We start from the raw sequence: 69,299 nt of genomic DNA, 5'->3' as shown, positions 1-69,299 counted from the left end.
GATTGCATGGCTTTGTGCTCAATTTTATGCACCTGGTCAGCAATGGGTGTGGCTGAAATACCTGAATCCACTAATTTGAATGGGGTGTCCACATACTTTTGTATACATAGTGTATCTGTACTTCTATGTATGTCACAGTTACTATGTGGCTCGCTCTGCTCTCTCCCCTCTTCATTTTATTCTGTTCCTTTAGCATGCGTACTGGTAGGTTCTACACATGGCTTTGCCTGAGGTGCAAGGATGATGGTGTGTCTGATATGGCAAACCCAGGTGCCTGGCTATATAAATGTGCATTAGCAATGAATGAACACATATCATGGGAGTAGACAAGCTTTCAACAAGCACTCTATTTGTACCTGCGGGTTTTATGTGTGTGGGTTTAGAGTATTTGTAGGTTTGAAAGAGAGAAAGAGACAGAGCATGTGTGATGCATCTGTGCAGCAGCGACTTCTTTTGTGTGTCATGTAAGTGTAATTTATGAGTGTAACGCACCGCTGTGTAAATATGAATTAATAGTGGAGTGTTGACTCAGTACTCTTTGGGGTGTTGTGTGTGTGTGTGTGTGTGTGTGTGTGTGTGTGTGTGTGTGGGGGGGGGGGGGTTAAGTGCCTTGCTGTGTGCTAATCAATAAAATAAAATGTTATTGGTCGCGTACACGTTTATACCAGTGATAAATCTGCGCTGCTAATTCCTACTCATCAAAACCCATCCCTCTCCTCCTCCTCCACCACCTCCTTTGCTTCTGCCTCTCATTGACCTTCTCACTTATATTTATCTTAGCCTGTCAACTTAGTTTTGCCAATAGAGCAACAAACCATGTCCCAAAAAATATTGAGAAATTCCTCTAGACAAAGTGTATGTTCTCCACTTCATTATGTCGAAACTCTCATTTGGTAAATTGGTGAAGGGAAGCTATGTTTATTGGACTTGCCTTACATCCTGGCATGTTTGGCTACTGCAGAGATGCTGTTGCAATGGCAGATGCGTTTGTATTTATTCTGCTGCGGGGAGTTTGTCTTTGGAACCCAGTGGTGGGAATAGTGAACACTGGCCTGGTAAGACAGTGAGTCAACTCCTTGAAGAGGCATCCAAGAGCACACTGCTCTCTTTCAGGAGTGATATCTGGGAGGCAGTACCTATGCAATTTGGCACTGCAGGCTTTTTGAACACAGTGCGTTGACACTATTTGTGTCTATGTTTGCGATGGTCATTGTCAGTAACTGTGACCATATGTTTCAAAGCGAGCTCTGTTTCAGTTCCTGGCGTTACTGTGGCCTATTGTATAGATTTCTGTTTCCATTTGTGACTCAGACTCTTGTTGTGCCTCAGAGGTTTTGTGATCAAGTCACATTTACAGACCGTATGGGCTTTCTAGTTAGATGTCGTACTAAAAGCCCATACACATTCCATTCTGCCCATATATCTATGCAAGCAAACTCACTGACGGAGACCGTATGAGTATTCTCTGTTCAGAGGGGAAAAGATCAGCATTTGAACTGACGTTTCTATTGATGGAACATGTACTTTATCAACAACACTAGTTTCAGTAATGCCTTGATGGTTACTGGTCATGTACCTGGAGACAGAGTGAAAAGTACATCATCCCTACATCCCCCGCTCTCTTTCTCATGTCCTCCTGGGTTTTGCTGAGAGCAGACAAGCATAGAACCTTGGTGTTAATTATTGAGGGACAGAGAGAGAAGAGAGGAGATCATTTCCAAGGGATACAGTATGCCTGATGAAGCGAGAGAGAGGGGATGGGGAGTGAAAGGTAGAGTGGGAGGAAAGAGGGCCAGTCTGTGAGAGAGACAGAGTGGAGTTGTGATAAAACATCAGTAAAAGTCAGCAAGACATGTTGGCACCGACAGCCAAACTATTCAGACAATAGCAATGTAGAAAATATGCAGAATATATATATACATGCCGGGTTTCTAAATAAGGTCTCACAACTGGTTGCAGGCTCCATGCCTTGTTGGCTACTTAGTGCTTGGCCTATTTGCACCTGCTAATGAGCCTGTGTGTATGGGTTTATATATATGTGTGTGTGTGTGTGTGTGTGTGTGTGTGTGTGTGTGTGTGTGTGTGTGTGTGTGTGTGTGTGTGTGTGTGTGTGTGTGTGTGTGTGTGCTCATTGTGCCTATGTGAATCGGAGGTGTAGGATGTGTGTGAAACAGAGAAGCCCATGATCCCGAAGACTACCGCTGCTCTCGCACTGGCTCACTGAGAGCCACACTGCACAACCCCTCAATCAACTCTAACATGTCTGCTCTCTCTTCCTTTCTCTCCCTCCGTCCTCTACACCCCACAGGTCCCTCGCTCGCTGTTTCCCCCTAGATAATCTCTCTCTTCCATTTTATAAACATTTTTTTTAACATGACCAATTGTATTTGTTGCTCTCGTCCAGTTATGTTGTCTTTCTTCTTGCTCTCACTGCAGTGTGGATGTTTCCTCATCCTTGCCATGCTTATACCCCTGTGGTTTTGTTCACATACACTGAAAAAAAAAATGAAGGTTCTTAAAATGGCTCTTTCTCAGCTCTTATTAAGGTTCTTTGGAGAACTCTTGCCCGATAAATAACCTTTGAGTTAAGTATGGGGTCCTTAGACGTTGCATCTACGGTTCTTCAGAATTCTAAAAGGTTCTTGAAATTTGTGGAAGCCTGCAAATGTGTCCCTTTCCTAGCACACAGCAAAATGGCCAGTGTTAACTAGTGTTGATTTCTCAGCGAAACATTTCTAGCATTGATTCAGTAGTTAAATTAACACTGTGGTGTAAAAGAACCCCCGTGTTGGCGTTAATAACCAAAGTTGAACTAAAACCACGCCCATCATTATCATATTTTCCAGCATGCAGGTTGATTTTGTATGTACATTGATTGATTGATTAATCTTACGCTACTCAGATATAAATAACATACATGTTTCTAAACTATTCCTATCTGTACTTAATGCACCCATTACTGAAATGGTTGTTCCAGTTTATATGTTTAAGGTAGTCTCATATCTTATTCTTCCCAATCCGGCAGTCATTCTGAATGCAGGTTGCAGGTGAATACAAATCCAAAATGTTGAATATCCTCACTCTGGCTGGAATCCAATAGTAATTATACATCACTTTGCAAGCCAGCATAATGTGACTTGCAGGCCTGGTGTGGCCTGTTAAACTGTGAGTTTCATGCCACTGCATTAAGGTATAACTAGGCCCTTAAATGAAGGCTTTATTAAATATGTATAGTGTTGTCTTTAGTGATGGGAAGTTCAACTATTTTTACTGACTTGGATCTTTCCAACTCGTTCAGTCAAAATGACAAATTATTTATAAAAGTGTGCATCAAACAATACACTTTTGTGATTGCTAGGCATTCAAATAAGATTAGTTCTTGATACCTTTGAAACAAGGTATATTTGCGGCCGCAGCCGGACTAGATTGTTGAACAATTTTTGTCAGAATGCAATTGCTTGACTGCGGTGAGGGAGATTAGCACAATATCGTTTGCGAACTGCAGCAGCCCAGCAAAACGAATTATTCGCTATGGAGTTCGAGCTTGTTAAACAGGCTATAGGTTTTGGTTCTACAAAGCTTTGTCCATCGATAATGTTAAATAATCAATTAATTGCATTAATTCTTGCACCTTGCGATCAATTAATGTATATGATCATATATTTTTATTCTCTATGCTGCCTGCATGATCCATTTTTATTTCCTTATATATGTTAGTCTGGAGCTGCTGAGCCGGTGACTTGAATTAATGAGTCACTAGAAAACAAAAACATGACTCTCAGGTCAATAAAAAGAGTTGTGAATCGTTCGCGAACTGCACATTATTAATTGTCTTAATTTTTACGACACCATATTCACTTATGATCTCTCTTCTGAAGGCGACAGGACTGGAAATGAATGAACACAACAACCATGTCTCTGTCACTAGCAAACACGGTCATGGGTGGTACTGGTAACTGTAAAATAGACTCGAAAGGCACCCTGGGAAACATGCAAGTAACATGCTGACCAAACCACACACGCAAGTTGTTTGTTCACCCACACCAGGTTGAAACACACAGGTTGAACCAATTATATTAATTTGGGTTCAGGTCAAAAGGCATGAAACATTTATAGCAATGTAGCTGGCTAGCTAATTTGTCCTGGGTTGTTATTTTACCTGAAATGCACAAGATCCTCTATTCCGACATTGAATCCACAGATAAAACGGTACACCGAATTCTCCTCCTTCCTTCAGGCTTCTTTTTCTTCTTTGGACTTTATATGGCAGTTGGCAACCAATTTTACAACATTACTACACTGGCCAAGAATTGGTTCTTAACTGACTTGCCTAGTTAAATAAACTGACCAGAGTGTGGACCTGAGTTCATCTTTCAATCACCCATGTGGGTATATGCTCCTAAAAACCAATGAGGAGATGGGAGAGGCTGGACTTGCAGTGGTGTTGAGCGTCACAAATAAAACCCATTTCTATTTTAGCGCCTGTACACAGATTGAATGTGTACATTTATTTTGCACATGACACGAGTGGTGTGGTCAGCGTGAAAGGCTTAAAACCATACAGCCGTGCTATTCAAATCCGGTCCTGGACGGCCAAAACATTTCTGGTTTGGGATTTTCTTATGGTTCCTTGAAGAACCATCCCATTTATGGTTGGTTCTTCAGAGACCCTAAAATGGTTTCTCTATGACATAGCTCTCAATAACCTTATTTGGCTCTAGCTTGCACCTCCATTTTTAAGAGTGTACTACATCAACCCGTCCTCATCTTATCTCTCCCTCAAGTCTTCGTGGTGTCTGCCCCTTTAGTCAGCCTGATGGAACTATATCCTATTTGATTGGCTGTCATCATTATCCTTTTAGTGTGAGTGACATGAATAATCCTCTCTTTGATTACTGATTGAGGATGCTCAAGCCCTTTGGTTCCTGCCTGATTATATCAAACTATGATTCTACCTGCAGGGCAGCAAAGTTCAATTGCACCCCCTCAAAAGAAATGTGCCTGGCCAATCACAGTAAAAAGAAACACATCATAAATGTTACACTTTAAATATATATATATATATATATATATTTCACCTTTATTTAACCAGGTAGGCCAGGTGAGAACAAGTTCTCATTTAGAACTGCGACCCGGCCAAGATAAAGCAAAGCAGTGCGACAACAAACAACAACACAGAGTTGCACATGGAATAAACAAACGTATGGTCAATAACACAATAGAAAAAAATCTATATACAGTGTGTGCAAATGAGGTAAGATTAGGGAGGTAAGGCAATAAATAGGCCGTAGTGGCGAAGTAATTACAATTTAGCAATTAAACACTGGAGTGAATAGATGTGCAGAAGATGAATGTGCAAGTAGAGATACTGGGGTGCAAAGGAGCAAAACAAAAAAAAATACAATATGGGGATGAGGTAGTTGGATGGGCTATTTACAGATGGGCTATGTACAGGTGCAATGATCTGTGAGCTGCTCTGACAGCTGATGCTTAAAGTTACTTGACATGGGGCTCAGTTTCCTCTCTTTGGATCCCATGAATGTCTGGCTAGACCTACACAATGCAGTAGCCCTCTTTTCCATAAGCAGTGAGGACACAGCTGTTGTTAATGTGTGTAATATTGATATTATGAATCTGTGCCTTTTATTATGACCTCAAAATTATTCAGCTCTCGTTTACACTCAACAACAAGATAAACAAAGTTAGTGAATAAATCTACTATCCAATCCCCACTCACGAGGCCCGAGTCAGTTCCCCCTTCATGTTCTTCCCCCACTGCCCTCTCTTTCCCTCCTATCCTATTTATTCCCTCATCCCTCTCTCTCTCTCCTCCGTCTCTCAGTGGGAGTGTGCAGTAATTACACAGTCAGACTGTGTTTACAGATGAAAAAGCTATTTAATTTATTCCAACAGTTAGCAGTAATTCCCCACTTTAATTTATAGCTCCCCCACCCCAGGGAGAGAGAGGGAGAGGGAGATGGAGAGAGAGGGAGATGGAGAGAGCATACACTGAGTGTTCAAAACATTATGAACACCTGCTCTTTCCATGACATAGACTGACCAGGTGAATCCAGGTAAAGCTATGATCCCTTATTGATGTCACCTGTTAAATCCACTTCAATCAGTGTAGATGAAGGGGAGGAGACGGGTTAAAGAAGGATTTTTAAGCCTAAAAGACAATTGAGACATGGGTTGTGTATGTGTGCCATTCAGAGGGTGAATGGGCAAGACAAAATATTTAAGTACCTTTGAACAGGGTATGGTAGTAGGTGCCAGGCGCACTGGTTTGTGTCAAGAACTGCAACGCTCCTGGGTTTTTCTGGTGCCAGAAGTCAACATGGGCCAGGATCCCTGTGGAACACTTTCGACACCTTGTAGAGTCCATGCCCCGACGAATTGAGGCTGTTCTGAGGACAAAGGGGGGTTGCAACTCAATATTAGGAAGGTGTTCTTAATGTTTTTCACACTCAATGTATATTAAAGTATCAACCCTACACTCTGCACACTACTATACTTTAAGAGATCTAACAATCTGTTTCAGATTTCTAGGCCTTTTCCTTTTGAATGTTTCAGTTCTATTGAAAGATTTCAACCCACAGGAAATTTTAAGAGACTTTCCTCCGTTGAAACCAATTTCCGTTGAAACCAATTGGAATCAGTGGTGTAGGACGCATCCCTACAGCCGGCCACCGAGCTTTAGTGGAAAGGAAAACAACCCACATGATCTACTTTAACATGACCCATAAATCTGTCCATTCATTCATGTCCCTGGAAAATATGTGGTGTTTGTGTGCTGACTGCTGTGCAGTGGTGGGAAAAGTACCCAATTGTCATACTTGAGTGAAAGTAAAGAAACAATAGAAAATGACTCAGTAAAATACTACTTGAGTAAAAGTAAAACAGTGTTTGGTTTTGAATTGACTGTGCTTAAGTATCAAAAGTAAATGCTATGAATCATTTCAAATTCTTTATATTAAGCAAACCAGACAGAACGATTTTTATAAATCTGTTTTTATTTATGGAGGCCAGGAGCACACTCCAACACTCATGATTGACAAACAAAGTATGTGTGTTTAGTGAGTCGCCAGATCAGAGACAGTAGCGATGACCACGCGTTATCTTGATAAGTGTGTGAATTAAAAAAAAAATCCTGACTTGCTAAGCATTCAAAACGTATGGAGTAAAAAGTAGATATCTTCTTTAGGAACGTAGTGGAGTAAAAGTAAAAGTAGTCAAAAATGTGATTAGTAAAGTAGAGATTGCCCCAAAAATCTACTTTTCGCAGTACTTAAAGGTATTTTTACTTAGTTGCTTCACACCACTCCTCTTAGGCTTCAATATCACCGGTTAACAACATCTCCAGTGTGACAAGCTGGACGGCGTGCAATGACATTTCAGACACTGTGTTCGATGACGTCAAACACCACGTTTAGCTACAGACAGATCAATAATGGGCGTGGGATGAGCGCAATGTCTGGTCATTATTCATCTCTCCACTTAAAACCCATGCAACACCTTTCACTCTGAACAACGCTTTGGCCAAACATTTATATTCAAGGCATTATTGTCTGCTTTAAAAAATACCTTCCTCTGCGTATTTTTACAGAAAGCAATAATGGAGTTAAAGATGAGTTATAAATAACATGTCGTGCTCTATCAATGTGATTCCAAAACAATCAATGACTTTGTGGCCATTAGCATTGTGGTTAATGGTAGTCTTGCTGTGGGAGTTAGTACTTCATACACTCAATATTGACAGTCAGAGGACCCCCATCCACCACGGAGGCCAGAGCGAACAGCATGAGAGCGAGGCACTCTGTCTGGGCATTAAGTGGTGTCGTCAGTCCAGCCTTTTAGTGTTTGGACTTCATATCTACAGAGAGCCTCTGTCCCCAGGGGGAAAGCGAGAGTGTTATGTACTCATGTTGTGTGTTTTCCATGGGCTCCCAGAGTGTTTGTGTCTAATAGACTTTTGAGTGGGAGATGCATGGTGTATCGCTAGACTGGGGATAACCATCCTTTACTTTAAGGAAGAAGGAGAAGGTAGATTCTCCATTCAGGAAGGATACTTTTTAGTCGAAGAGTAAGCTTAATCTGGGTCGAGAGAACTGGTCCCCAGATATCCTGCGTCAGACATGGACGTGACATGTAGAGTAGGTGTTCTCTATTCTGGTGTCAACATGGATAGAGCTTGGGTTGAGCATGGGGAGAGGGAGGGTTGTCAGTCTGTTAGCAGGCCTGGTGGCCCCTTGAGGGTGTTGTTCCACTGCTGGGTCGCAGCATGGGGCTGCTCCTAGTGAGGGACAGGGGCGGTGGGAGGGTAGCAGGAGGGGTACTGTATGTGCAGCAGGGAGACATTGTAGTTTAGAGTTGAAAGGCAGTAAAATACAGGAGGGGCCTGGTCTTGTGTTTATTACTTTTTGGGTGTTCATGGTGATAGGAGTCCCTGAACCAACCTGTGTACCACCGGAAGGCTCACCCCAGTGGAGCAGGGAGAGACGGAGAGAGAAACAAACAGCATTCATTATCAAGGGGACCTGGAGTCTGGTCTCTCTACCGTCTGTGTAATTAACATCAGTGAATGCCCCCGTGGCCTAACACAAACATATCCCCAAGGTTCTTTTTTTCCTCTTTCTCTCTCTCTCTCTCTCTCTCTCTCTCTACACACACACACTACCGTTCAAAAGTTTGGGGTCAGTTAGAAATGTCCTTGTTTTTGACTTCATTAAATAGTACCTGCTTCTTTAATCAGGAATCAGTTTTCAACATAATTGCAAAAGAGTTTTCTAACGATCAATTAGCCTTTTCAAATGATAAACTTGGATTAGCTAACACAACGTGCCATTGGAACACAGGAGTGATGGTTGCTGAAAGTGGGCCTCTGTACGCCTATGTAGATATTCCATTAAAAATCAGCCGTTTCCAGCTACAATAGTCATATACAACATTAACAATTTCTATATTGTATTTCTGATCAATTTAATGTTATTTTAATGGACAAAAAAAATGCTTTTCTTTCAAAAACAAGGACACCCCAAACCTTTGAATGGTAGTGTATATAGATAATGCTTTTCCAACAGTCTTAAAGGAGTTCCCACATATGCTGAGCACTTGATGGTTGCTTTTCCTTCACTTTGCGGTCCAACTCATCCCAAACCATCTCAATTGGTTTGAGGTCGGGTGATTGTGGAGGCCAGGTCATCTGATGCAGCACTCCATCACTCTTCTTCTTGGTCAAATAGCCCTTACACAGTCTGGATGTGTGTTGGGTTATTATCCTTTTGAAAAACAAATGAAAGTCGCATTAAGCGCAACCAGATGGGATGGCGTATCGCTGCTGTGGTAGCCATGCTGTTTAAGTGTGCCTGGAATTCTAAATAAATCACAGACGGTGTCACCAGCAAAGCACCATCACACCTCCTCCTCCATGCTTCACGGTGGGTACAACACATGTGGAGATCATCCGTTCACCTACTCTGCGTCTCACAAAGGAACAGCAGTTGGAACCAAAAATGTATTGCTCATGTTTCTTGGCCCAAGCAAGTCTCTTCTTATTATTGGTGTCCTTAAGTAGTGGTTTCTTTGCAGCAATTCAACCACGAAGGCCTGATTCACACATTTATTTGGGCTGCAATCTAATGTGCAGTTAATAATGAACTTATCCTCTGCAGCAGAGGTAATTCTGGGTCTTCCTCATGAGAGCCAGTGTCATCATAGTGCTTGATGGTTTTTGCGACTGCACTTGAAACTTTCAAAGTTCCTTACATTTTCTGAATTGACTGACCTTCATGTCTTAAAGTAATGATGGACTAACGTTTCTCTTTGCCTATTTGAGCTGTTCTTGCCATAATATAGGCTGGGTCTTTTACCAAATAGAGCTGTCTTCTGTATACCACCCATACCTTGTCACAACACAACTGATTGTCTCAAACGCATTAAGAACTTATAACAAGGGAGACCTGTCAATTGAAATGCATTCCAGGTGACTACCTCATGAAGCTGGTTGAGAGAATGTCAAGAGTGTGCAACGCTGTCATCAAGGCAAAGGGGGGCTACTTTCTCAAATATAAAATATATTTGAATTTGTTTAACACTTTTTTGGTTACTACATGAATCCATATGTGTTATTTTATAGTTTTGATGTCTTCACTATTATCCTACAATGTAGAAAATAGAAAAAAGAAAGAAAGAAAAACCCTGGAATGAGTAGGTGTGTCCAAATGTTTGACTGGGACTGTATGTATCATTTTTTTTTCAATGCCTCCCGCTATGACACTTAACTATATACTTATCTCAAATGAAACCCTTTCTAAAGCAGAGAACATCAATGATGTTACACATTTAAATGTTGTTAAGAGAAAGTTCTGAAGTGGTGTGGCGACAAATACAGATTTAGGATCTTAATTTGACACCGTTTGCTACAGCTGGAAAATAATCCTGCAGCAACAGTATATGTGCATTATTATGTGGATTATAATTCATGGACATTTTTGTAGGGGTTGATTCATTTTTCTTAAGTCTGAAATATCCAAAGTGGAAATAACAAATTTCAGAAGCCGTTTTAAACCTCAAATACACTACAAGTATAAAATGTCCTGCATTGCAGGAAAGTTATCCTGCAACAGGGTGATCAAACTAAGGTCCTACACCTATAATGTCATTCATGAAATGCAGATTAGAGCTGTGGTATTGTTATTTTGTTGTCTGTCATGTCACACCGTTGTATTGTTACAATGAGTTATGTGAACTGTGCTCCTCCTGTTAGTCTGTAGCTCCTTCCATCAGCCCAGGCATTTCATCTGTCCACCTCAGTGTTTTTTAACAGTTACTTCTCATTCCCTTCATCTACTTTAACAATGTTCCAGTGGTGAAACAATCAACATACCAACCTGAATAAAACATTTTTAAAAAATCAAATATACAATATGTACCTACAGTATATCACAAAAGTGAGTACACCCTTCACATTTTTGTAAATATTTGAGTATATATTTTCATGTGACAACACGGAAGAAATGACACTTTGCTACAATGTAAAGTAGTGAGTGTACAGCTTGTATAACCGTGTAAATTTGCTGTCCCCTCAAAGTAACTCAACACACAGCCGTTAATGTCTAAACCGCTAGCAACAAAAGTGAGTACACCCCTAAGTGAAAATGTCCAAATTGGGCCCAATTAGCCATTTTCCCTCCCCGGTGTCATGTGACTCGTTAGTGTTACAAGGTCTCAGGTGTGAATGGGGAGCAGGTGTGTTAAATTTGGTGTCATCGCTCTCACACACCCTCATACTGACTGGTCACTGGAAGTTCAACATGGCACCTCATGGCAAAGAACTCTCTGAGGATCTGAAAAAAAGAATTGTTGCTCTACATAAAGATGGCCTGGGCTATAAGAAGATTGCCAAGACCCTGAAACTGAGCTGCAGCACGGTGGCCAAGACCATACAGCGGTTTAACTGGACAGGTTCCACTCAGAACAGGCCTCGCCATGGTCGACCAAAGAAGTTGAGTGCACGTGCTCAGAGTCATATCCAACGGTTGTCTTTTGGAAATAGACGTATGAGTGCTGCCAGCATTGCTGCAGAGGTTGAAGGGGTGGGAGGTCAGCCTGTCAGTGCTCAGACCATACGCTGTACACTGCATCAAATTGGTCTGCATGGCTGTCGTCCCAGAAGGAAGCCTCTTCTAAAGATGATGCACAATAACAGTTTGCTGAAGACAAGCAGACTAAGGACATGGATTACTGGAACCATGTCCTGAGATCTGTTGAGACCAAGATACATTTATTTGGTTCAGATGGTGTCAAGCGTGTGTGGCGGCAACCAGGTGAGGAGTACAAAGATAAGTGTGTCTTGCCTACAGTCAAGCATGGTGGTGGGCGTGTCATGCTCTGGGGCTGCATGAGTGCTGCTGGCACTGGGGAGCTACAGTTCATTGAGGGAACCATGAATGCCAACATGTACTGTGACATACTGAAGCAGAGCATGATTCCCTCCCTTCGGAGACTGGGCCACAGGGCAGTATTCCAACATGATAACAACCCCAAACACACCTCCAAGACGACCACTGCCTTGCTAAAGAAGCTGAGGGTAAAGTTGATGGACTGGCTAAGCATGTCTCCAGACCTAAACCCTATTGAGCATCTGTGGGGCATCCTCAAACGGAAGGTGGAGGAGTGCCAGGTCTCTAACATCCACCAGCTCCGTGATGTCGTCATGGAGGAGTGGAAGAGGACTCCAGTGGCAACCTGTGAAGCTCTGGTGAACTCCATGCCCAAGAGGGTTAACACACAAAATATTGACACTTTGGGCCCAATTTGGACATTTTCACTTAGGGGTGTACTCACTTTTGTTGCCAGCGGTTTAGACATTAATGGCTGTGTGTTGAGTTATTTTGAGGGGACAGCAAATTTACACGGTTATACAAGCTGTACACTCACTACTTTACATTGTGGCAAAGTGTCATTTCTTCAATGTTGAAAAATATATACTTCACATGAAAAGATATACTCAAATATTTACAAAAATGTGAGGGGTGTACTCACTTTTGTGATATATTGTGTATATATATATACACCTAACTTATCTTGTGGCAAAACTTCATATAGGCAGCGTGCTTTGCATTGCAATATGCACTCTCTATCGTTGACTGCATTTTGATATTACATTTTTTACATTGTTATGGATAGCTTTGAGGGAAAACCCCCTCAGAAAAACAGTAAAACCCCTTAAGTCACGAAAGGTCTGGATTTGAATGGATTCAGATGGAAGCAGAAAGAGGGGAGGTATTTAAGCTCCCAGACAGGCAGACAGAAAGGCCACCAAATCCATCCTTTTATAATTTTAATTATTTATCTCTTTTATTCTCTGGTCTCAACTCGAGTGCCTTTTCTCCTCTTCATATCTGCCTCTTTTCGTTGGCTGGTCACCTGAGAGAAAAATATGGGAGGAGAGGAGACAGGGATAAGGGGGAGGCAGGACAGTGAAAGAGAACGGCAGGGGTAAAATGAGCAGATAGCCAAAGGGAATGAGGCCAGGGATGCTTTTGTGGCACTGTATGGTCAGTGTGTCTGCTCTGCTGAGCACCAATGGGGAGTGGCGATACTGGTGAGGCCATCTCGCTGTCCCATACCACCACTGACAACAAAAGTAAAACCACTCGCTGCATTATAAATAAACCGGCCTTCTGCAAGCAAATCTGCGCCCGCACACATGCCCTTGAGATGTTTCAATTTGAATTGGTGCTGAGACATAACTAACAGCACTACTGAGTGATTCTGTTCACTCTGAGTGTGCGGTACACATTTCCATCTCCAATCAAATTGATGAGCAAACAATTCGCTAATGCTATCTCACTTCCTCTCCCTTTCACACCTTCTCCCTGACATGCATACACTCTCTCTCTCTCACGCTCTGTTGATGTATGGCCTAGGTGACAGGTAAAACAAACACAGGGCCAATCGATGCTGTAAACAGGAGTGGAACGAGGTTGTAAATAAGCCGTCGTGGCAGAGGAACAGGACAGACAGAAAGGGGCGGAGGAGGAGAGGAGTTCCTTTTTCATTTCCTGCTTTAATATCTAATTTGTCTGTCAATGCAATCAATAAAATCACACGCCTCCCCCTTTCATCATCATTTTGTTACGCCGCAGACCTTTTAGAGGACCGGAGGGGACTGAGCAATATCACTGAACCACTCTGATCAAATCTGGTGCCAGAAGTCAAATGAACATTTGACTTGACAGGAAACACTCCAATGAGCAATACAGAACTGAGATTAACAGATAACTAGCCACACGTTCAAAGTATTTTAGACCTGTTCAGTATGCAGCCTTGGTGATGTCATCTGTGTTATTGGTGTGATATATGATACTGTATGACTAATAGGTTGATCCCAGCAGGTCCATTGTGTTTGTCCTTAGGACTCTTGTTCCTGCTGTTGTTGTTTGGGGGGGAGATTAAATGGCGTCACACTGGGACTGCTATAGTAAGATAGGGACAGGGGCGTGAGGGGGACAGGGAGTTGTGTTGAGTCAGTCTTGCCTGGCAGTTTGTTTATTTTATTGTCATCCCCCCCCCCCCCCCTTGCGTTGTCCAAAACACAACCCAACCAAGCCGCACTGCTTCTTGACACAATGCCCACTTAACCCGGAAGCCAGCCGCACCAATGTGTCAGAGGAAACAGGTTATCGTCACCGCACCCTGTGTGTTTGTGGGTTATCGTCACCGCACCCTGTGTGTTTGTGGGTTATCGTCACCGCACCCTGTGTGTTTGTGGGTTATCGTCACCGCACCCTGTGTGTTTGTGGGTTATCGTCACCGCACCCTGTGTGTTTGTGGGTTATCGTCACCGCACCCTGTGTGTTTGTGGGTTATCGTCACCGCACCCTGTGTGTTTGTGGGTTATCGTCACCGCACCCTGTGTGTTTGTGGGTTATCGTCACCGCACCCTGTGTGTTTGTGGGTTATCGTCACCGCACCCTGTGTGTTTGTGGGTTATCGTCACCGCACCCTGTGTGTTTGTGGGTTATCGTCACCGCACCCTGTGTGTTTGTGGGTTATCGTCACCGCACCCTGTGTGTTTGTGGGTTATCGTCACCGCACCCTGTGTGTTTGTGGGTTATCGTCACCGCACCCTGTGTGTTTGTGGGTTATCGTCACCGCACCGTGTGTGTTTGTGGGTTATCGTCACCACACGCCTGTGTGTTTGTGGGTTATCGTCACCGCACCCTGTGTGTTTGTGGGTTATCGTCCCCGCACGCCTGTGTGTTTGTGGGTTATCGTCACCGCACGCCTGTGTGTTTGTGGGTTATCGTCCCCGCACGCCTGTGTGTTTGTGGGTTATCGTCCCCGCACGCCTGTGTGTTTGTGGGTTATCGTCACCGCACGCCTGTGTGTTTGTGGGTTATCGTCCCCGCACGCCTGTGTGTTTGTGGGTTATCGTCACCGCACGCCTGTGTGTTTGTGGGTTATCGTCCCCGCACGCCTGTGTGTTTGTGGGTTATCGTCACCGCACGCCTGTGTGTTTGTGGGTTATCGTCCCCGCACGCCTGTGTGTTTGTGGGTTATCGTCACCGCACGCCTGTGTGTTTGTGGGTTATCGTCACCGCACGCCTGTGTGTTTGTGGGTTATCGTCACCACACCCTGTGTGTTTGTGGGCTATCGTCACCACACCCTGTGTGTTTGTGGGTTATCGTCACCGCACGCCTGTGTTTGTGGGTTATCGTCACCGCACGCCTGTGTGTTATCGTCACCACACCCTGTGTGTTATCGTCACCACACCCTGTGTGTTTGTGGGCTATCGTCACCACACCCTGTGTGTTTGTGGGTTATCGTCACCACACCCTGTGTGTTTGTGGGTTATCGTCACCACACCCTGTGTGTTTGTGGGTTATCGTCACCACACCCTGTGTGTTTGTGGGTTATCGTCACCACACCCTGTGTGTTTGTGGGTTATCGTCACCACACCCTGTGTGTTATCGTCACCACACCCTGTGTGTTTGTGGGTTATCGTCACCACACCCTGTGTGTTTGTGGGTTATCGTCACCACACCCTGTGTGTTTGTGGGTTATCGTCACCACACGCCTGTCTGGGTGGTGAGTTATTCTCAACACAGGGCTCATCCCCCACAGACTCCAAAGACGTGTGAAATTACTAATCAAGGATTCCTTCTTGAAGATTCCCAATTAGAGATCTAATTTTCCACACCACTGGGTCGACTTACTCCGTCACGGAGCATAGGGGACGGAAATATCGGAGGTGGAGAAGGTTGGAGGTGTTGCCATAGATACATATGGTTAGATGTGCTGTGTGTATCTGTTGAGAATGCATTCAGATATACAGTTAAAGAACAGGATTGACAGGCGTGACATATATTGTACCACGTAGGGTAAAAAAAGCCGTCCATTGAGAAGACGACACAGCTGCTCTAATGGTTTCAGTCCTTCAGAGTGCAGTCCTAGCTGGCAGAGTGAGGGAGTGTCTGAAATCCATCTGACCTGTTTCCCGTTGGGCACAACTGTTATGATGACTGCCCCAAACTGTTTTATCCTGACACACTAGATTGTGAGAGCAGAGACAACGATGATAATGATGATGAGAGGGGGGGGGGGGGGGGGGGGGGTTGACTGGTTCTGAACGATGAGGTTGCACTCCACTCCAACTGTTTGGTTCTCTTCTGCTCTACATGTCCCCTACTCCCCACTCCGCCCTGCCTCGTAACCCTGGTATGAATCACCTCAATGGTAATCATGACGCTACACTGACACTCTGTGCACAAGGGTGAGAATGTAGTCAGTGCATCCCTCAGTGGTTTGAGCTAGCTCCAGCACACAGGCAACCTATTAAAGGCATCAGGCCTGTGAGGACTCTGTGACTGTATGCACTGTGAATGCAATTCAGCTTCAGATCAATAGAGAGAGAGATGGCGAGAGAGGACGCTAATGAGAGCACCGGTGTCTCCACAATGCAGTCGATTGTGCTGCCTTTGAAATGGTGGCCCGACACGAGTCGTCTCTGCGCTTGTCGGACTGGACCCTTAAAATGCACACATGAGAGAGATGGCCTTGACCTAAATCACAGACGGACACGACAATTCATGACGTTTCATCCTTTTGAATGCTCCACGTCCTAGTAGACAGGCCGACCACTTCACAGCCTCGGTGTCTGATGCCGTCAGGCTTGCATTGAGCTCCCCTCAACGATCGCCCACATAAGGGACAGTAGGCTACTCATAAAGTACTAATGGGTGGGGCAGCTTATTTATTTGAGAACAGAAATATGGTTTGTGTTGGCTAGTTCATCCCACCCCCTACGGTCCTACATCCCCCATCTCTCCGACCGTCCGTCCCATTGTGTTTAACCTTGTCAGAGATGCACTGCAGCATCCCATTAGTGTCTGTCTGCTGTTTCCAGAGAGGGGTGAGCATTATAAGCTCATTTAGAATGACTTTCACTTTTTAATAAACTGCTCACGGCCCTGTAGATCAGATACTGGGGGAGGTGCACTTAACAATGACAGAGAGACAGATATGAGTCGTTATTTCGTGGAAATGATTTAGAAATTATACCAACCAAAGGGCACATGTCTGAAGCCCCCTCTCACTTTGTGCCCTTCCCCTTCACCTCTTCTCCTCTAATTTGACATGTTTGACACCTTTAGCTGCCGTCTCATCCTCTCCTCGGTACTGGCCCTACAGTGCTGGCCCTACAGTGCTGGCCCTACAGTGCTTTTTCATACCCTCCAGCTAAATGTATTCCTCTTCTTCTTTTTTTTTTTTACAGCCATGATTCTGTGTCTGTTCCTCACGCACACACTACACTTCTTCGGCCAACTGGGTCAGTGTGTCAGCCGCAGCCGGCCCCACCTGGTGCATTTGTCGGAATGTATGAATATGCATATGAATTAATCAGTGTTTAAGGGACGTTCCGTTAGTGATAACATCCGTTTGCTTTTCATTCATTTGACCGGTCAGAGAGAGAGAGAGAGATGGCTGGTGGTCGGTCAGGGCAGAGAGGGGCAGGATGAAGATAATTGGTGTTAAGGGTGGGGGTCAGAGAGAATAAGAAAGACAGGGGTCATCCCTCTCTCTCACTTTCTCTCTCAAACCAGAAATGAAGGGTTAGGGAAAAAGGGGGCAGGGGGGGGGGGAAGAGAGAGCAATAGAAGAGGGGGATTGTGCCAGAAGGGAGGGCGAGGTTAATGGAATTGCAGGAGTAAAGTGTGTGTGTGTGTGTGTGGGGGGCGGGGGTAAATGGCATGTGAATTCAAAATGCCTTTTTAGCCACTGAATCGATGCACAGCCGCTCTCTGTCTGAGAGCCTGTCACAGTAGGGGATGGGGGTAGACGGATAGTTATGACTCGTGGTTATAGGGGTGAATGGGTGCGGGGTGAAGAGAAACTGCAGGAAACCTTCTGTTTATATTCAAGGAATTAGAAACTAAAATGTCAACAAATTGCATAAATGTATTTTAGGCCAGAAACCGATGCGCTGCTGTAGTTGCCTCGCTTTGCGTTACACATCTCAGACAAATGAATGCTGAGCTAGGAATTAATTAGTTTTACAAAATGAGTTTTTACCAATAAACAAACAACGGATGAATCATTTACGATACATCTGTGAGAGTTTATGCAAAGACTATGCACGCTTCTAATCTCTTTCATTGGCATGCAATAAATTATATGCAGAGGACGTAGGGGAGCCAACGAAAGAGGAATATGTCCTTATTATAGGAATGATTTGAATTTGTTTAAAAGGAAACACAACAGCTTTTAATTAGCACAAAAAGACCACCAACAGTGTTTCAAGCAATGACCTCCAACAATCACCAGTCACAAACCAAATCAACATTCTAATTACTGTAGAAAGAACACAGAGGATCCAGCATAGGCTTGGCCTGCTATAATTATGATATAAATATTCAATACTGTTCAATAATCCAAGGCCCTCAACAACAAAGCTGCTCAAAGGAAACATCTATCAATGTTTAAAAAGTATCCACTTGAAACAATGAAAGATCCTTTTTCAAGCTATTTAACTGCCAGTGTCGAAGTGGACGCTCACTGCAGTGACAGGAAGATGCGAGCGAATGTGTGACTGTGTAATTGTGTGTGCCCACACTGTGGCTGCATTTACAGACAGCCCAATTCTGATATGTTTTCCACTAATTGGTCTTTTGACCAATAACAGATCTTTTCCCGTCAAGACATTTTTCCGAGCTGATCTGATTGGTCAAAATAGCAATTAGTGAAAAAGAAAACAGGCTGCCCAATTCAATTTATGCAAACTGCAGTCTCTGAGTCCGATGTCTCAGATCTACTCAGATTTTGACTGTCGCAATAATAGTGTATTGCGTAAATGTCATTGAGTGAGAGGCAGAGAGCGGTAAAGGGGTAGAGGGACAGACACAGAGGATCACTCTTACCTCCTCGTGGCAGCTGGCTAATGCAGTATTCAGCAAGCCATCTCCCAAAGCAGAAGGACACTGACACTGCCACCCCGCACTTGCTGTATGGAGACACACACACATTCCTTCCTTGTTTCCCCTCTGCGCCAGCAACACATCAGTCAATGTGACTGGTGCTTGGAGTTACAGATGAGCACTCACCACCAGTGACCTTGCATGCGGGACACCCTCTTCGCCTCTACAGTCACATGATTTCTGGTTTGGCCCTTCCTACCCCATACTACGGGAACTACTTGGGCTCCATATAGTACATGCTGGTGATGGAATGTTGCCTCCTCGAGTTCTATGGTGCGCAGAGGTCATCTTTAGGTTTCGCAGAAGGAGTTGTCGGAAAGCAACAGTTACATTTTGACGGCAGGGGAATAAAAAGTGGTACATCTGCCATGAAATCAACCTCACTGCATTGGCTGACACGGGTAGAGCTGCCCTTCTCTGCTGTTCCTTATTTAAAAGCTTGGTGGACGAATGCAAGACGAAGTCTGCATGTGTGGTCTGTTCGCAGGGCTTTCGGGTCTGCCAAGAGTTGATGTGCATCTGTGTGAAAGGGCTGGGTATATGTGCTCACGTATACATTTCATCCATTCCAGTGTGTGTGTTCTCACCGAAGGCAGGCTCAGTCCTCTTGGGGCACTTCCAAGGCTGCAGATTGTAATTGATGGAATGGTTTTGATTTAGCGTTCCATCTGTGTCATGCTCAATATATCACAATTTCCTATGCAAATGATCCACTCAAGGATAGTTTTGATTAATGGCACAATGAGTCACATTATAGCCATTGGTTTTCAATGGCTCATTGTACCGGTTGGCCTGCTACTGGTAAGCACCCTACTGACCCCTGCTGGCAGCGTAATAATACTACAGGCCATTTCTGTCAACTCTCAATAATACAATTGATAATATATTTCCTGGATCCACAAAATTCATTCCAAGACAGTTGAATTTAAAAACATAAAATGGTCATCATCTGTAAACCGAAAACACTAAATGCTAAATTGATGTGAGACTAGGAACACAGACTACGACCAGATCGAGAAAAGTCATTTATTTTCTGCAGACTGAAGTGTTCTTGACCCAAACCAAGCAATCGTGACATAGGGAATCTCAATGACAGGATATGCTTTGAAGAAAGAATTGAAAATGTTGGGCAAAAAAAGGACAGCTATACAGGAAAAGGGTAGTAGCTCATTAAAAAGAGTCAAATTCATAACATTAAAAAAAAGACAACACAACATCAACAGCCAAACAATAGCATTGTGACAAAAGCACGGTTCCCGACAAAACTAATGTTTAGAAAGGAGTAACTAATAAAATGTGATCAAAACAATTATTTACTACAGTAACTTGCAAAATTATACAATCCCCAGAACCAGTCACACCGCGCGCACACACACACACACACACACACACACGACAACCATTACCACAGCATTATAAAAACATGACATGTAATAAATACTAAAATAAGCCCGGTTTAAATCTGAAATAACTATCACTGATTAAAAGGACTACATTTGTGTGATATCCAGGTACAAATCAAATCAACAGTCAATATATTCCGGTAGAAAAAAAGCGATGAGTAAATGATCAATGTAACTGACATTCAATGATCAAAACACCTAAACGTCTACAAAAACACTAACCTCTAAACCAGGGTGACAATATTTACTCACAGTAAAAAACTATTCATTTTTTCCATTTGGCCCTGCGCAATATAATGAAAAGTTGCCCTGCTCAGAAACGTACATCATAGGCCTTCGGAGCACTGTGTATGGGACTATGGTATCAAATCAGAATGTCTATCACCAAGCGTTCCATCTCCCTGTATTCCCTGTCAGAATCATGATGGTTGTTAATGTAGCACACATACAGAACAATGGCTGCCGTTAATTTGATTCTCAGGTGAACTTCAGCAAACCAGTTAACTACGCAGACAGACACCAACGTCGATAGAAGGCTGATATCTCAAGCCAAAAGGAAATGATTCTAAGGGTCCTTGTAAATTGGCCGTATGTGACTAGAACCATTGGGTTACAAAGACGGCGTCCCATGGACTGGGATCATCCCTCATCCCTACTGCTGTCCGCAGTACCAACGTTCTTTCTTAATCTCAACCATATCATTAAAAACAGAGCGAGACTTCCAACAGACCCCCAACCACTGCCTCTCCGTTTTGCCACGTGATGAGCACTGTGTATCTATCCATAAGTGCTCTGTTGTAGAGGCCATGGCCTCCCTGTGTATGTATGGCTTGTGCTCATTCATGGCTTTTGCATTTCCCCTTTAGGACTCTCTCACTCCGCTTCTCTCTGACTCGTTCTACGACAGCGCTCCTTACCTCAGGTGCTGACAACATGCAAAACGTCAGCATCATGTCCAACTGCGTGCTCATCGTCACCCTGCTAAAAAGTGACTGAAAACTTCATAAGTATGATCTTAAAGCCGACGAAAATGTCTTCCGAGGTAAAGCCTCTGACCGAAATTTAGAAAACAATAGTCTAAAGCTTTGTTCCATTCAAGAAATGACACGTTAGTTCATTTCTTGAGAAAATGTATGAGATGGGACAAGCTACTGGTATAAATACATATATTTATACCATAGTCCTTGCATCATTCCGATAATGCAAAATGCCATTCAGCATATTCTTTCAAAGGAAAAAAGGGACGTGAACCCTTTTGTTTCATCTTAAGTATTGGAACTAGTCTTTTAGTTTGTTCATAAATAAGATCTTGGAATTTGGAGATTCTATATGACTTTGGACTTAAGAGGGGATATAACAAATCGAATCATCTCTGGTCTTTCAGAGCCAGTATTCCAATCTGTCATAGCGGAATTAAATGTGCTTTATTCTCCTAACTCCTTTCCTCCCACTCGTCCCCCTCCTCGGCTGCTAGCTCTTTTCTAGCTTCGGGGGTAGAGTTTGGTGTGGTGGCTGTGTTTTTAGGTTTGTTGTAGCGGCAGAGGCAGCTGAGGAAGATGATGACGAGGAGGAAGAGGAGGAGGAGCTCCGTCGAGTCTCCACACCTGTACTTGTCATCTTGAGCTTGCGTCGCTTTGCAAGGGGGGCGTTGTCGACACTCTTCAGAAAGAAGCCCTCCCTCTTCCCCTTGTTGAATGCCTAATGGAGAGCATGTACATACAATAATATAGCCTACTTATTCTATTACATTGCACATACACCTCCATTATATACACTCAGTGGACAGTCTATTAGGTACACCACACTGTTCACGAAAATGCTTCGCTCCTACAGATAGCGAGTCGCGTGGCCGTGGCTTACTATATAAAAATCTGGCAGACAGGAATCAAGGCATTCAGTTACTGATCGATTGAACGTTGGAAAGGGCAAAAAGACTGACCTAAGCAACTTTGAGCGTGGTATGATCATCAATGCCATGTGCGCCAGTTCTAGTATATCAGAAACGGCCATCCACCTGGGATTTTCACGCACGACAGTGTCTAGGGTTAACCGAGAATTGGGCGACAAACAAAAAACATTGAGTCAGCGGCAGTTCTGTGGGCGAAAACAGCTTGTTGATGAGAGGTGAAAAGAGAATGGCTAGAAGCTAACAGCTGGGCCACAAACAGGCAAATAACGGCCCAGTACAACAGTGGTGTGCCAAACGGCATCTTAGACCGCACAACTCGTCAGTCCTTGTCATGGATGGGCTTTTGCAGTTGACGAGAAAAAAAAGAAGCATCTCCAGTGGGCACGCAATCACAAACTTTACAATTGAGTGAAAAAACACATTGCCTGGTCTGACGAATCCGGGTTCCTGGCGCGTCATGCTGATGGCAGAGTCAGGATTTTGACGTAAGCAGCATGAGTCCATGACTCCATCCTGCCTAGTGTCAACAGTATAGGCTGGTGGCGGTGGTGTAACGGTGTAGGGAATGTTTGGTCCCTTGATATCAATTGAGCAATGTTTCAATTCCCCGAAGAATTCTGAATGTTCTGGAGGCAAAGGGGGCTCCGACCCAGTACTAGATGGTTGTACCTAAAACTGTCCACTAAGTGTATTTCTCTACTGTCGTTACATTGCACATACCATTTATTATATTAATATATTATAGTGTTTTTATAGTCATATTGTGTTGTTAGGCCTGAGACTAAGTCAATATATCCTCCAAAAAACAGCTTTTTACATGGGCTACCAACACATTCAAATAATGATTTACAAACTTGTCATTAAATACCAATGAGCTAATGATGCACGATTTTGCCTGGCATAGAAAAAAATTGGCTCTTTTGCAAGGACACGGTTTAGTGGAGCTAGCCAACTACACAGCTAACACAATGATTCAAACGGAAGTTGGAAAGACAGCAGACTGCATTTCATTTGACCTGTTTTCCTATTGACATTTCTTTGTATATACAGCACCAGTCAGAAGTTTGGACACCTACTCATTTAAAGGGTTTATCTTAAATTGTTACTATTTTCTATATTGTAGAATAATAGTGAAGACATCAAATCTATGAAATAACACATTTGGAATCATGGAGTAACCAAAAAAAAGTGTTACACAAATCTATTTCATATTTCAGATTCTTCAAAGTAGCCACCCTTCGCCTTGATGACAGCTTTGCGCACTCTTGGCATTCTCTCAACCAGCTTCATGAGGAATGCATTTCAATTAACAGTTGTACCTTTTTAAAAGATAATTTGTGAAATGTCTTTCCTTCTTAATGTGTTTGAGCCAATCAGATGAGGTGTGACAAGGTATGGGTGGTATACGGAAGATAGCCCTATTTGGTAAAAGACCAAGTCCATATTATGGCAAGAACAGCTCAAATAGGCAAAGATAAACAACAATCAATCTGGACAATTTCAAGAACTTTGAAAGTTTCTTTAAAGTGCAATCGCAAAAACCATCAAGCGCTATGATGAAACTGGCACTCGTGAGGACCGCCACAAGAAAGGAAAACCCAGAGTTACCTCTGCTGCAGAGGATACGCTCATTAGAGCTAACAGCCTCAGAAATGGCAGCCCAAATAAAAGTAACAGACACATTTCAACATCAACTGTTCAGAGGAGACTGTGTGAATCAGGCTTTCATGTTGCAAAGAAACCACTACTAAATTACACCAATAAGAAGAAGAGGCTTGGGCCAAGAAACATGAGCAATGGACATTAGACTCTCAACATACCCTCTCTGCTATGCAATCTGGTTTCAGAGCTGGTCATGGGTGCATCTCAGCCACGCTCAAGGTCCTAAACGATATCTTAACCGCTATCGATAAGAAACATTACTGTGCAGCCGTATTCATTGATCTGGCAAAGGATTTCGACTCTGTCAATCACCACATCCTCATCGGCAGACTCGACAGCCTTGGTTTCTCAAATGATTGCCTCGCCTGGTTCAACAACTACTTCTCTGATAGAGTTCAGTGTGTCAAATCGGAGGGTCTGTTGTCCGGACCTCTGGCAGTCTCTATGGGGGTGCCACAGGGTTCAAGTCTTGGACCGACTCTCTTCTCTGTATACATCAATGATGTCGCTCTTGCTGCTGGTGAGTCTCTGATCCACCTCTACGCAGACGTCACCATTATGTATACTTCCGGACCTTCTTTGGACACTGTGTTAACAACCCTCCAGGCAAGCTTCAATGCCATACAACTCTCCTTCCGTGGCCTCCAATTGCTCTTAAATACAAGTAAAACTAAATGAATGCTCTTCAACCGATCGCTACCTGCACCTACCCGCCTGTCCAACATCACTACTCTGGGCGGCTCTGACTTAGAATACGTGGACAACTACAAAGTGCCATCCGTTTTGTCACCAAAGCACCATATACTACCCACCATTGCGACCTGTACGCTCTCGTTGGCTGGCCCTCGCATCATACTCGTCGTCAAACCCACTGGCTCCATGTCATCTACAAGACCCTGCTAGGTAAAGTCCCCCCTTATCTCAGCTCACTAGTCACCATAGCATCACCCACCCGTAGCACGCGCTCCAGCAGGTATATCTCTCTGATTACCCCCCAAAAAATTTCTTCCTTTGGCCGCCTCGCCTTCCAGTTCTCTGCTGCCAATGACGGGAACGAACTACAGAAATCTCTGAAACTGGAAACACTTATGTCCCTCACTAGCTTTAAGCACCAGCTGTCAGAGCAGCTCACAGATTACAGCACCTGTACATGGCCCACCTATAATTTAGCCCAAACAACTACGTCTTTCCCTACTGTATTTATTTTATTTATTTAGCTCCTTTGCACCCCATTATTTTTATTTCTACTTTGCACATTCTTCCACTGCAAATCTACCATTCCAGTGTTTTACTTGCTATATTGTATTTACTTGGCCACCATGGCCTTTTTTTGCCTTTACCTCCCTTATCGTATATAGACTTGTATTGACTATGTTTGTTTTATTCCATCTGTGTCGTTGTACAATGGGGCAAAAAAGTATTTATTCAGCCACCAATTGTGCAAGTTCTCCCACTTAAAAAGACGAGAGGCCTGTAATTTTCATCATAGGTACACTTCAACTATGACAGAAAAAATTAGAAGAGAAATCCAGAAAATCACATTGTAGGATTTTAAATGAATTTATTTGCTAATTATGGTGGAAAATAAGTATTTGGTCATTAACAAAAGTTTCTCAATACTTTGTCATTGCCAACAAAGGGTATATAACAGAGGTCAAGTGTTTTCCTTAAGTCTTCACACACTGTTGCTGGTATTTTGGCCCATTCCTCCATGCAGATCTCCTCTAGAGCAGTGATGTTTTGGGGCTGTTGCTGGGCCACACGGACTTTCAACTCCCTCCAAAAATGTTCTAAGGGGTTGAGATCTGGAGACTGGCTAGGCCACTCCAGGACCTAGAAATGCTTCTTACGAAGCCACTCCTTCATTGCCCGGGCGGTGTGTTTGGGATCATGCTGAAAGACCCAGCCACGTTTCATCTTCAATGCCCTTGCTGATGGAAGGAGGTTTTCACTCAAAATCTCACGATACATGGCCCCATTAATTTTTTCCTTTACACGGATCAGTCGTCCTGGTCCCTTTGCAGAAAAACAGCCCCAAAGCATGATGTTTCCACCCCCATGCTTCACAGTAGGTATGGTGTTCTTTGGATGCAACTCAGCATTCTTTGTTCTCCAAACACGACGAGTTGAGTTTTTACCATATTTTGGTTTCATCTGACCATCTGACCAATCTTCTTCTGGATCATCCAAATGCTCTCTAGCAAACTTCAGACGGGCCTGGACATGTACTGGCTTAAGCAGGGGGACACGTCTGGCACTGCAGGATTTGAGTCCCTGGTGGCGTAGTGTGTTACTGATGGTAGGCTTTGTTACTTTGGTCCCAGCTCTCTGCAGGTCATTCACTTGGTCCCCCGTGTGGTTCTGGGATTTTTGCTCACCGTTCTTGTGATCATTTTGACCCCACGGGGTGAGATCTTGCGTGGAGCCCCAGATCGAGGGAGATTATCAGTGGTCTTGTATGTCTTCCATTTCCTAATAATTGCTCCCACAGTTGATTTATTCAAACCAAGCTGCTTACCTATTGCAGATTCAGTCTTCCCAGCCTGGTACAGGTCTACAATTTTGTTTCTGGTGTCCTTTGACAGCTCTTTGGTCTTGGCCATAGTGGAGTTTGGAGTGTGACTGTTTGAGGTTGTGGACAGGTGTCTTTTATACTGATAACAAGTTCAAACGGGTGCCATTAATACAGGTAACGAGTGGAGGACAGAGGAGCCTCTTAAAGAAGAAGTTACAGGTCTGTGAGAGCCAGAAATCTTGCTTGTTTGTAGGTGACCAAATACTTATTTTCCACTATTTGCAAATAAATTCATCAAAGATCCTACAATGCATTTTTTCCCTCATTTTGTCTGTCATAGTTGAAGTGTACCTATGATGAAAACTACAGGCCTCTCATCTTTTAAAGTGGGAGAACTTGCACAATTGGTGGCTGACTAAATACGTTTTTTTGCCCCACTGTATGTGTCAAACTGCTTTGCTTTATCTTGGCTAGGTCGCAATTGTAAATGAGAACTTGTTCTCAACTTGCCTACCTGGTTAAATAAAGGTTAAATTAAAAAAATAAAAAAATTATACAGTGGAAATCTGTCCTTTGGTCTGATGAGTCTAAATTTGAGATTTTTGGTTCCAACCTCCATGTCTTTGTGAGACACAGAATAGGTGAGTGGATGATCTCTGCATGTGTAGTTCCCACCGTGAAGCATGGAGAAAGAGGTGTTATGGTGCTTTTCTGGTGACACTGTCTGTGATTTATTTAGAATTCAAGGCACACTTAACTAGCATGGCTACCACTGTCATCAAGGCAAAGGGTGGCCACTTTGAAGAATCGCAAATATAAAATATATTTTGATTTGTTTTACACTTTTTTGGTTACTACATGATACCATGTGTTATTTCAGAGTTTTAATGTCTTCACTATTATACTGCAATGAAGAAAATAGTGAAAATAAAGAAAAACCCTTGAGTGAGTAGGTGTGTCCAAACTTTTGACTGGTACTGTATCTATAAAAACAATATACCAATTCATGATTTCGACTGGCTGAGAAAAGCTGCCCTTCTGTCTGTCTGGCCCCTACACATTCATTACTGTGTGGGACAGCTAGAGATCGAATTTCAATATTGAAACATTGCTGCAAAAGTCAGAGACAGATGGCAAGGTTTATACACGCCTCTGCTGTTGAAAATCAATTGCTAGTCTAAAAGAAATGGAAGATAATGTCTAGATGATTTTTTACAGTGGAGATCTAGTTGATAAATTGCCTGGCTGGGCTGATGAGACAGTGGATTGATTGCACAGGGAGATGGAACAGTAAATAGGCATTTCAACATCATAGCCTTAGCCGGTGGTAACTTGTGGAACAGCTGGGACACGGTTTTAACCAATCAGCATCCAGGATTAGACCCACCCATTGTATAAATACTCATATACTATATTTTTTTGACTTGATAGTTTTATTGAATACTTTTTTATAAAATGTTGCACTGTTTGAGAGAAGAGCTTGCAAGTAAACACTTCATTGTACAATACGCAGTACTCTGCAAATGCCAAATTGACTGATTTGGTTGGGAGAGTAGGAAAAATAAAATAAAAAAGTTAAAAGGAACACAAACTACTTTTTCCTCAATGGATTTGAGTAAAAAAAAGAAAAAAGATAGAGTTCCATTACCTTGTAGGTGGCGTTGACATAGGAGCGGACGATGGGGCCACTGGACTCGAGCACATCTGGGGTGCAGAGGGGGGTGGAGGATAAGATGGCCCCGCCCTGCAGCCAGCTGTTCTCTCTCAGAGCAGACAGCTTGAGACGCCTCTCTGGATCCACCGTCAGCAGCCCTGAACACAAACAGGGGGGGGGGGGATTGGTTTAGAAGAGTTAGGGAAGGAGAGCAAAAATGAGAGGTGGGGCAGAGAGGGGTAAGGAAGGGTAGGGAAGAGCAGAGAAAGCAAAAGGGAGTGACAGATAAAGGGGTTCCATTATTTATTTTTTTAAATATATATTATATATATTAGTGCCTTCGGAAAGTATTTGGACTCCTTGACTTTTTCCACATTGTTAGATTACAACCTTATTCTAAAATTGATTAAATAGATGTTTTCCCTCATCAATCTACACACAATACACCCTAATGACAAAGCAAAAACAGGTATGCATATTTTTTTCTAATTTATTCAAAATTGAAAACAGAAATATCACATTTACATTAGTATTCAGACCCTTACTCAGTACTTTGTTGAAGCACCTTTGGCAGCAATTACAGCCTTGAGTGTTCTTGTGTATGACGCTACAAGCTTGGCACACCTGTATTTGGAGAGTTTCTCCCATTCTTCTCTGCAGATCCTCTCAAGCTCTGTCAGGTTGAATGGGGAGCGTCGCTGCACAGCTATTTTCAGGTCTCTCCAGACATGTTCGATCGGGTTCAAGTCCGGGCTCTGGCTGGGCCACTCAAGGACATTCAGAGACGTGTCCCGAAGCCACTCCTGCATTGTCTTGGCTGTGTGCTTAGTGTTGTTGCCCTGTTGGAAGGTGAACCTTCGCCCCAGCCTGAGGACCTGAGCTCTCTGCAGCAGGTTTTCATCAAGGATCTCTCTGTACTTTGCTCCGTTCATCTTTGCCTTGATCCTGACTAGTCTCCCAGTCCCTGCCGCTGAAAACACCCCCAGAGCATGATGCTGCCACCACCATGATTCACCGTAGGGATGGTGCCAGGTTTCCTCCAGATGTGACGCTTGGCATTCAGGCCAAAGATTTCAATCTTGGTTTCATCAGACAAGAGAATCTTGTTTCTCATGATCTGAGTCTCTTCCATCTGGCAACTCTACCATAAAGGCCTGATTGGTGGAGTGCTGCAGAGATGGTTGTCCATCTGGAAGGTTCTCCCATCTCTCTGTCAGTGACCATCCGGTTCTTGGTCACCTCACTGACCAAGGCCCTTCTCTCCCATTTTGGATGGGCGACCAGCTCTAGAAAGAGTCTTGGTGGTTCCAAGCTTCTTCAATTTAAGAATGATGGAGGCCACTGTGCTCTTGGGGACCTTCAATGCTGCAGAATTTTTTGGTAACCTTCCCCAGATCTGTGCATCGACACAATTCTGTCTAAGAGCGCTACGGACCACTCCTCATTTTTGCTCTGACATGTACTGTCAACTTTGGGACCTTATATAGACAGGTGTGTGAGTTTGCAAATCATGTCCAATCAATTGAATTTACCACAAGTGGACTCCAATCAAGTTGTAGAAACATCTCAAAGATGATCTATGGAAACAGGATGCACCTGAGCTCAATTTTGAGTCGCATAGCAAAGGGTCTGAATACTTTTGTAAAAATGTCTGAAAACCTAATTTTGCTTTGTCATTGTGTGTAGATTGCTGAGGATTTCATTTTTTAAAAATGCTGTAACGTAACAAAATGAGGAAAACGTCAAGGGGTCTGAACACTTTCCGAAGGCACTGTATGTAGTGAACAGATGGGAAAAAATGATGAATTGCATCAATGTCAATGAGTGAATTAGGAGGGATGCACAACACACCTTTCACAAGCTCTTTAGCCTCGTCTGACACACCCTTCCAAGCCTCTCCAGCCAAAGAGAAGTCACCCTCTTTAATCTTATGCATGATGTCGGCCGCATAAGATGAGGTCATCCCCGCCCGCTGCTGCTGCTCACTCTGAAAGGGCACCTGTCCTGACAGCATGGTGTACTGCCAGAGAAAAACACAAACATCATCAATAACATAACGATAATTTGTTTTTACTAATGACACATTACAGAGTCAGTCAGTAGTGTAAGTACCAGGATGACCCCAAGGCTCCAGAGGTCGCAGGCCTGGTCGTAACCGGTGCTGTGGAAGAGCTCAGGAGCAGCGTACTGCAGTGTGAAGCAGGGAGTCTGCAGGGGGGCGCTGCCTGCAGGGCACAGTCGGGCAAAACCAAAATCTATCACCTTGAGCACCGAGTCCTCCCCCTCGTCTGCAAACAGCACATTCTGCCAGGCGGAGAGAGAGCGAGAGCAGTGAGTGGGCAGTGAAGGAATGACTCCGTCAACAGAAGGTTACATTCATTGGCTGATGTAATGGAGCAACAAATGTCAATTTATTTCACCCTGAACCAACAAAATACAATAGGCCATGCTTAGTGGTTTTTACAGCATTGCTAAACACCTTGATCTCATTACACTCACTGCCTGCAAAATTTGGTCGGTGTAATATTGCAGCCATTTCAATGTGTGACTTCTTCCTGGCCATATATTTCTATAGTTTCTAGAATATATTCAGACTCCCTCTCTGTGAGTCAGTCTGTTGGCCCACCTCTGGTTTGAGGTCTCTGTGCACCACTCCAGCCTCGTGCATGAAGCCGACAGCTGACACCAGGCTCCTGAGAAGCTGACTGGCCTCTGCCTCCCCAAACAATTTCTTCCTCTTGATCCTCTCCAGCAGCTCCCCCCCACGCAGCAGCTCCATCACCAGGTATGTATGGAACTGAGAGAGGGAGGAAGAGATAGGGGTGATTGAGAGGGAGATGGGAGAAGAGAGAGAGAAGATAAGGTTGTGTCTGTGATGAGAAAATTGTTTATTGCTGCATGATTGCTTAAGTTTCCCAATATATTCCCCAAATGTCAAACATCATTGTGATTCGAGTCCTGCCACCTTGTAAGTAAACACAGCCAATGAGAAGAGAAAGAACACCTGACAGTTTTGTCAGTGCTTGAATGTGTGTCTGCTGATGGCATTTCTACCATCATTGTGTACCTGATCAGTGTAGACCTCATGCAGTTTGACGATGTTGGGGTGAGCCTCACACTGCCTGAGGGCAGCAATCTCCCTCTGAGTGTTTACTTCCATTCTAACGAGACAGAGTCACACAGGAGACAGAGAGAGACAGACAGACAGACAGAGAGAGAGAGAGAGAGAGAGAGAGAGAGAGAGAGAGAAAGAGTTCAAAGGCATTCATGCACCAAAGGTCAACAACACAAACCACCTCAGTGCACCAAACAGGTATGGTAAATCATTGGAATAGAATATATTAAAACACAGCAGCGTGAAGTGTGTAATTCATCATGCTGGTATAACAATGACACATTGCATTAGTGCGTGACGGTCTCTCAGCCAGCGCCACGCCCGGCTCACCTGCGGCTGATGATCTTGACGGCGTACTCATGGCCGCTCTGGTGGTGTCGACACTTCCTGCACACAGAGAAGCTACCCTCGCCCAGGGGCGCCCCCTGCAGGCACAGCTCATACAGCTGGAAGAACGTAGAGTCCTGCAGAGGACAAGAGAGAGGGAAGTCAAGTACAAACTACACCGGAAACTGTGGAATGTGTCAAAATGTGCTCCACTGCAGGAAATGTCCAAATCCTACCCTTGCTAAATGTGAAAATGTTGCACATAGATTTTTTTTAATACTAATGAAGCACAGGTTGAGCTCATGTCAAACAGTGTTGTACATAAGACCCTCTCTGGATACATTCCAGTGATAGTTATTGTGTCGTCAATTGCCACTGGAAAATAGGCGTTTGACAAATCACTGACTTAATAGACCCAGAGGAAAACAGATATTTTTTTTTCATTTCGGTTGATGAAAACGAGGTGAAATTATCTCTGTGACTAAAATATGACTAGTAAGTGAACTGGATAAACATTTTTACAAAGCTTGAGAGCTTTTTTTGTAAGTCTTTCTCAACGCAATGTTGCAATTCTGTTATTGGTGGGAAATAAATACCATGCGAAGGTCATTCATGATTCACCTCTCTGCCCGGCAACCGTTATCCAATCTGGCAACAACAAATCATTGCTGCAAATAAGGCCCACGCCATGGCTACTCTACCGGTGGTACAAGCTCCCGGTAGAAAAAGGGCCGATGTTTGGAGCCATCTTCTCAATTCAAACAAGACCGAATGCAACGATTCCTCAGTGTTTGCACCCACAAGTTGACAGGGAATAAAATAGTACCAACCTCAAGGCACATCTGATAACTCAGATAACAACAGATTGATAATCCTAGCTAGATAGTTTGTTGCAACCTATCAGACCACAACTGATGACAGTACTTCAATTACAATATAGCTACAGTATGTCAAGGGGTGGGATTTTTATCTGCTGCAGAGTAATGTGTTCTTCTGCTAACTTGGCTGTTGGGTAGAGAATCATGCGGTAGGGTGTTATGCAGAAAAATGTGTTGGTAGGACCAGGCTATGTATGTTTGTGCACATGGAAGTCAGTGATTTGTGTTTACTATAGTTTACTAAGGCACAAAAAAAATACAAATAAAGTGACTAAAATGAAAGGATTTAGTTGACTAAAATGGCCCACTGTTTATCATTTTAACAATAACGAGACTAAATAATTATTCAAATTACAAAAATGTGACTAAGACAATGATATTTTATACAAAATGACTAAGACTACATTTTTTAAAAATGAAAGAAAGTGCCAACATTAACACCGATACATTTCACCGAACCTCGTCTATCCTGCGGCCATGAGAGGATTAGTTCCATACCGCTAACATAGCACTGCGACGGACAGTGGCTGAGCCCGGCCGGTCTGCTCCCATCTGGCCCTCCATGAAGTCACCCATCACCACGTTCTTGTTGAACAGAATGGAGGGAGCAACAAAGGAGTAGCCCTGAAATGGAAAACAAGAGTCTTGTGTATGTAGGGTGTCTTCCTGTAACAGTGGAAGCACACAATGTGTATTTAACGAACCTGGAACAGGCGGTCAGTGCTTGGTGGGGTGCTGGCTGGAGAATAGACAGGATTCATGCCAGTGAACTCCTCAGCAAAGTTCCCTGTATCCAGCTCACTCCTGATCTCTGGTTTGAATGGGCTGACTACCTTCTTCTCAGCAAGGTCTGACCAACTGAGACCCTATGAATATAGAGCAATGGAAGGAGAATGGTGAGCAGAGTGTGTGTATGTGTGTGAGCACGTTGGAAGAGAGAGAAGGAGATGGGCCTAGAGACAGAGAGTGGCAGGAGAGAAGAGGAGCACCTTGAAGAAGGCATGACTTTTGATGTCCTCGGCCCCTCGTGGTCCCGAGCCTAGTCTCTTGTGGGGGTCTTTAACCAACAGCTTCCTCAGCAGGTCCTGAGCCACGACTCCGATCATAGAGGGGAACGGCGGTTCGCAGCGCAAGATACGCCTGAGAGAAGGGCAGGAGGGGGCGGGCCGAAGAAGAGAAACAGGGAAGAGCAATCGCTTTGCCTTCAGTGCCTTCAGAAAGTATTCATAGCCCTTGACTTACTCCACATTTTGTTGCTACAGCCTGATTCAAAATGGATTCAATATAAAATAAATGTATCTCACCCATCTACACACAATACCCCACAATGACAAAGTCAAAATGAAATGCAGAAATCTCTCATTTTAATCCCTTTGCTATGGTACTCCAAATTGATCTCAGGTACATCTCATTTCCTTTGATCATCTTTAAGATGTCACTACAACTTGATTGGAGTCCACCTGTGGCCAACTCAACTGTTTGGACAGGACTTAGAAAGAAACACACCTGCGAATATAAAGGTCCCACAGTTGACAGTGCATCAGAGCAGAAACTATATCATGAACTCCAAGGAACAATCAGAATTGTGATGAGGCTGATATCTGGGGAAAGGTTAAAAAACATTTCTAGAGCGTTGAACATTTCCAAGAGCACAGTGATCTCCTTGGAAAACATATGGAACTACCCAGACTCTGCCTAGAGCTGACCGTCCGAACAAACTGAGCATCAGGGCAAGGAGGACGTCGGTCAGGGAGGTGACCAAGAACCCAATGACAATTCTGACAGAACTACAGAGTTCCTTGGTTGAGATTGGAGAACCTACCAGAAGGACACCAGTCTGTCTCCACAGCACTTCACAAAACTGGGCGTTAAGGGAGAGTTGCCAGACGGAAGCCACTCCTGAGAAAAAAGCATGACGGCATGCCTGGAGATTGCAAAAAGGCAAGTGAAAGACAGATCATAAGGCATAAGATTCTGCAGTCTAATGAGACAAAAATGTTACTCTTTGGACAGAATGCAAAGCGCCATGTCTGGAGAAAACTAGGCACAGCTCATCACCCGTCTAACACCATCCCTACCGTGAAACAAGACTGGTAAGGAGAGAAGGAACAATGAATGAAGCCAAATACAGGCAAGTCCTTGATTGCGAGCCTGCTTCAAAGTGCAAATGACCTGTAGGAATGCTCAACCATGTCGCTCATTCAGCCAAAATAAACTTTCAATCGGGTCTCCCCATTAAGAAACGAGTCGCAGTCAGAGGCCGAGCCTCCTCTGGTCTCTCCTCTGCCCGTTACAGGGTCTGAGACATCAAAGCCTCCCACCATTAGCTCTGACAAATTGAAAACCCTAGTTTTTTGCGACTCCATTACCAGCAGAATTAGACTTAAAAAGAATCATCCAGCGATCATACACTGTTTACCAGGGGGCAGTGCTACCGACGTTAAGGCTAATCTGAAGATGGTGCTGGCTAAGGCTAAAACTGGCAAGTATAGAGAGTATAGGAATATTGTTATCCACGTCGGGACAAACAATGTTAGGATGAAACAGTCAGAGGTCACCAAGCGCAACATAGCCTCAGCTTGTAAATCAGCTAGAAAGATGTGTCGGCATCGAGTAATTGTCTCTGGCCCCCTCCCAGTTAGGGGGAGTGATGAGCTCTACAGCACAGTCTCACAACTCAATCGCTGGTTGAAAACGGTTTTCTGCCCCTCCCAAAAGATAGAATTTGTAGATAATTGGCCCTCTTTCTGGGACTCACCCGCAAACAGGACCAAGCCTGGCATGCTGAAGTGACGGACTCTATCCTATCTGGAGGGGTGCTCTCATCTTATCTATGAACATAGACAGGGCTCTAACTCCTCTAGCTCCACAATGAGATCGGATGCAGGCCAGACAGCAGGCTGTTAGCCAGCCTGCCAGCTTAGTGGAGTCTGCCACTAGCACAGTCAGTGTAGTCAGCTCAGCTATCCACATTGAGACCGTGTCTGTGCCTTGATCTAGGTTAGGCAAAACTAAACATGGCGGTGTTCGCCTTAACAATCTCACTGGAATAAAGACCTCCTCCATTCCGGTCAGTATTGAAAGAGATTGTGATATCTCACATCTCAAAATAGGGCTACTTAATGTTAGATCCCTCACTTCCAAGGCAGTTATAGTCAATTAACTAATCACTGATCATAATCTTGATGTGATTGGCCTGACTGAAAAATGGCTTAAGGTTACACTAGTGACCATATCCTCCACGCATCCCACAAAGGCTAAGGTGTTAATAACATTTAAGAAACCAAATGTCAATAAAAAAATTAATTAATTAAAACACTGCGTTCTCATCTTTTGAGCTTCTAGTCATGAAATCTACGCAGCCAACTCAATCACCTTTTATAGCTACTGTTTACAGGCGTCCTGGGCCGTATACAGCGTTCCTCACTGAGTTCCCCGAACTCACATCGGACCTTGTAGTCATTGCAGATAATATTCACATGGAAAAGTCCACAGACCCACTCCAAAAAGCTTTCGGAGCCATCATCGACTCAGTGGGTTTTGTCCAACATGTCTCTGGACCTACTCGATGCCACAGTCATACTCTGGACCTAGTTTTGTCCCGTGGAATAAATGTTGTGGATCTTAATGTTTGTCCTCATAATCCTGGACTAAATAGGACCACCATTTTATTACGTTTGCAATCGCAACAAATCATCTACTCAGACCCCAACCAAGGATCATCAAAAGCCGTGGCTATAAATTCTTGGACAACCCAAAGATTCCTAGATGCCCTTCCAGACTCCCTCCACCTACCCAAGGATGTCAGAGTAAAACAAATCAGTTAACCACCTGAGGAACTTATTTTAACCTTGCGTAATACCCTAGATGCAGTCGCAGCCCTAAAAACAAAAAACATTTGTCATGAGAAACTAGCTCCCTGGTATACAGAAAATACCCGAGCCCTGAAGCAAGCTTCCAGAAAATTGGAACGGAAGTGGCCCCACACCAAACTGGAAGTCTTCCAATTAGCTTGGAAAGACAGTACCATGCCGTATCAAAGAGCCCTCACTACTGCTCCATCATCCTATTTTTCCAACTTAATTGAGGAGAATAAGAACAATCCTAACTGTATTTTTGATACTGTCGCAAAGCTAAATAAAAAGCAGCATTCCCCAGGAGAGAATGGCTTTCACTTCAGCAGTGATAAATTCATGAACTTCTTTGATGAAAAGATCATGACCATTAGAAAGCAAATTACAGACTCCTCTTTAAATCTGGGTATTTCTCCAAAGCTCAGTTGTCCTCAGTCGGCACAACACTGCCAGGACCTAGGATCAAGGGAGACACTCAAGTGTTTTAGTACTATATCTCTTGACACGAAAATAGTAATGGCCTCTAAACCTTCAAGCTGCATACTGGACCATATTCCAACTAAACTACTGAAAGAGCTGCTTCCTGTGCTTGGCCCTCTCATGTTGAAGATAATAAAACGGCTCCCTATCCACCGGATGTGTACCAAACTCACTAAAAGTGGCAGTAATAAAGCCTCTCGTGAATAAGCCAAACCTTGACCCAGAAAATATTTAAATACAAAAAAAACAAATTAAAAAATAAACAGCCTATATAAAATCTCCCATTCCTCTCTAAAATTGTTTTAAAAGCTATTGCGCATCAACTCACTGCCTTCCTGAAGACTAACAATGTATACGAAACGCTTCAGTCTGGTGTTAGAACCCATCATAGCACTGAGACTGCACTCGTGAAGGTGGTAAATTACCTTTTAATGGCGTCAGACCAAGACTCTGCATCTGTCCACGTGCTCCTAGACCTTAGTGCTGTTTTGATACCATCGATCACCACATTCTTTTGGAGAGATTGGAAACCCAAATTAGTCTACATGGACAAGTTCTGTCCTGGTTTAGATCTCATCTGTCAGAAAGATATCAGTTTGTCTCTGTGGATGGTTTCTCCTCTGACAAATCAACTGAACATTTCGGTACCATCGATCACCACATTCTTTTGGAGAGATTGGAAACCCAAATGAGTCTACATGGACAAGTTCTGTCCTGGTTTAGATCTCATCTGTCAGAAAGATATCAGTTTGTCTCTGTGGATGGTTTCTCCTCTGACAAATCAACTGTACATTTCGGTGTTCCTCAAGGTTCCCTTTTAGGACGTCCATTGTTTTCACTATATATTTTACCTCTTGGTGATCTCATTTGGAAACATAATGTTAACTTTCACTGCTATGCGGACGACACACAGCTGTACATTTCTATGAAACATGGTGAAGCCCCAAAATTGCCCTTCCTGGAAGCCTGTGTTTCAGACATAAGGAAGTGGATGGCGGCAAATGTTTAACTTTTAAACTTGGACAAAACAAAGGCGCTAGTTCTAGGTCCCAAGAAACAAAGATCTTCTGTTGGATCTGACAATTAATCTTGATGGTTGTACAGTCGTCTCAAAACTGTAAAGGACCTCAGCGTTACTCTGGACCCTGAACTCTCTTTTGACGAACATATCAAGACTGTTTCAAGAACAGCTTTTTTCCATCTACAGTTGAAGTCGGAAGTTTACATACACTTTAGTCAAATACATTTAATTAAACTCAGTTTTTCACAATTCCTGACATTTAATCCTAGTAAAAATTCCCTGTTTTAGGTCAGTTAGGATCACCACTTTATTTTAAGAATGTTAAATGTCAGAATAATAGTAGAGAGAATGATTTATTTAATATTTGATTTCTTTAAATCACATTCCCAGTGGGTCAGAAGTTTACATACACTCAATTAGTATTTAGTAGCATTGCCTTTAAATTGTTTAACTTGGGTCAAACATTTTGGGTAGCCTTCCACACGCTTCCCACAATAAGTTGGGTGAATTTTGGCCCATTCCTCCTGACAAAGCTGGTGTAACTGAGTCAGGTTTTTTAGGCCTCCTTGCTTGCACACGTTTTTTCCAAGTTCTGCCCACAAATGTTCTATTGGATTGAGGTCATGGCTTTGTGATGGCCACTCCAATATCTTGACTTTGTTGTCCTTAAAGCCATTTTGCCACAACTTTGGAAGTATGCTTAGAGTCATTGTCCATTTGGAAGACCCATTTGCGACCAAGCTTTCACTTCCTGACTGATGTCTTGAGATGTTGCTTCAATATATCTACACAATTTTCCTTTCTCATGATGCCATCTATTTTGTGAAGTGGACCAGTCCCTCCTGCAGCAAAGCACCCCCACAACATGATGCTGCCACCCCTGTGCTTCATGGTTGGGATGTTCTTAGGCTTGCAAGTCTCCCCCTTTTCCTCCAAACATAACGACTGTCATTATGGCCAAACAGTTCTATTTTTGGTTCATCAGACCAGAGGACCTTTCTCCAAAAATGATGATCTTTGTCCCCACGTGCAGTTGCAAACCGTAGTCTGGATTTTTTTTGGCGGTTATGGTACAGTGACTTCTTCCTTGCTGAGCAACCTTTCAGGTTATGTTGATATAGGACTTGTTTTACTGTGGGTATAGATACTTTTGTACCGGTTTTCTCCAGCATCTTCACAAGGTCCTTTGCTGTTGTTCTGGGATTGATTTGCACTTTTCGCACCAAAGCACAGTCATCTCTAGGAGACAGAACGCATCTTCTTCCTGATCGGTAAGACGGCTGCATGGTCCCATGGTGTTTATACTTGCGTACTATTGTTTGTACAGATATACGTGGTACCTTCAGGCATTTGGAAATTGCTCCCAAGGATGAACCAGACTTGTGGAGGTCTACAATTATCTTTCTGCTGATTTCTTTTAATTTTCCCATGATGTCAAGCAAAGAGGCACTGAGTTAAGGTAGGCCTTGAAACACATCCACAGGTACACCTCCAATTGACTCAAATTATGTCAATTAGCCTATCAGAAGCTTCTAAAGCCATGACATCATTTTCTGGAATTTGCTAAGCTGATTAAAGGCACAGTCAACTAGTCTATGTAAACTTCTGACCCACTGGAATTGTGATACAGTGAATTATAAGTTAAATAATCTGTCTGTAAACAATTGTTAGGGAAATTACTTGTGTCATGCACAAAGTAGATGCCCTAACCGACTTGCCAAAAGTATAGTTTGTTAACAAGAAAATGGTGGAGTGGTTGAAAAACAAGTTTTAATGACCCCAACCTCAGTGTATGTAAACTTCTGACTTCCGACTGTACGTAACATTGCAAAAATCTGAAACTTTGTAGCCATGCTTGTGTCACTTCTAGATTAGACAACTGCAATGCTCTATTTTCCAGCTACCCAGGTAAAGCACTAAATAAACTTCAGCTAGTGTTAAACATGGCATTAGAATCTTGACTAAAACCCCCCCCCCCAAAATGATCATATTACTCCAGTGCTAGCCAATCTACACTTGCTTCCTGTTAAGGCTAGGGCTGATGTCAAGATTTTACTGCTAACTTACATGGGCTTGCTCATATCTATCTTCCCAATTTGGTCCTGCCGTACATAACTACACGTACGCTATGGTCACAAGACGCAGGCCTCCTAATTGTCCCTAGAATTTCTAAGAAAACAGCTGGATGCAGGGCTTTCTCCTATGGAGCTCAATTTTTATGGAATGGTCTGCCTAACCATGTGAGAGACGCCAATTCAGTCAACATTTAAGTCTTTATTGAAGACTCATCTCTTCAGTAGGTCCTATGATTGAGTGTAGTCCGGCCCGGGGGTGTGAAGGTGAACGGAAAGGCACTGGAGCGATGAACCACCCTTGCTGTCTCTGCATGGCCGGTTCCCCTCTCTCCACTGGGATTCTCTACCTCTAACCCTATTACGGGGGCTGAGCTTACTGGAGGGGTGTGTCACTTGAGTGGGTTGGTCAACTGGCAGCTTTATTAAATTGCACCCGCAAAACACCAGTCTCAACGTCAACAGTGAAGAGGCGACTCCTGGACGCTGGCCTTCTAGGCAGAGTTGCAAAGAAAAAGCTGTATCTCAGACTGGCAAATAAATACAAAAGATTAAGATGGGCAAAAGAACAGAATGGGAGAAAATCCCCAAATCCAGATGTGCAAAGCTGATACAGACAAACCCAGGACGTCCTTAAAGCTGTAATTGCCGCCAATGGTGCTTCTGCAAAATATTGACTCAGGGGTGTGAATACTTACAGTACCAGTCTAAAGTTTGGACACACCTACTCACTCAAGGATGTTTATTTTTACCATGTTCTATATTGCAGAATAATAGTGAAGACAAAAACTATGAACACATATGGAATCATGTAGTAACCAAAAAAAACGTGTTAAATCAAAATATATTTGAGATTCTTCAAAGTAGCCACCCTTTTGCCTTGATGACAGCTTTGAACACTCTTGGCATTCTCTCAACCAGCTTCACCTGGAACGCTTTCCAACAGTCTTGAAGGAGTTCCCACATATGCTGAGCACTCATTGGCTGCTTTTCCTTCACTATACGGTCCAACTCATCACAAACCATCTCAATTGGGTTGAGGTCGGGAGACTGTGGAGGCCAGGTCACCTGATGCAGCACTCCATCACTCTCCTTCTTGGTCAAATAGCCCTTACACAGCCTAGAGGTGTGTTGGGTCATTGTCCTATTGAAAAACAAATTATAGTGGGACTAAGTACAAACCAGATGGGAAGGCGTATCGCAGCAGAATGCTGTGGTGGTCATGCTGGTTAAGTGTGCCTTGAATTTGAAAATCACAGACAGTGTTACCAGCAAAGCACCCTCACACCTCCTCCTTTATGCTTCACGGTGGGAACCACACCTGCAGAGATCATCCGCTCACTTACTCTGCGTCTCACAAAGACACGGCGGTTGGAACTAAAAATCTCTCATTTGGACTCAACAGACCAAAGGACAGATTTCCACCGGTCTAATGTCCATTGCTCGTGTTTCTTGGCCCAAGTCTCTTCTTCTTATTGGTGTACTTTAGTAGTGGTTTCTTTGCAGCAATTCAACCATGAAAGCCTGATTCATGCAGTCTCCTCTGAACAGTTGATGTTGAAATGTGTCTGTTACTTGAACTCTGTGAAGCATTTAATTGGGCTGCAATTTCTGAGGCTGGTAACTCTAATGAACTTATCCTCTGCAGCAGAGGTAACTCTGGGTCTTCCTTTCCTGTGGCAGTCCTCATGAGAGCCAGTTTCATCATAGCGCTTGATGGTTTTTGCGACTGCACTTGAAGAAACTTTCAAAGTCCTTGAAATTGTCCAGATTGAGACATTATGGTTAGTCAAATTAATGATGGATAGTCGTTCCTCTGTGCTTATTTGAGCTGTTCTTGTCTTAATATGAACTTGGTATTTTACCAAATACCGCTATCTTCTGAATACCACCCTTACCTTGTCACAACAACTGATTGGCCCAAACGCATTAAGGAAAGAAATTCCACAAATTAACTTTTAACAAGGCACAACTGTTAATTGAAATGCATTCTAGGTGACTACCGCATGAAGCTGGTTGAGAGAATGCCAAGAGTGTTCAAAGCTGTCATCAAGGCAAAGGGTGACTACTTAGAAGAATCTGAAATATAAAATACATTTGGTTACTACATGATTCCATATGTGTTATTTCATAGTTTTGATGTCTTCACTATCATTCTTCAATGTAGAACAGTAAAAGAAACCTTCAATGAGTAGGTGTGTCAACTTTTGACTGGTACTGTATGTAAATGAGATTTCTCCATTTAATTTTCAATAAAATGTGCAAAAATGTCTAAACATGTTTTCACTTGGTCATTATGGGGCAGTGTGTGTAGATGGGAGAGAAATCCATTTTGAATTCAGGCTGTAAGACAACAAAATGTGGAATAAGGGGTAAGAATACTTGCTGAAGGCACTGTGAAGGCACAGCTCTCATTACAAGACAACCATTATGGCCATAAAGAACATGATTGAAAAGAAACAGCTTACCAGAATGTCTAATTAGGCTGCAGGCTTTATGTTACACATAGAACGCAGCACAACTCATTCATTTGTTATTGTATTCAGACAGCGAGATAAAGACAGGGAGAAAGAAGCCACCGTTACAATAGATGTCATTATTTTGATAAGTAGCCGAGGGCCACGGGCAATGATGAAAGAGTTGGATGGAACCATGGTGTGTGTGTGAGGAGGGGTGGATGACACACAGCACTCACTTGGACACCTCACTCTGGGAGTTCCTCTCCCCCTCCAGTGTGAATGGGGACGCCCCCGTCAGCAATTCAAACATCAGGATACCCAAACTCCACCAATCTACTGACTGGGGTGGGCAGGAGAAAAGGGTCAAAAGGAAGAATGAAAAAAATAAAAAATACAAGAAAGAGAATACATTTGTGTTCTACAGTAATTGATGTCTAATGAACCGCCGTAGCTCATAGCCATGCCCCGAGTGATGGGTTAACTCTTACCTTTCCATGACCAGACTTCCCCCTGATGATCTCTGGAGCCATGTACTCTATGGTGCCACAGAACGAATACGTCCTTTCCTTCTGTAGTGGGGGGGGATAAAAACAAAAGTCTCAGTCTGTAGTGACAAAAATATATGCATGGATGGATGGATGCATACATGCACAGATTGCGTCCACACAAATAGAGGCATCAATGAAAAAGGTATTTTTGTCGTACCTCCTCCTCAAGGAACTCTTTGCTGAGCCCAAAATCTGTCAGCACCAAATGTCCCTCGCTGTCTAATAGGATGTTCTCCAACTTGATGTCCCGGTACACGATGCCGAGCTGTACACATCATACAGAGCAAGAAGTTGTTTACAGGATAACATAACATTAACAGATAAGAGCAAAGTATCCAGACGAAATTGTATCATGTAATAGGACCACAGATACAATTAAGGAATGGAATATCAGCAAGGTTATGTAAAGGACAGAGGCGCTCGATAACATACCTTGTGTAGGTGCTCCAGTGCCAGGATAATCTCCCCGATGTAGATCCTCACCTCTTCCTCAGAGAAGTGATCCCGCTGGTACAAGTGTGTGAACATCTCCCCTCCGCTCACATAGTCTATACACAGACAGATACAGATAACACTTGAATAGAAAAACACACACACATACACAGGCAGAAACACAGTATACACACACAGAGACACACTTTCAGCACTTCCAAGGTCATAGCCAGAGAGTTCCACGTATGGGTTTGTTTGATCCAGCGCTCACCCAGGATGAGATGGAGCTTGGTCTGGGTCTGGAAGGCGTAGTGCAGTGTGACCAGGAACGGGGACTGGCGGATGTGCTCCAGCACCTGTCTCTCTGTACGCGTGTGCTCCGCTGTCTTCGCCTTCTGAACGATGGCTGCTTTCTTCAGCACCTGAGACGTTATCATCAACAGGTAGGTCAACCCGTCCATGAATTCTCCCCACATCAGACAATGTCAACGCTTTGGGTTGCCTTTGGACCAATGTCAAAGACGATACAGAGACTCACCTTCATGGCATACAGCTTCCCTTCATCGTGACCACTGTTCTTCCTGACCAGAAACACTTTCCCGTAGGCTAGACAGAGACAGAGAGAAAAGGTTGGAAACATTTATCACATTTATTGGAGCCCCTACCACCCACCACATTTACAACCTTAACTTTTTTATTCTAAATGTTCCACAAAAAAATAAGACAGTAAAATTAAGTTATCCAGGGTGCTATCCCGAGTGGTGCAGTGGTCTAAGGCACTGCATCTCAGTACAAGAGGCTTCACTACAGTCCCTGGTTCGAATCCAGGCTGTAATCACATCTGGCCATGACTGGGGGTCTCATAGGACGGTGCACAATTGGCCCAGCGTCGTCTGGGTATGGCCGGGGTAGGCCATCATTGTAAATAAGAATTAGATCTTAACGGACTTGCCTAATTAAATAAAGGTTCAATTAAAAAATTATAATCATATACACTGAGTATAAAAAATCATTATGAAGACCTGCTCTTCTCATGACAGACTGACCAGGTGAATCCGGGTTAAAGCTATGATCCCTTATTGATGTCACTTGTTAAATTCACTTCAAATCAGTGTAGATGAAGGGGAGGAGACGGGTTAAAGAAGGATGTTTAAGCTTTGAGACATGGATTGTGTATGTGTGCCATTCAGAGGGTGAATGGACAAGACAACAGATTGAAGTGGCTTTGAACAGGGTATGGCAGTAGGTGCCAGGCAAGAACTGAACTGCTGGGCAAGAACTGCCACACTGCTTGGTTTTTCACACTCAACAGTTTCCCGTGTATATCAAGAATGGTCCACCACTCAAAGGACATCCAGCCAGCTTGACAACTGTGGGGAGCATTGGAGTCAACATGGGAGGAACATATTAGGAAGGCGTTTAGTCCGTTTATAAGCAATATAGTCAGTTTATAAGCAATCGACCCAAGATCGGCGCAGTGAGCCTCACCTCCTGTGCCCAAGACTTTGAGAAGCTCAAAGTTCTCCATGCCCACTCTCTCAGAATGGCCTGTGAGGTTCGCTGGCAGGGGGGGGGGGAGAGTACAGTATCAGTGTTTGCATGCACACAACACACCCTCACGCAGGCAGGCACACACAGAAAACATAGCAGAGCACAGTAAACTGAATATTTTGTGACATTCGTCCATGGCTGTGTTCCCAGGTGTCATGGTTCCCTGAGATACCACCACTCATCAAAATATAGCACATCAATCTGCACCTGAAGACAACTGAACACAGCTTGAACATACACTACTACTTCTGCTATTGTTGTGTCAGTCAAGGTCAGGATGCAATTGTGTCAGGAAACAGATATTGATCCACACAGAATTACAGAAACTCCAAACAATCACTTTTAAGCTTACATAGAGCCCTAGCCCAATAGCTAAATTACAGAAGGCAATATTTACCCAAAGTGTACCACATCTTGAAATCCTTTGGCAGATTCAGATAATCAATTATGAAACAGTGCAGAGCTAGATTGCCTGATTAATCAGACTGTGCTACACAATTGAATTGGTATACAGTCAAACAGGAGCGCAAAATCGTGGACATGTTCCGTACAAAGCTAGAATGTTTAATAAAATGACGTTTGAACTTACTCTACGGTTGGGCTATCAACTGCTCGAAATGTAAGACAAAATATCCCCAGGAAAGTATTATTAAACCGACTTCGCAACCCAGGTCTGTGTGGCGATCAAGACGTGTTTGCTTATGACCGAAGGCACGTGCACAAGACAGAAGTGCATGCATACGAACCAAAGTCTCACGGGTGTTTATGTGGTTTTGTGCACGTGCCAGGTGATAGAAATGTAAACTACACTACTGGTGCTCTAGTCTAAAAAGTTGTATAAACAATACTTTCCTGTGAATACTTTGTCTAAAATGTAGAGCAGCTGAAGGACCGACCTTACAGACAAGCAGTAGAGTAAGTTAATTGCACTAAACATTCTGGCTTGTAAGGGACATTAACACTATTTCGTACTCCTATGTTTCAGACTGGATACCAATTCCATTGTGTAGCACAGTCTGATTAATCAGGCAAAGCGCTAGTTACGTTGATGGTTACTTACCATTGGTAATCTCATGTTTGACAGTGCAGGCTTTTCTCCGGATCCCTGTATCGGAGTCATCGCTACTACTACTACTACTATCCGAGCCGTCCCCAGACATATCAAATATTTATTTGGCTACTCTTCAAATGAAATAAACCGATTTAGCTATATTCGTATGTGTGTTCTATAACCCAAGACGCACCAGATGTGATGTATAGTCAGAGAAAATGAAAAGTTGAGGCTTATACGATTTCATTTGGGGGCTTTTGTATGCCTTGTGATCATGGTTGTGTTGTTGTGTTTTCTAAACAATATCATTGCTGCACTAAATCCCCTAGACATCCTGCTGTTCCGCCTAATCTTCAGGCGCACATTGATTTCCACGACACGACAATGATGATCGTCTGAGTCAGAAATCACGGCTTTACTTGTACTGAAGGGTAAATACTAGCACCATCTACCAAATATAACTATCACTGTAAAAAATAAACCAGTTATCGTCAATCTGTAGCTAGCTAACTAACTGTGCCCATAATGAGGATGTTGTTTCCTATTACGACAGACAAACTGCTGCTGATCTCTCTAGCACTGACCTGGTTACAATGTAGCGCCGATCTGACCAGACAGCGTTAAACTGGCTACATAGTAGCCCATGTCTTGCTTGCTAGCTACCTTTTGCAACAATATATTTTGACAAACTGAAACTAGCTAGTCATTTGTAGCAAAGCCGCAAGAAACAATTACAACTAACTAGCTAACTTCAGTAATACCACAACGCTAACGCTATGTGAAAGCTCGCTAACTTCACAACCTAGCTATCTTGTCAGAGATAGCTAGCCTGCCTACTGACAATCGGTTAATTTTTAATTTCATAGCAAGCTTACTGTTGATAGCATGTCGCGAATAGTTTTTTTTTATCCGGTTTCGTCCGGATAGGATGTGACTCGCGCTTAAGATATGCACCTTATGTGTCCAATTCATTTGACAACGATGACTGAAAAACTAGCTACCGGTAGGTTAGCTATCTAGCTAGTTGATGTTATGGCTGGGATTCCGTAGTACGGAAGCCGCAATGTTACACCTTTCAGAACTTTTGGAGAGGCCTGTTAGACCTCTGAAGTTGGTTTCTGCAGCAGGTGACATTTTTTCTGATATGAATGAGGATAGCAAACTAAGTTATGACAAGGATGATTATTATTATGTTTATATTGATTAATTATCGGCTATTATTTTTATTTAACCTTTATTTAACTAGGAGAGTCAGTTAAGATCAAATTCTTATTTACGATGACGGCCTACCCCGGCCAAACCCGGAGAACGCTGGGCCAATTGTGGCAGCCCTATGGTACTCCTAATCACGGCCTGGATTATAGTTAATTATAATTACTCAGTAATTTTATCTAGTAGGCCTACACCTAATTATTTCCACTTGTTTAATCTTATTCCATACAATGTTGGTTGTATTTCTGGTTTGCATAATAAACCACATATACTGTATGTGAACAGTACATTTATCCCTTCTCCACATACATTTTTGTCATTTAGCACAGGGTTCCCGAACACTGTCCCCCGGGTGCACGTTTTGGATTTTGCCCCAACACTACACAGCTGATTAAAATGAAGCTTTGCTTATTTGAATCAGCTGTGTAGTGCTACAGCAAAAACCAAAACATTCTTAAGTAATTTGCACACTTTTTAAAAGATATATAGATTTTTATTTTTTTGCTCTGCTCCCCCTTGAGAATCGAGCCCACAACTCTGGCATTGCAAGTACCATGCTACACCAACTGAGCCACACGGGACTTCATGGCCTTCCTGTATGATGACTGCTGGGGCAGCAGTTGGAGTATTATCCCTGCGATTAGCAGAGTTGTGAAGGGTGTCAGGACAGAGGACACAGACTCACAGCTTTCAATTGCATTACTGACATCAATCATCATCTCCTTAATCCTATTCCTCCCTGTGACTGACACTTAGAGAGGTGAGGAGGGGTTTAGTGAAAGGCAGAGGAAGAAAGAAATGGTAAAGGGAAGCTGGTCAACAACAATCAAATAACAGACAAAATGACAGAACACCACAAAGCAATTCAAAGTGGTCAACTTTAATAGATTCCCTGTCATAATAGTTCTGTAGTACAGTGCTGTGTATGTCATTTTGCTAAGTGTTAAGTAGCAGAACATTGAGCAGTGTATCGTTCTACAGTCAGCTTTACATTGCAAGTATTCCTCAAAATTCTATTTTTTTATTTGTGTCTTTATCAATTTGACATAGCTCTATCCTTCAGTAATTGGAAATATCTTTACATTGTAAGTGTCAACCATGATATTATTGTGGTATTGACTATTGAACACTGACATTGTGAAGTAATTGAACATATCCAACTAATTCATGTCATGACCATGTTACAGCTGGTTTTGTAGCTTTCTCAATTTAATTATATTTTAATGAACCACAACCAAATTTTCCTTCAAGGTGGATTGTGGACCGGTAGAAATAATAGTACATGTCAATCCCCGGTTCTAAAAAAAACAATTGTGTTCTTTATTTCTCCTTTGGGGAGTACATGGAATTGACTGAACATCAAATAGCTTCATTAATCATGAAAGGATTATGGAGGGCTTGGGGTGACGTTAATGTGTTTAATGTGTGTGTGTGTGTGTGTGTGGCCATGGGTACCTAAAGCTCAGACTGGGACAACTGATACAAAAATATATTTGCCCTCAAGTGACTGAAATAGATTACAACATTCAAATCACTCATTTGGGGTAAAACATATCAGCATTGGAATGGATTGTGATATCAAAGAAATACCAAATGAATTGATCAGTGTCTAGTTAGATTATTTATCACCCAATAAAGTGCCATGTTTGCCCTGAACACCACCCGGTTTGAAACATTTAGATTTCTCCTCATTATTTGGCGGGGGTCTCCCCAGCTTCAGCGTCCTCACTTCCCACCTGGTTCAGCTGAAGGAAAACCAGCACAGGAGTCACGTACTCCATGATCGTCTCCTTCACCCCTTTTTCCAGCAGGTAGCCCTCGGTCTCAATCTCAGTGTTCTCCTGCCCTGCCACCGCCTCCATGGCTGTCTGCAGGTACCGCAGACTTACCAACACTGATGACTGGGAGGGAAGGATAGGAGAAGATAGAAAGGTTATACAGGAGGATGGGCATACTATATTACTCAACAGCGAGCTACAAGTACAATTGTGGCCACTCACAGGAGTCTGTTCCGGGGACCCTCTGATTGCCACACTGTACATTATCTCCCTTTTACGTTTTTAGATTGATATATCTGCACAGTACCTGGACCAGGAAGATGGACAGCACCGCAGCACCAATAGTGTTCATCAGGCCCATGTAGTAATTGACCAGAGCCTCCCTGCAGCCGCGGATGTAGATGTTGAGCTCCTCGGTCTGGTGCTCGTAGTTGTAGTGGGCTGAGTTGTTGGTGAGGCGGTCCTGGATGCAGGGTCTTGGGGAACTGGGGTTGCAGCAGCTGAAAGGGACCCCATCAAACAGGTAACGCCCGTCCACGTTGCTCTTAACACGGCTAAAGAAGAAGAGATGGGGAAGGGGAAGTATGTAGAGAATAAACAGTCTGCATCATGGCTTTGTATCACCTCAACTGCATATTGTCCTATAACCTTAATGATTTATTTAAATTATAATCTGACATGGGATTATTCCTTTACCAAAGTGTCAGACTGCTCCCTGTCCTCTAATAGTCTCTGCCAGTACTCACTCCTTCACTTCCTTAGAGCTAAAGTCTAGGTAGCGGTTGCTGATCCACTGGACCTCGAACCAGTCCTTGAAGTCGGTGTTTCCACAGCACTGGAACTCCATCTGCAGGCGGTCAATGGTCTGCTTCTGGAAGCAGCGGCCGGGTGTGTCTGTGTCCTTGTAGAAGCGGATGCCGTTCTTCAGGCCGATCTTCAGGGACCACTCCAGATTCCCCTTCATAGCGTAGCTCATGATCACAGTCGACAGCATGAGGAGTGTGAAAAAGAGGGAGACTCCCCAGTAGGGTTGTAGGAAGGTCTTCCAGCGGGGGAAGCGTCCGGCATCCAGGGCATCCTGGCACATACGGCCAGCAAAGTAGTTGATACCCAGAGAGGCCAGACCCACTATCATCAGAGTGTTGGGCACAGCATGGATCTCTGTGTTGTCCATTACCTGTAGGCAGAAGAAGCTCGTGCATCAGTGATACTGCAAACTATACAGCATAAACTGATATGTTAGGCTCTCAACCCATTGATCCCGTTATATTGAATCTGTAGAGGTTGGTGATTCATCTCATTCTTTAAAGTGGGAAACATAATTATGTATTTGAGGAAATCAATTAGGTCGTTTTTACTTTGACTTCTATGCCGAATTTGACATAAAAACTATATTTGCTGCAAAAAGGCTGCATTGAGGGAAGCCTTGACTTCCAGGCCTCGCTCTGAGGTGAAAGCCTTGTTGAGGCTACATTGAGGTTCATTTTGTTTCTATTTATGTATTTAACAAGTGCAATAGTTGATAGTATATTATTCCAAGTTCTGAAATCTCAAGAGATAGATGGTAAAGTCTACACCCGTTGTATGTGACAAATAACATTTGATTTCAATCCACGTTCTGTAGGTCAGTTAATCTTATCCCTATTCTCAGTTTATCACCAGTGTGTTCAGACCAGAGACAATTGCCCCCTGTTGATAATGTCCACACCTAACCCCTTATCCAATATGAATACCTCATCACAATCTCACTCATAAGAGCATTATCAAAGGCTCCTGCATTCTGCATGAGATATTATCGTCAACACTCCAATGCATTTTATTGTGTCATGTCTGGAAGCACTCAAAAATAAAATCTTAATTTAAACTCTAATACACTCGAAGAATGAATTTCCCCCGTTTTCACCCTCATGCTTTTCATGCAGTTTATCACCAGAAGTTTACTAGTATCACTCTTTACTAGTATCATTCCATTCTACTGTAGAACTTCACTGAATACAACCCTAAACACCAGAGGAGAAATCTGAGAAAGTGAGGCATCTGGATAAGTAATATGTATTGTACTGCAAGAATCATAGTGGCGTTGTGTACGATGTAAAGCTGTAGAGCATTGTGGTACCTCTGCCCTCCTGCGGAGCTCGGTCTTGAGGAAGCAGCCCAGGGTGAAAGTCAACGCTCCGGCCAGTGTGGCCATCCAGGAGAGCAGCCACAGCCCCTGGGCTAGCTTCATTCTCTTCTCAAAAGGGAACTTCATCTTCATCAGCACCATGGTGTTAGTGGGAGCCCACGGAGGCTCCGAGGGTCACTGTGAGAATTGGATGAGGAATGTGGTGATGAAGGGATCTGAGGGGAAGAAGGAGAGTGCAGCAACAGACTGCTGGAGCGATCTGAGAAAGGCGGCCTTGAGAAAGGATCGGGTCAAAGGTGAAGAACAGTAAGCCTGGAAAAACTTCAAGCGGAACAGGTAGAATTCTGAACTGGAGATGGAGTATTCTGATGAGTGTTTCTCAAAGGAGAGACAGTAAGATAATTCTTGATGAAGAAAGGTGGTTTTGTTATCCAAAAAGTAAATAAGGAATAATACAACCAGATAGTTTGTGAAAAAAATCTTTGGGGAGAAATAAAAGCCACAAAAAACTTAATTGGTATCTTCTGGATTCATTAGTGGAGGTGTGTTAAAGTTCACATGCTTGATCCCCCCAAAAATGTATTAAAGAAAGTCCAGATGCCCCTTCAGTCCTGTTCTAGCACCTGTGTGCCCATGCTTAGGTAGGTGAGACACAATGGATTTGGACAATGTTGGACGTCTAGAGAGTCTTAGCACTAATCCCTCACCTATCCTATTAAACGGCCTTTCCAATTGGAATTCAGGCCTCTGTCTGGTCAGCAAAGGTAGCCTCCCTTGAAGCAGGGGTGGGGACATGGATGAGCTCTGACGAACCAAATTGAAGATGACAGGGCGATTGATATAAGCATGGGCACTGATATGTCGGCCACTCCTGTAACTCTCCCTAACCTTTCTGAAATGTTAGCATGAATCTTATGAGAAAATTTAAGCACTGTGGTGAACATTTATTGGGGATTGATATCAAATTAGATTTTTTTTAAATGTGTTATTGTCACACTGGATAGGGGTGTTGTTTTACAGGGTCAGCCATAGTAGTACGGTGCCCCAGGAGAAAATTAAGCCTTGCTCAAGGGCACGTCGACAGATTTTCCACCTTGTAGATTGATATGGTCAAATCTCAAGACCCCAAATCCATATTTTTCCCCAAATCCATTTCAGACAGATAATGTAAGGCCAGAAAAGGATTACAGTAAGAACTGGAGTGAAAATGATGTACAAGCATACTGGTAATAAACTCATCGAGGATATACTGTAGTAGGCTGCTCTTTAATTTAATTGAGAAAGCAAGAGATCCAGGGAAAGAGAGGGAAACGGAGGATAATCCTTTCTGAAGCTCCTAGAACCGGCTCAGCAGGGTGAGTTTAAACTCGAACACGGAAAACCATTTACAGCCTAAAAACCTACGATCCAGTACATCGAGCACATTGACTTCTCTGTTAACTGGGTGTTTTCTGTGACAGCAACACCCATGTTCAACTGCTATGAAGTGGCTGGCTCTTGACAACTCAGACTGAATCCACCTTGATTCATTAATATGTGACACATAAAGGTGGACTGACATGGCCTTATGGCAGTATATCAGTGTTAATGAAGCCTTAGTAACAGCATTTGACAAGACAAGCCAACCCTTAAATTAACAGGCCACCAAGATGGCCTGAGAAACGGGTAGAAATTCATATATTCGTATACTACTCACATCTCAGTAAAACTGCTGCACGCCAAGGAGAACCCATAAATCAAAGAGTGTCTCCCCTTTGTGATAACCGACTGACTCTCCTCCCCTCAATCTAGCACCGTCGCCTACCATCAGACACAACAGTGTAACGTGTTTGACTGAATTATTTTTACTAGACTTTGTGTGTCATTATTTGTTTTAATTCATGTTAAATTAGTACATTACAGATGACTATATTTATTGAGAACATTCAGACACACGTGCAGTACACAGCACGAGGATAAGAAAATACAGACAGTAGTAGTTGTACACAGCTCTGTAATATCGTGCATGGTTTAATGAAGTTCAACCTGGGGATGTAGAACAGGGTGAAAGCAACAGCTACTTCTAAATAATAAACATGTCATATATACAAACATTATCGTACATAATCTATATAGTGGAACTCTATCACAAACTACTGGTCCTGCAATACACCATTAAGGATAGAGGTATGGATTGGAGGGTGGAGGCAGAAGGGGGCATGACAGTACAATACACCATTAAGGATAGAGGTATGGATTGGAGGGGGGGGGGGGGGCATGACAGTACAATACACCATTAAGGATAGAGGTATGGATTGGAGGGTGGAGGCATGACAGTACAATACACCATTAAGGATAGAGGTATGGATTGGAGGGTGGAGGCATGACAGTACAATACACCATTAAGGATAGAGGTATGGATTGGAGGGTGGAGGCAGAAGGGGGCATGACAGTACAATACACCATTAAGGATAGAGGTATGGATTGGAGGGTGGAGGCATGACAGTACAATACACCATTAAGGGTAGAGGTATGGATTGGAGGGGGAGGCAGAAGGGGACATGACAGTACAATACACCATTAAGGATAGAGGTATGGATTGGAGGGGGAGGCAGAAGGGGGCATGACAGTACAATACACCATTAAGGATAGAGGTATGGATTGGAGGGGGAGGCAGAAGGGGGCATGACAGTACAATACACCATTAAGGATAGAGGTATGGATTGGAGGGTGGAGGCATGACAGTACAATACACCATTAAGGATAGAGGTATGGATTGGAGGGTGGAGGCATGACAGTACAATACACCATTAAGGGTAGAGGTATGGATTGGAGGGGGAGGCAGAAGGGGACATGACAGTACAATACACAATTAAGGATAGAGGTATGGATTGGAGGGGGAGGCAGAAGGGGGCATGACAGTACAATACACCATTAAGGATAGAGGTATGGATTGGAGGGTGGAGGCATGACAGTACAATACACCATTAAGGATAGAGGTATAGATTGGAGGGTGGAGGCAGAAGGGGGCATGACAGTACAATACACCATTAAGGATAGAGGTATAGATTGGAGGGTGGAGGCAGAAGGGGGCATGACAGTACAATACACCATTAAGGGTAGAGGTATGGATTGGAGGGGGAGGCAGAAGGGGGCATGACAGTACAATACACCATTAAGGATATAGGTATGGATTGGAGGGGGAGGCAGAAGGGGGCATGACAGTACAATACACCATTAAGGATAGAGGTATGGATTGGAGGGGGAGGCAGAAGGGGGCATGACAGTACAATACACCATTAAGGATAGAGGTATGGATTGGAGGGTGGAGGCAGAAGGGGGCATGACAGTACAATACACCATTAAGGGTAGAGGTATGGATTGGAGGGGGAGGCAGAAGGGGGCATGACAGTACAATACACCATTAAGGATATAGGTATGGATTGGAGGGGGAGGCAGAAGGGGGCATGACAGTACAATACACCATTAAGGATATAGGTATGGATTGGAGGGTGGAGGCAGAAGGGGGCATGACAGTACAATACACCATTAAGGGTAGAGGTATGGATTGGAGGGGGAGGCAGAAGGGGGCATGACAGTACAATACACCATTAAGGATATAGGTATGGATTGGAGGGGGAGGCAGAAGGGGGCATGACAGTACAATACACCATTAAGGATAGAGGTATGGATTGGAGGGTGGAGGCATGACAGTACAATACACCATTAAGGATAGAGGTATGGATTGGAGGGGGAGGCAGAAGGGGGCCTGACAGTACAGTCATCAGAACACACTGTGCTTTCATCACATCTTGACACGTGACACAGTGACTATGATTTTGGTTGAAAATAGCAAAATATATTCCCGACACACCCTCTGTCACTATATGCCCCTTCCGATCCATCTCAGTACACTGAGTGTACAAAACATTATGAACACCTGCTCTTTCCTTGACTGATCAGGTGAATCCAGGTGAAAGCTATGATCCCTTGTTGATGCAACTTGTTAAATCCACTACAATCAGTGTAGATGAAGGGGAGGAGACAGGTTAAATAAGGATTTTAAGCCTTGAGACAATTGAGACGTGGTTTGTGCGTGTGTGCCATTCAGAGGGTGAGTGGGCGAGACAAAATATTTAAGTGTCTTTGAATGGGGTATGGTTGTAGGTGCCAGGCGCACCGGTTTGACTGTGTCAAGAACTGCAACATTGCTGGGTTTTTCACGCTCAACAGTTTCCTGTGTGTATCAATAATGGTCCACCACCCAAAGGACATCCAGCCAACTTGACACAACTGTGGGAAGCATTGGAGGGCCTTGAGGCTGATACGTGGAGCTTATTTTTGTAACAGTATTTTTTGGGGGGAATTTCACAATTTTCACCCATATTAAGAGATACAATAACAAAGACAAAGCAAAAAACAGCACTCACTTACACATACCTGCATATATATATATATATATATATATACATACACAGATACATACCCATATACAGTGGGGCAAAAAAGTATTTAGTCAGCCACCAATTGTGCAAGTTCTCCCACTTAAAAAGATGAGAGAGGCCTGTAATTTTCATCATAGGTACACTTCAACTATGACAGACAAAATGAGAGAAAAAAAATCCAGAAAATCACATTGTAGGATTTTAAATTAATTTATTTGCAAATTATGGTGGAAAATAAGTATTTGGTCAATAACAAAAGTTATCTCAATACTTTGTTATATACCCTTTCTTGGCAATGACAGAGGTCAAACGTTTTCTGTAAGTCTTCACAAGGTTTTCACACACTGTTGCTGGTATTTTGGCCCATTCCTCCATGTAGATCTCCTCTAGAGCAGTGATGTTTTGGGGCTGTTGCTGGGCAACACGGACTTTCAACTCCCTCCAAAGATTTTCTATGGGGTGGAGATCTGGAGACTGGCTAGGCCACTCCAGGACCTTGAAATGCTTCTTACGAAGCCACTCCTTCGTTGCCCGGGCGGTGTGTTTGGGATCATTGTCATACTGAAAGACCCAGACACATTTTCATCTTCAATGCCCTTGCTGATGGACGGAGGTTTTCACTCAATCTCATGATACATGGCCCCATTCATTCTTTCCTTTACACGGATCAGTCGTCCTGGTCCCTTTTGCAGAAAAACAGCCCCAAAGCATGATGTTTCCACCCCCATGCTTCACAGTAGGTATGGTGTTCTTTGGATGCAACTCAGCATTCTTTGTCCTCCAAACACGACGAGTTGAGTTTTTACCAAAAAGTTATATTTTGGTTTCATCTGACCATATGACATTCTCCCAATCTTCTTCTGGATCATCCAAATGCTCTCTAGCAAACTTCAGACGGGCCTGGACACGTACTGGCTTAAGCAGGGGGACACGTCTGGCACTGCAGGATTTGAGTCCCTGGCGGCGTAGTGTGTTACTGATGGTAGGCATTGTTACTTTGGTCCCAGCTCTCTGCAGGTCATTCACTAGGTCCCCCTGTGTGGTTCTGGGATTTTTGCTCACCGTTCTTGTGATCATTTTGACCCCACGGGGTGAGATCTTGCGTGGAGCCCCAGATCGAGGGAGATTATCAGTGGTCTTGTATGTCTTCCATTTCCTAATAATTGCTCCCACAGTTGATTTATTCAAACCAAGCTGCTTACCTATTGCAGATTCAGTCTTCCCAGCCTGGTGCAGGTCTACAATTTTGTTTCTGGTGTCCTTTGACAGCTCTTTGGTTTTGGCCATAGTGGAGTTTGGAGTGTGACTGTTTGAGGTTGTGGACAGGTGTCTTTTATACTGATAACAAGTTCAAACAGGTGCCATTAATACAGGTAACAAGTGGAGGACAGAGGAGCCTCTTAAAGAAGAAGTTACAGGTCTGTGAGAGCCAGCAATCTTGCTTGTTTGTAGGTGACCAAATACTTATTTTCCACCATAATTTGCAAATAAATTCATAAAAAATCCTACAATGTGATTTTCTGGACTTTTTCTTCTCATTTTGTCTGTCATAGGTGAAGTGTACCTATGGTGTACCTCTCACCCCATCCCCATCATTGCGTCTCTCAATACATACATTTTAAACAAGAATACAAACAGAAATTAAACAAAAAAAGCTCAGTTTAAACCAAGAAGTTAGGTTTCACACATGGAAGGTACAGTGTAATTCTGAAATACATAGATCACCACTATTCTAAGGTAATTTAGATAAGGTTCCCATACTTTGTAGAACTGGTCTGTTTTAGAATGCAATGTACATGTCAGATATTCCAGAGGCACCCATTCAAATAGTATCTTATGCCAATCTTTAATAGAAGGAATCTTATCACTAATCCACTGTAAAAGGATGTTTTTCCTCGCTGCGAAGGTAAGGATGTTGTAAAGCCTCCTCTTACCCACAGAAGTAACATGCCTACTAGGGAGACCCAACAGTAAAGAAATTGGGTCCAATTCTAGATCAACCCCTAGGATCTTTTCAATTTCTTGCAGAACACCAGACAAGTATCTTTGTATTTTGGTACATGACCATAAACAATGTGTTAGGGTGCCTGTATCAGTTTTACATTTAAGACACTGAGGGGAAGAGGAAGTGGGGCTAAAAGCATGTCTGAGATTTGTGGATATATTCAATCTGTGTATTATACTTAATTGGATTGCTCTAGTACGATTACATATAGATACTGTTTTTGCATATTTCCAAATGTCCTCCCACATCTCTTTGTCAATAGTAACAGACAATTCTTTCTCCCACACTTGTTTCGCCCTCTGTGTGTCTACAGCAGAAAAGGACCTTAAAGCATCATAAAACAGACTTACAGACATTTTCCTTTGTGGAAAAAAAAGCATTCTTTCAATGACAGACATATCAGGGTTGCCAATTAAGGTGGTGCTCTTCAGAAAATAATGTCTTACTTGTAGGAAGTGGAAAAAGTCCTGCTTTGGGAGTCGATATTTCTCGACCATCTGCTCAAACGTGGAGCTTATTAAAGAGCAGTGTGCGGGTTTCTTCTTCTTTTCTCATTTCATCAACTGATACCATGCACCTGCAAAAAAGATTGCTCAGATGTGCGACTGCCTTTTTGAATTTTGAAACATTGGAGTCAACGTGGGCCAGCATCCCTGTGGAACGCTTTCGACACCTTGTAGAGTCCATGACCTGAGGAATTGAGGCTGTTCTGAGGGCTAAAGGAGGTGAAACTCACTATTAGTAAGGTGTTCCTAATGTTTTGTACACTCAGTTTTTTTTTTTTTTTACTGTGGTTACCAGAGGAAAATCCCTCACACAGGACAAAACAGACATTTCATGTGGCATAACATTGCTTATATCATACATCTCTCAACTGACTGTTGCATGCCTCTGGTGACCACAATGAGAAATGGTGATTCAGATTTACATTTTGTCTTGTGGTTTTTTGCCATAATATCAATATGGAGACTACAGCATGTACACAAACATCAATATTAAAATATAGAACATACTGTAGTTTGCATGTACATAAACATCAATATTTTCAAGATAAAACATAGTTTGCATGCAAGAAGAATAAATATATATATATATATTTCCCCCCATGAAAGGAGGAAACTATCTAGCAGTTGGAACCATTCACACCAGACCACACAGATCCATCAGCAAAAATCCTAAAAACCGTATCAAATGTTTCTGTTTTCATTTGATTTCCATCAATTAAAAACCTGACTTAAAATACATTGTTTCCCGATCCACAGTGACGGTCCAACGGACACTCTTTATACGGTATGTTATTAAATATTTGACTATACACTGTACAGGTTAGACCTGGTATTATGTCTATGTCTACAGGTGGATTAATTTATGAGGATAAACAAAGTCTATCAACACATCTTACATCTTTACCTAAAGGACCTCAATTCTATGCAACACTCCTCTTCTTATCTAACATGCACGGAGGGAAAAACACAAACCGTTATGATGAATTATGCACAAGAGGTTCTGGAAGGATCTATTATTATATAATCCAGAGACAAGGGTGGGATTCGGCTGTGCTCTGCTATGATGAGACAGTAGTGAAGCCTAGGACAGGGTTTCCCAGAGTGAGGGAACAGGGAAAATCAAAGCCACATGTTTTTTGTTTGATGTTACCTCTGGAGGACATCAAAGCCAAATCCTTGCATACTGGGGGAAAAAAGACCTCAGGACATGTCTTTGATTATGAACCGAGAAAAATATCACAAATATTAAAATGTGGAGCTGAGGATCTCCAACTTGGGCCGCTTGCCATTACAGCTCTTTGCAGGCGTTAATTACTTAATATCTTCAAAAAGAGGAAAACACTATGTTTGAAACAGTTTCTTTATCTTACTTGTTATTAATGATGAATACTATTTGGGGCCCTGTTATTTAGGCCTGAAAACGTTTTAAATCAGATGAAAATTGTAATAATTAAAAGTATTATTATTCAAGTGGTCAATTCTGTTGCTTTATGTTCAAAATACTAATAATGTTATCCAAATCATGCTTACTTCAGTAACCACCAACCCAGTCGACACCTGTCCACATCTGTGTCTCGGCGAAGAGATCAGGTGTCACAGCTGTGTTCTCTCCCCATTCAGCACTTCGTCCGGCGCCCCACCGGTCCAGCCGCGCCCCTCCTCCACACTGGGCTGCAGCTGGCAGATGAAGTGGTTGAGCATATTTTGGGCCGACTGCAGGTTGTCCAAGCTGCTGCCAGGATCTACCTCCCTGACATCCACACCCATGTCCTCGCTCCTTGTCCTCCAGTTCCGGATGATCTCATCTTCTGAGTCATCCATGGTACCGTCCTCTGGTTGGTGGAGGTCCATCATGGCCTCTGTGCCCTTCAGCTGGCCATGCTGCTCCTCCTGCCTGTGCTTCTGTCTCCTGGAGGAGGGAATCTCATCCAGACTGGCTGACAGGATGCGGATGGGAGAGCCCAGTTTGCGGCTCGCAGTGACCCTGTACCCATCCTCCTCTGTTGGGCCATAAGCTGAGTTCTTGAAGCTGGTGGTGAGGGTGACATCATCCATGGGGGCTGGTAAGGTCTCATGAATGGTGACGTGGAGATGGGGGATCTGTAGGGAGTGGGGAGGGTGTTGTCTGACAATCTCCTCACCCCCTGACTCACTCTCTGTGTCTCCCTCTCCCTGTCCTGCCCAGCAAATACGCTCCTGTCTCCACGGTTGAAACGCTGTGCCACCATGATGACCTCCCGCTGACCTCAGAACGCATTTTGGAGCCTCATCCCCCATCTCCGACCAATCAGATTCCTCCTCTTCTGGCAATGTTCCCAGCGATAGGTCTTCCCCTTTGGTGGTGACCTTTCCATAATGATGACTATCCATGAATTGGACTGGAGGGGGGGCAACAGGGAGAAGGAATTGATTGACAGAATCATCTGGGTGGAAATGTTTGTCGAGGGCTTCCTGTAGCAAGGATGTTACCTAAGGAATGAAAATAGACGACACAGAACAGAATACAGTTACAGTGCCTTGCGAAAGTATTCGGCCCCCTTGAACTTTGCGACCTTTTGCCACATTTCAGGCTTCAAACATAAAGATATAAAACTGGATTTTTTTGTGAAGAATCAACAACAAGTGGGACACAATCATGAAGTGGAACGACATTTAATGAATATTTCAAACTTTTTTAACAATTCAAAAACTGAAAAATTGGGCTTGCAAAATTATTCAGCCCCTTTACTTTCGGTGCAACAAACTCTCTCCAGAAGTTCAGTGAGGATCTCTGAATGATCCAATGTTGACTTAAATTACTAATGATGATAAATACAATCCACCTGTGTGTAATCAAGTCTCCGTATAAATGCACCTGCACTGTGATAGTCTCAGAGGTCCGTTAAAAGCGCAGAGAGCATCATGAAGAACAAGGAACACACCAGGCAGGTCCGAGATACTGTTGTGAAGAAGTTTAAAGCCGGATTTGGATACAAAAAGATTTCCCAAGCTTTAAACATCCCAAGGAGCACTGTGCAAGCGATAATATTGAAATGGAAGGAGTATCAGACCACTGCAAATCTACCAAGACCTGGCCGTCCCTCTAAACTTTCAGCTCATACAAGGAGAAGACTGATCAAAGATGCAGCCAAGAGGCCCATGATCACTCTGGATGAACTGCAGAGATCTACAGCTGAGGTGGGAGACTCTGTCCATAGGACAACAATCAGTCGTATCTTGCACAAATCTGGCCTTTATGGAAGAGTGGCAAGAAGAAAGCCATTTCTTAAAGATATCCATAAAAAGTGTAGTTTAAAGTTTGCCACAAGCCACCTGGGAGACACACCAAACATGTGAAAGAAGGTGCTCTGGTCAGATGAAACCAAAATTGAACTTTTTGGCAACAATGCAAAACGTTATGTTTGGCGTAAAAGCAACACAGCTGAACACACCATCCCCACTGTCAAACATGGTGGTGGCAGCATCATGGTTTGGGCCTGCTTTTCTTCAGCAGGGACAGGGAAGATGGTTAAAATTGATGGGAAGATGGATGGAGCCAAATACAGGACCATTCTGGAAGAAAACCTGATGGAGTCTGCAAAAGACCTGAGACTGGGACGGAGATTTGTCTTCCAACAAGACAATGATCCAAAACATAAAGCAAAATCTACAATGGAATGGTTCAAAAATAAACATATCCAGGTGTTAGAATGGCCAAGTCAAAGTCCAGACCTGAATCCAATCGAGAATCTGTGGAAAGAACTGAAAACTGCTGTTCACAAATGCTCTCCATCCAACCTCACTGAGCTCGAGCTGTTTTGCAAGGAGGAATGGGAAAAAAATTCAGTCTCTCGATGTGCAAAACTGATAGAGACATACCCCAAGCGACTTACAGCTGTAATCGCAGCAAAAGGTGGTGCTACAAAGTATTAACTTAAGGGGGCTGAATAATTTTGCACGCCCAATTTTTCAGTTTTTGATTTGTTAAAAAAGTTTGAAATATCTAATAAATGTTGTTCCACTTCATGATTGTGTCCCACTTGTTGTTGATTCTTCACCAAAAAATACAGTTTTATATCTTTATGTTTGAAGCCTGAAATGTGGCAAAAGGTCGCAAAGTTCAATGGGGCCGAATACTTTCGCAAGGCACTGTATGTTGTTATGACAATGAACATCTGTACATCCAGACAAAAGCTGAGTCAAGACTAAAAGACAACTCATAGCTTCATAACAATGGGCATTAGAAAGAATGGGCTACGTAAAACAGCATTTACTAACTACACGCAGCTCAAAGCAAAAACAATGGTTTCTATTGGTGGTTTCACTCTGAACTAAAATGGGTTTGATGAATAAACAAAAGGTCAAACTAATGGGAGATATGGGTGGTGGAAGGAAGGAGACATTCTATACAAAGAGGAACATACACTACATGACCAAAAGTATGTGGACACCTGCTCGTCGAACATCTCATTTCAAAATCATGGACAATAATGTGGAGTTGGTCCCCCCTTTGCTGCTATGACAGCCTCCACCCTTCTGGGAAGGCTTTCCACTAAATGTTGGAACATTGTTGTGGGGACCTGCTTCCATTCAGCCACAAGAGTATTAGTGAGGTTGGGTACTGATGAACACAGTCGGCGTTCCAATTCATCCCAATGGTGTTCAATGGGGTTGAGGTCAGGGCTCAAGTCAGTCAAGTTCTTCCACACCAATCTCGACAAACCATTTCTGTATGAACCTCGCTTTGTGCATGGGGTAATTGTCATGCTAAAACAGGAAAGGGCCTTCCTCAAACTGTTGCCACAAAGTTGGAAGCACAGAATCATCTAGAATGTCATTGTATGCTGTAGCCTTAAGATTTCCCGTTACTGGAATTCAGCTCTTCGTCCGGCACCCCTCTGGTCCAGCCCCACCCCTCCGGTACATTGGGCTGCAGCTGGCAGAAGCGGTTGAGCATATTTTGGGCCAACTGCAGGTTGTCCAACCTGCTGCCAGGATCTACCTCCCTGACATTCACACCTCCATCATCACCCATGTCCTCGCTCCTTGTCCTCCAGTTCCGGATGATCTCATCTTCTGAGTCGTCCATGGTACCGTCCTCTGGTTGGTGGAGGTCCATCATGGCCCCTTCAGCTGGCCATGCTGCTCCTCCTGCCTGTGCTTCTGTCTCCTGGAGGAGGGAATCTCATCCAAACTGGCTAGCAGGATGCAGATGGGAGAGCCCAGTTTGATTAAGATTTACCTTCACTGGAAGTAAGGGGCCTAGATCAAACCATGAAAAACAGCCCCAGACCATTATTCCTTGTCCACCAAACTTTACAGTTGGCACTATATATTGTTTCAGGTAGTGTTCTCCTGGCATCCTCCAGCTTCGTCCGTTGGACTGCTAGATGGTGAAGCGTGATTCATCATTTCAGAGAACGGGTTTCCACTGCTCCAGAGTCCAATGGCAGCGAGTTTTACACCACTTCAGCCGACGCTTGGCATTGAGCATGGTGATCATTAAGCTTGTGTGCGGCTGCTCGGCCATAGAAACCCATTTCATGAAGCTCCCGACGAACAGTTATTATGCTTACAGAGGCAGTTTGGAACTCGGTAATGAGTGTTGCAACCGAGGACAGAGGATTTTGATGCGCTTCAGCACTCAGCAGTCCAATTCTGTGAGCTTGTGTAGCCTACCACTTCGCGGCTGAGCCGTTGTTTCTCCTAGACGTTTCCACTTCACAATAACAGCACTTACAGTTGACAGGGACAGCTCTAGCAGGGCAAACATTTGATGAACTGAATTGTTGGAAACGTGGCATCCTATTACTGTGCCAGGTTGGAAGTCACTAAGCTCTTCTGTAAGGCCATTCTACTTCCAATGTTTCCTATGGAGATTGCATGGCTGTGTGCTCGATTTTATACCTCGGGTGCGGCTGAATTAGTTGAATCCGCTCATTTGAAGGGGTGTCCACATACTGTTGTATATATGGTGTAGTTACAATTCGTTAACCCTTTACACTCGTGGGAATTGGCCTATGTGGTTAGGGCTAAATTTAAATTTCTTTCAAAAGAATTATAAAAAGCATATACATAACCAAGGTAGCAATTGAAAGGGAACAGTTTGGAGATAATGGAACAATTATTAGACAAAAGGTGAGTGCACAATAGTTCACCTGACACAAGACTGAATCCAAAAATTATACTTTTGATTTAAGTGCATTTTACATATGCTTTTCCCCGCATTTGTTGATAATGAAATCTGAAAATACATTCATCAACATGATAAGACTATTCCTGGAAAATGTGGAGTAGGTGCAACGTAAGACAAATCAATTACAAGGGTTTGAGTGAGAGGACTAACTGGTGTCGCCAAGTGGCCACACCTCTCCAGTGTGCACAGTTCCTGAGCAATTTCAATGGACTTTTATGACTCATAGAAAAGTTTTCAACTACAAGGTACTTTTTTGAGCTCTCCTAGCTGTGCCGTCAAGGAACTAGAGCAAGCACACTTGTGGTTGTTTCGGTTTGGAACACAACTGTTGTTGTTTACGCAATCCAAAATCTGACCATTTTTAAATTGCAATCTGGGTCAGGTGGGCATGATTTAAAATCTTCTTCTATTGCCAACAGAAGTTATAAAATACCATCTTGCAGTGTTTGGCATCATAAGGCAATTCAGAGAAGCAGATGGTATTTTTTACGGCAAATAGAAAGGAGTCCTGAGTGCATTCAGATGCGTGTGCCGTGTCAAATCTCTTCAAAATAAACAAAGAGGCTCATTCTGTTCGGAACAACCCAGGGTATGATGCCATGTCATCTTGTAACTGTACATCATACATAGTGATCATAAATGTTGTCCCTGTACAGATAGATGTAGGATCTTAATTTGAGCCAGTTTGCTACAATAGGGAAATAATCCTGCAGAAACAGGAAATTGGAATTATTATGGTGATTATAATGAATGGATTTTGTTTTAGGAGTTTGTAAATTTGTCGTTGGGACAAATCAAGTCTGACATTTTAAAGTGGAAATTACAAACGTCAGAAGCCTTTTTAAACTTTGAATGCACTACAAGTTTGCATTTCCTGCTGTGCATGAAAATGATGAGCAACAAAAGAGTGATCAAATTAAGATCCTACATCTGTATGTGACATGCGTTTCAGGAGTTGGAGATGTGAAGTGCACATTTGGACTCTAAGGTGTTTGGCTTGCTTGTTTGACATCAGAGCAGGATTTATTATAATCCTCAAAGTCTTATCATTCAAAATGCATCGAGTCATCTTATTTCACAGCATTTCCCTCGCTCAGACAATAAAAAAAATAGTAAAAGTTGCCCAATTACGTGGCGGGATAACTTCTTGTCGCGCAGTGCTCAAGTTCAGATCGGCTGTCAGTCAAAACCCATACAGAGCTCTGACATCATGTATAACATGTTGCTGTACAGCCACTACATTCCAATTTAGGAGCCATTTTCGAATGTAAAGGGATAACATTGTGTAAGTTCATGCCATGCACTATAGCTAATTCTTATTGCAATGCATTCCAAGGTTGGGGCTTGAGGATCAGGGGATCATAAAGGTCAGGCGGGTTTGATTCAGGACCTGTACTAGCAGTATTTCTCTGTACTCGGCCACTCTGGTCTGGTTTTGCGCACGTTTTAGGTTGTCTTTTTGTCTCGGCTAGATCTGTTCATCAGGAGGAGTTCTCACGTTAATAGTCTCCATGCTGTGGATGGTGGTCTTGGCTGAGGACAGCTGATCTGTCAGGGCTGTGATGCGCTGGTTCAGATGCTCACGCTCCCCGTCCATACTCTGAGCCTGTCAAACCACATACATAACATAAGACACGCATAAACATGACTAAAAATGGTAATGCCATATTCCAGATATGTAAACAATGTACTTCTATCGACTTCAAAAAATCAAATGAGCCATCTGCTGGTGCCTCACCACTGAATGAAGCTTCCGCTCCAAGAGATTGTTGGTCTGTTGAGTGTAGGAGTAGTTATCCCTCAGTCTGAAATGAGAGAGAGAGAGAGAGAGAGAGAGAGAGAGAGAGAGAGAGAGAGAGAGAGAGAGAGAGAGAGAGAGAGAGAGAGAGAGAGAGAGAGAGAGAGAGAGAGAGAGAGAGAGAGAGAGAGAGAGAGAGAGAGAGAGAGAGAGAGAGAGAGAGAGAGAGAGAGAGAGAGAGAGAGAGAGAGAGAGAGAGAGAGAGAGAGAGAGAGAGAGAGAGAGAGAGAGAGCAAGAGAGAGAGAGAGAGAGCAAGAGAGAGAGAGAGAGAGAGAGAGAGCAAGAGAGAGAGAGAGAGAGAGAGAGAGAGAGAGAGAGCAAGAGAGAGAGAGAGAGCAAGAGAGAGAGCAGGATTGTCAGAGTTACAGTAATAACACTATCTAAGCTTGTCAATGTCATGCATATCAACTCAAAATAAAAGGCAAATAAAAGAACATTGTAACTGCCACACTAATTTTCCTCCCTGAACCCCCGTTTAATTCTGAGGTACAATAAATATCCCAATGACTTATAACTCCTCCCCCGACCTTTTGAATTTGTCCAGGAGGCTACTCAGCTCCACACGTGTGTTCTGTAGTTCTGACTCAAGGAGCTGGTGACTGCTCTTAAACTCAGTCCCCATGCACTCCATTCGCACGGCGGTCTGGAGCAAACTGTGGTGCAGATCCTCATTTTGCTCCTGAAGCATCCTGAAGGGAGTAGGAGAGAGGAGGGCGGAGGGGTTAGTGCTCAGTTAGATCACCATTTGTATCTTAATGAAACATTTATTCATTTGTTAAACAACAATAATATGGAACAAAAACTTTTATTTTACATTCCCAATTTGAATTATTCCACCGATAAGCAACAAGACAGAGATCAAATGAAACATAAAATCAAACTCACATTATTCGATCAACCTCGGATCCTTCCTATATGGGAAGGACAAAGCCAAAATTGATTTTTACAGTAGTCAACAACGTGCATTTCATAAATAGAAATGGATTTTGAAGCCTCCAGTTAATAGACATTGATAACCAATAGTGACACGTTGTGTGGTCATTTTGATGTGTCATCCATGATTATGTAGGTAGGTGCCTGCATGTTTAATGCCACAATCAATGGGAAGCAAATGAATGGAACATTCTTACATAATTAAGAATGTAAAACACGTGCAACGGTACAAACGGGTCAATAAATATACCGTGCACAGTAGATAATGCATGACTTAACTAGCAATAGTAATAAACCCAACCCCAGGAGCAGTCATACTTTATGTAGAGAGGCAGTTGAGCCGCTGTAGGCTGTCTGCTGCTCGTCCTGATTCGTGGGGCTGGTGGTATTCCTGGAAGACTTGCTGGAATGGGACAATGACTCCAGCTCTGCAGCTGACACACTGACAGGAGAGTTCTCCTTAGAAGGGCTTGATGGGCTGTGGTGATCATCATGGTGATGATGGTGGTGGTGTGTGTCTGCAGGTGAGGAGGGATGGTGGTGAGATTCAGAATGGGAAGGTTGGTGGTGATGGGATTCATGGTGGGAAGGATGGTGGTGATGATGAGGTTCTAGGTTGCTAGGACTGTGATGGGGTTCAGAATGGGAGTGTGGATGGTGAGATTCTGAATGAGAGGGGTGGTGGTGATGGTGAGAATCTTGGTGGGAACTATGGTGGTGATGGAGAGATTCTGGATGGGAGCCATGGTGATGGAGATATTCTGGATGGGAGCTGTGGAGATGGAGAGAATCTGGATGGGAGCCATGGTGATGGAGAGATTCTGGAAAGGAACCATGGTGATGGAGAGATTGTGAATGGGAGCTATCGTCATGGAGAGATTCTGGATGGGAGCCATGGTGATCATGAGATTCTGGATGGGAGCTGTGGTGATGGAGAGATTCTGGATGGGAGCCATGGTGGTTGCAAGATTCTGGATGGGAGCCATGGTGGTTGCAAGATTCTGGATGGGAGCCATGGTGGTTGCAAGATTCTGGATGGGAGCCATGGTGGTTGCAAGATTCTGGATGGGAGCCATGGTGATGGAGAGATTCTGGATGGGAGCGGTGGTGATCGTGGGATTCAGGGTGGGACAGATGATGGTGGTGGTGCAATTCTGGATGGGAGCCATGGCGACGGTGAGAATCTGGGTGGAGAGGATGGTGGTGATCTCCATGGTGATGAGGATGAGTTGGGCTGTGGTGATGTCCATGGTGATCGGAATGACTCGGACTGAGGTGATCTCCCTGTTGATGGGGATGTGTTGGACTGTGATGGTCTCCATGGTGACGGGGTTGGCTTGGGCTTTGGTGGTTTCCATGGTGATGAGAATAAGTTGGGCTGTGGTGGTCTCCATCGGTATGAGTTTGGGTGTGGCTGTCTCCATGGGGATGGTGATGGGCTGGGCTGTGTTGGTCTCCATGGTAATGGGGATGAGTTGGGCTGTGGTGGTGTCCATGGTGATGGTGATGACTGGGAGTGTGGAGGTCTCCATGGTGATGGAGGTGGCTTGGGCTGTGGTTGTCTCCATGGGGATGAGTTTGGCTGTGGTGGTCTCTATGGGGATGAGTTTGACTGTGGTGGCTTCCATGGTGATGGGTTGGGCTGTGGTGGTCTCCATGGTGGTGGGGATGAGTTGGGCTGTGGTGGTCTCCATGGTGATGGGAATGGCATGGGCTGTGGTGTTCTCTATGAGGATGAGTTTGGCTGTGGTGGTCTTCATGGGGGTGGGGATGAGTTGGGCTGTGGTGGTCTCCATGGTGATGAGGGTTTCTTGGGCTGTGGTGTTCTCCATGAGGATGAGTTTGGCTGTGGTTGTCTTCATGGGGATGGGGATGAGTTGGGCTGTGGTGGTCTCCATGGTGATGGGTTGGGCTGTGATGTTCTCCATGACAATGGGGATGGCTTGGGCTGTGGTGGTCTCCATGACGATGGGGATGGCTTGGGCTGTGGAGGTCTCCATGTTGATGGGGGTTTCTTGGGCTGTGGTGTTCTCCATGAGGATGAGTTTGGCTGTGGTGGTCTTCATGGGGATGGGGATGCGTTGGGCTGTGGTGGTCTCCATGGTGATTGGTTGGGCTGTGATGTTCTCCATGATGATGGGGATGGCTTGGGCTGTGGTGGTCTCCATGGTGATGAGATGGACTGTGAAGACCGTGATGGTGATGGTGGTGAAATGGAGAATGGGAGCGATGCTGGTGATGATGGTGGTGTGGTGTTGAATGACAGGAGGGATGTCTTGATGAGGAGGGGCTATTATCTGGGCTAGTGCTGTCATCTGTGTGGCTGCTGGGACTGTGGTGTATGTATCTTGCAGGCTGATGGTGTTGGTGGTCCTGGTGTTTGCCGAGATGGGAGCGAGAGTGCTTGCTGGAATGAGAGTGCTTGCTGGA

The 69,299-nt window shown here is 43.6% G+C and overlaps 3 protein-coding genes across 5 annotated transcripts; all 3 read right to left on the bottom strand.

Moving 5' to 3' along the window:
* Positions 1 to 19,993: 19,993 nt before the first annotated feature.
* LOC110534004 (ribosomal protein S6 kinase alpha-4) lies at positions 19,994 to 46,982 on the bottom strand. 3 transcript variants are annotated; one of them, XM_021618621.2, is made up of 18 exons: positions 45,922 to 46,982; positions 44,799 to 44,870; positions 43,849 to 43,916; positions 43,582 to 43,732; positions 43,311 to 43,426; positions 43,036 to 43,143; positions 42,819 to 42,899; positions 42,567 to 42,670; positions 33,434 to 33,584; positions 33,149 to 33,310; positions 32,943 to 33,068; positions 31,570 to 31,703; positions 31,192 to 31,285; positions 30,751 to 30,921; positions 30,237 to 30,428; positions 29,976 to 30,144; positions 28,119 to 28,282; positions 19,994 to 22,082 (listed from the first exon to the last, which is right to left on the bottom strand). In XM_021618621.2, the coding sequence occupies exons 1-18, from the start codon at positions 46,019 to 46,021 to the stop codon at positions 21,855 to 21,857; spliced, it is 2,391 nt and encodes a 796-aa protein (XP_021474296.1). In that variant the 5' UTR covers positions 46,022 to 46,982; the 3' UTR covers positions 19,994 to 21,854. The 3 variants fall into 3 exon arrangements, with proteins under 3 accessions (XP_021474296.1, XP_021474298.1, XP_036846290.1); XM_021618623.2 differs by lacking the exon at positions 45,922 to 46,982 and adding an exon at positions 45,451 to 45,605; XM_036990395.1 differs by lacking the exon at positions 45,922 to 46,982 and adding an exon at positions 45,259 to 45,410.
* A 1,010-nt stretch (positions 46,983 to 47,992) lies between these two features.
* Positions 47,993 to 51,520, bottom strand: LOC110534003 (peripherin-2). The gene is made up of 4 exons (XM_021618620.2): positions 51,019 to 51,520; positions 49,649 to 50,079; positions 49,210 to 49,456; positions 47,993 to 49,025 (listed from the first exon to the last, which is right to left on the bottom strand). The coding sequence occupies exons 1-4, from the start codon at positions 51,166 to 51,168 to the stop codon at positions 48,816 to 48,818; spliced, it is 1,038 nt and encodes a 345-aa protein (XP_021474295.1). The 5' UTR covers positions 51,169 to 51,520; the 3' UTR covers positions 47,993 to 48,815.
* A 5,485-nt stretch (positions 51,521 to 57,005) lies between these two features.
* Positions 57,006 to 67,450, bottom strand: LOC118966633. The gene is made up of 5 exons (XM_036989352.1): positions 67,317 to 67,450; positions 66,464 to 66,625; positions 65,876 to 65,942; positions 65,636 to 65,743; positions 57,006 to 60,431 (listed from the first exon to the last, which is right to left on the bottom strand). Exons 1-5 carry the CDS (start codon positions 67,448 to 67,450, stop codon positions 59,556 to 59,558), a joined length of 1,347 nt encoding a protein of 448 aa, XP_036845247.1. The 3' UTR covers positions 57,006 to 59,555.
* Between the last annotated feature and the right edge of the window lie 1,849 nt (positions 67,451 to 69,299).

Source organism: Oncorhynchus mykiss, chromosome 10 (genome assembly GCF_013265735.2).
Source record: "Oncorhynchus mykiss isolate Arlee chromosome 10, USDA_OmykA_1.1, whole genome shotgun sequence".
Classification (NCBI taxonomy): domain Eukaryota; kingdom Metazoa; phylum Chordata; class Actinopteri; order Salmoniformes; family Salmonidae; genus Oncorhynchus; species Oncorhynchus mykiss.
The sequence above is the reverse complement of the archived record's forward strand: the minus strand, read 5'-3'. Positions and strand labels throughout refer to the sequence as shown.

Excerpts from the sequence above, each read along its gene's own strand:
- LOC110534004 (XM_021618621.2), bottom strand. The coding sequence starts at position 46,021 with ATGTCTGGGGACGGCTCGGATAGTAGTAGTAGTAGTAGCGATGACTCC. Across the intron at positions 31,286-31,569 it reads GTCAAGATCATCAGCCGCAG|AATGGAAGTAAACACTCAGA; the intron begins GTGAGCCGGGCG and ends CTGTCTCGTTAG. Across the intron at positions 22,083-28,118 it reads ATGTCAACGCCACCTACAAG|GCATTCAACAAGGGGAAGAG; the intron begins GTAATGGAACTC and ends GCTCTCCATTAG.
- LOC110534003 (XM_021618620.2), bottom strand. The coding sequence starts at position 51,168 with ATGGTGCTGATGAAGATGAAGTTCCCTTTTGAGAAGAGAATGAAGCTA. Across the intron at positions 50,080-51,018 it reads AGCTCCGCAGGAGGGCAGAG|GTAATGGACAACACAGAGAT; the intron begins GTACCACAATGC and ends TTCTGCCTACAG. Across the intron at positions 49,026-49,209 it reads TGTCCATCTTCCTGGTCCAG|TCATCAGTGTTGGTAAGTCT; the intron begins GTACTGTGCAGA and ends CTTCCCTCCCAG.
- LOC118966633 (XM_036989352.1), bottom strand. The coding sequence starts at position 67,450 with ATGAATCCCATCACCACCAACCTTCCCATTCTGAATCTCACCACCATC. Across the intron at positions 65,943-66,463 it reads CTCCTGGACAAATTCAAAAG|ACTGAGGGATAACTACTCCT; the intron begins GTCGGGGGAGGA and ends CTCTCATTTCAG. Across the intron at positions 60,432-65,635 it reads ACAGCATGGAGACTATTAAC|GTAACATCCTTGCTACAGGA; the intron begins GTGAGAACTCCT and ends TTCATTCCTTAG.